Source organism: Chionomys nivalis, chromosome 16 (assembly GCF_950005125.1).
Source record: "Chionomys nivalis chromosome 16, mChiNiv1.1, whole genome shotgun sequence".
NCBI classification, from domain to species: Eukaryota; Metazoa; Chordata; class Mammalia; order Rodentia; family Cricetidae; genus Chionomys; species Chionomys nivalis.
The window spans coordinates 23741988-23813055 of record NC_080101.1 but is presented as its reverse complement, the minus strand read 5'-3'; the positions used below and the strand labels follow the sequence as shown (position 1 = coordinate 23813055).

Genomic DNA, 71068 nt, shown 5'->3' with positions numbered 1-71068 from the left:
AAACACTAGCAGTTTTGATCAGTGTGTACATCAGCTAGGCAGTTTACAATAAAGTGGGATAACCACATCTGTAGGCCTCAGAGGCTATACGATGGCATTCTTAGCTTTTGAGTTGGTGGAAACAAGGGGTCTAAATTTTTTTTTGAGATCTTAAGGTAATTTTTTAAATTTAATTTACATTTTTTTCATTTTACATTCCAACCCCAGATCGCCCTGCCTTCTCTTCTCCCCCTACCTCCCCTTCCTGTCCCACCCCTATCCCATCTACTCCTCAGATAGGATAAGGCCTCCCTTAGGGAGTCACCAAAGTCTGGGATACCAAGTTGAGGCAGGACCAAGCCCCTCCACCCTGAATCAGGCTGAACAAGGTATCCCACCAGAGGTAATGGGCTCCAAAAAGCCAGTTCATGAATGGAAATAAGTCCTGGTCCCCTCCAAACATATCAAACCACATAACCGTCACCCACATTCAGAGAGCCTAGTTCAGTCCCATGCAGGTTCCCCAGGTATCAGTCTGGAGTTCGTGAGCTCCCACTAGCTCCGGTCAGCTGTCTCTGTGGTTTTCCCCATCATGATCTGAACCCCCAACAAGGTGTCTTTTTATCCATTCCAAAAGAATTTACCTAACATTCACAAGGATTTTAGGTCACACACAGAAATGGACAATAAGTGGCTATTTAGAAGACTAAGATACCACGATAATCTGGCTTTGGACCTGCAGCATCCCAACTCTCCATAACCACTGAAATTCTTCAGTCAGCTGTGTAGAACATTCGATGGACGTGCAGCTTCTTCCCAAGGAACTTTGGGTCTTGTGAGAAAGCTTTGGGAGTGTGAGAGTTAGGCAGACTCCCTGGTAGGCAGACAGATGGGAAGAGGGGTCATGACTAGGTAGTAAAGGCAACTTTCCAAAATGGTCACCTTCTTTCTCACCCTCTTGATTGGACACAAAAGCCTGACAGCTTAACACAAAGGTCTTGCAGGCTTCCATCTCAGGCGCCCTGTTGTTGGCCTGGCGCAAGGCCTGCTCAGGACGCGTCACACAGCAGTCCTGAGCCAGTCAGCCACCCTAACCATCTTTTTTTTTTTTTTTTTTTTTTTTTTTATCAAGAGGAATGTTTATAGCTCCAACAGTCTACATTAAAACATCAGAAAGAACACAACTAACTTCATGATGCAACTCAGCAATTTGGAAAAATAAAACCAAACCCATATCCAGTAGTAGATGACAAGAAATAATAGAAAAATCATAGCAAGAATGATTCAACATATGTGACTCAATAAATGCAATAAGCCATATAAACTACCTTAAAGACAAATCATACGATCATCTAAAGAGGTATAGAAAAGGCCTTTGACAAAATCCAACATTCTATCATTGTAGAAGTCCTAGAAAGAGTAGGACTGGAAGGAACATACTATAACATAGTAAAAGCTGTATACAATAAATCTCTAGTCAACATCAACCTAAATAATGAAGACATCAAAGCAATTATATTAATGTCAGGAATGAGACAGAGTTTTTATTATATCAGCAAGAAAAAAAAAACAGGTCATTTCTAAAAGTTTTCTGGTGATTTCTTATGTGTAATATATCATATTCAAATAGGAATAATTTGACTCCTTCCAGTTTGTATTCTTTAATTTCCTTCTCTTGTCTCTAACTAGGCACTATACTGAAAAGGACTGGGTAATAATAAAAACTCTGTCACCCTAACCATCTTAAACTGACCAATACTAAAACTAAACTGCTCTAGAGAAGCAGCTGGAGTTTTTGGCGTTCTGAGTCCCCACTCTACTTCGCAGAGGGTCTTTTTCTCTGAGTGCCTGCTGCCTGTGTGTGTTTCCTCACCCCTGATAAACTCCTTTCTTCAATGCTGATTCTCTCTCTCTCTCTCTCTCTCTCTCTCTCTCTCTCTCTCTCTCTCTCTCTCTCTCTGTGTGTGTGTGTGTGTGTGTGTGTGTGTGTGTGTGAGATTTCTCCACTGCCATCTGCTGCGCCTGAGATTTTTCTCTGCCTTTTAATTCTTAAACTGACAGAGAATAGGAACCCTATCAAGACCTTCTAGGCTGTGTCAGCTTCTCCCCCTAACCTAGCTTTGCATAGGTGTTAATCCCAGTAATGGGAGGAGAAAGATCACTGACCCAGATCATCATGGCCAAATGAATTAAAGCAAGCAATTAATGAAAGGAAGCTCTTTTATTCGTATATACAAGCTGCCTTTACCTAAGGTGGGTTCGGGAGGTCAGCATTAGACATGGGGAAGATTAGGGCTTTTATAGTCCAGGAGTATGGGGTTTCCAATTGGGGGATTTGGTGGACAAAATAGGTGGGATTCCAGGAGCAGAACATAAGCCTAACAAGTTAGTCCCTCCTGAAATAAAGACATGATTGCAAAGTGGGCATAACACAGTAGTCAAAGGTGATCATACAACCTTTTGAAACAAAGGTGGGGTTGCAAGATGGTTATGAGCAGGTTTTTGAAACAAAGACACGATTGCCATTCCTGGAACAGGTGGTACAGAACCATTTTTGTTAAGGTGAAGGTGGGACGTAGCCTGGTCCTTGGGAAACAGAGGTTTAATCATAAACAGGAATTAGCTTAATTAGGTAGCTTTTCAGCCTAAGACAGAGGCGAGCTGGTTCCTTACAGGCTCTTCTGGGTGTTCTTTTATGATACTCCTCTCCAGGGTAAAGAGGGCAGGTAGGTGGACACATTGCCCAAGCTGGCCTCAAACTCATGTCCTTCTTCACTCAGCCTTCCAAATGCTGGGGGTTCAAGTATGTACAGTCACACCCCACAGTAAGAGCATCCTGCCTCCCAGGCAAGCATCCCTGTGTTCTGGGAACACTCTTTGCTTTGTCTCCCTGTCTCCTCCAAAGTTAAATGACTTACGCCAGCATTAGCAAGGTGTCCAATAGGTAATCGCTAGGCTAACCCGAGGAGCACACCGCCAAGTATCTGATGAGTGCTGATGGTCCCAAGTCCCCAGCAAGATTTTCTCAAGAGTATTTACTGCAACAGGGTTTGCAGGCCCCAGTCCTTCCTCAGTCCCTTTGAGATGTGCATTTACCCCCAGAACTTAGGAGAGCTTTTTCCACTGACTGAAAGCCGAGTGTTCAAAGCCTGATCATCAAAATGGGTGTGGTGGCTTATAACTACAATCCCAGCACTCAGGAAGCTGAGGCTGGAGGATTGTGAGTTCAAGGCACACCTTATGCTGCATAAACTCAAACACACACACATACATGGGTGGGGGTGAGGGACACTCAAGGTTAGAGATTATGTGCCTCTGTCTCTGACTCTAGGATGCTTTCACCATCAAGTCAGGGTCAGTCCTTTGAATGCGCTTCTACTGAGTCCCGCCCAGCCCTTCCCTCTCCTTCATCTTCCTTTAAACACATGGCCTCATCTGTACAAACCCCAGCCAGGTCCAGTTCACACCAGCCCCTCCTTCTGCTGCCATGGCACACTGTGGTGACACAGGTCCTTCCCACTACAGCGCCGCTCTGAGACTCTGACATTGCTTCTTAGCATGTGCTTAGATCCCAGCTTGGTGCCTGGAGCACAGCAGACAGTCAGAGAGATTTCCTGGCTGTGGAAATGACGCTTAAAGCCTTTGTTCCTATTAGGTACTGTATAACAAACCATTTCCAATCTTCACACTCACCATCTCCTCCGGCTTTTAGGTTCTGGGTCTGGGAAAGTGAAAAAGGCATCTTTCTCCTGTTTCTGTTTCTTCTCCCTGACTTCTCTCAGGTTCCTGGAGCAGTGATTCCTGCAGGCAACTGTCTCAGATGAGAAGCAAAACTGCCCCCCAAATGGAAATAATTATTAGGCACCAGCAAGATCCCACAGGACAGAACTTAGAACTTCATGGTCAACTGGACAGTGCCCCCCACATCCCTGGCTCTGACCTGCCAAGGCCTAGCAGCCTGGCCTACCTCCTCCTGCTGTCATGGTGTGGGCTATTCTCTCTGCCTCTGGGGCTGGGGAGATGGCTTGTTGTGGGGAAGGTGCCTGCATGAGCACAATTAGCTAGTTCAAGTCCCTCCCTTTGGCTGTCAGACTGTTGACACATGGACCAAGAAATTAGAATTTCCCCAGGACTCTCCTGCTGGGTGAGGAGAAGGCTGAAGGCCCGATGGTAGCCAGAAGACAAATTCGTCTTCCTCAGTGGATTTATTATATCAGGGACCTTTCAGGAGAGCATGACTTTGGGAACTGAGGACATGATGTCGTGTTTGCTATTCCACTGTCTTAGAATGACTTCACTGATAGAAGATTGAGATCAGTGGAAAATGCACAGCAGTGTGTTTTCCTGGCATGGGCCCTCCTGTGGCAGAACTCTGCTTAAGAGTTGGGGCAGAAAACTGCTGGGAGCCGCAAAGGGACTTCATATTTTAAATACAGCTGCCCCATGGGTGGCTCCTTTCTTTATCCAGATAGTGTAGATTTGGGAGTCGATTTTCTTACTGCAATTAAGAACTCTGTATTAGGGGTTGGAAAGATGGCTCGTCAGTTAAGAGTACTGACTGCTCTTTTAGAGGACCCAGGTTCAAGTCCCAGAACCCATATGGCAGCTCACAACTGTCTGTAACTCCAAGATCTGACATCCTCACACAGATATAGATACAAACAAAATGCCAATGCTATAAATTAAAAATAAATAAATTTTATATGTGTGTATGTATACATATACATATAAAAAAACCCTATGTGTTAGAAGATAGATTTGGGGTAGTCACCAGATCTCTCTGTCCCTCTTCGTAAATGTAGCCATCTTTAATAAATCTCCTTTTTCTGCTTTCCACCATGGTCTAAGTCTGGCTTGTTGAGGCAGCTGGAGTCTAGCCGCTGACTCTTAACTCCGGCAATATGAGTGCCTGAGTTCAGACCCTAGTACCCAAGTGAGAGCTAAGTGTGGGCTGGTCAGATGGCTAGTGGGTACAGGTGCTTGCAGTTAAACCGGATGTGTTAGTCAGTTTGTGCCCACTTGACATTTGGGAAGAGGGACTCTCAATTGAGAAAAATGCCTCCGTTAGAGTTTCTCATAGGTAAACAGATACTACATTTTCTTGATTGGAATTAATGAGGGGAGGTGCAGCTCACCGTGGGGGGTATCACCTCTGGGCAGGTAGTTTTGAGTACTGTAAGAAATCAGGCTGAGCAAGCCTTGAGGACCAAGCTGGTAAACATGGCTTGTGCATCAATTCCTGCACTGAGTTTCTGCCTTGCCTTGTCTTTATGATAGACTGTGATTGAGACGTGTAATATATAATAAAATAAATCCAGATAAATCCTTCACAGCAATAAAAACCTTAACTAAGACACCTGACAAACTGAGTTCCTTCTCTGGGACTCACAAAACAGAAGAAAATCAATAAAGTGTGACATGACACACAGTTTATTGTGACAGGACAAGACAAGTGTGACATGACACACAGTTCAGTGTGACAGGGACACACGGTTCAGTGGTTCCCTCATCTTGTTTGTTTTGGTTTTTGAGACAGGGTTTCTCTGTGTAGCCTTGGCTGTCCTGGAACTCACTCTGTAGATCAGGCTGGCCTTGAACTTGCAGAGACCTGCCTGACTCCCCCTCCAGAGTGCTGGGATTAAAGGCATGTGTCACCACCACTTGGCTCATCTTGTATTCTTGCTGAGGCAATTTCAGGTTTAACTAGAATTTTATTTCCTTGATCCTGTGGAAAATTACACAACTCTATTCTAGGAACCTGAGATCAAGATGCTGCAGCTAGTTTATCTTAGCTTCTGTTAAATTGCTTGCTTGCACAAAAGCTCCCCTTATAGCTGCCAGGAGAGGCACAAGGATGTGGCTTTGCCTTTAAAAATCCCCTACAGGGAGGACCTTGGACTTCCCACAGGGCAGGGAATCTGGACTGCTTTTCAGAGGGAGGGGAAATGGAGTGGGGGGAGGGGGAGAGGAGTGGGTAGAGGTGGGGAGAGGAGTGGGGGGAGGGGGAGAGGAGTGGGAGGAGGGGGAGGAAAATGGGAGGCGGGGAGGAGGCGGAAATTTTTTCATAAAAAAAAAAATCCCCTACAATTAGGTGGTGGCCTGTGCCTTTAATCGCAGCACTAGGGAGGCAGAAGCAGGTGGAGCTCTGAGATCAAGGCCAGCCTGGTCTACAGAGTGCGTTCCAGAACAACCCAGGCTACACAGAGAAACCCTGTCTTGAAAAAAGCCAAATAAATAAATAAATAAATATAATAAAAATATCTTAGCCTAAACACTTGGGTTCTAAATACCTGAGTGTAGTCCCAGCTGGCTGGGATAAAGACTCTCATTTGGCTACAAACTGTGTCTGAGTGCTCATCTTTGATGAATGCTTATCCCCATAACATTCTGGAGGTCCCCAGAGACAGGATCCTGACATTTAGGGGCCTTAGGACTGCCCAAGATAGGGCAAGAGTGTGCCAGCTGGAGTTGGCTTCTAGGAGGTGCACAACCTGAGATGCTCCAGAGGGGAAAAGCCTTTCTGATGGATTGCTGCCCAGCACTCTGGAGGTGCCCTGGCACTGCTACCCAAAAGAAAAAAAAAGGTAAATCAAAGGTCATCTGGTCTGAACCCCTCCAGAGGTAAGTTTGATCTGTTGGAGGCACCCTTTGGTTAGGACACAAGAGGGGAGGTCAGATAGATCTTGTGTCAGGGATCTGTGAGAGACATCACCGGACTCCCCTAGGCTGTTCAGGCGTATGATGTGTGGTGGCCACTGTGGTTGTCTTTACTGTGTGTCTCTCTACGTTTCTGTCAGATCTGCTGGTTACAGAAACAATCTAAGATGGAAGTGGGAATAGCCATTCTAAGACCACAGCTGCCTGCCCACACCCCCTGGCAAGCGACTGGCTAAGCCACTTGCCAGCTGCTGCTGTTGCAATGTTGATACTGGGGGCATTGTAGCCGCCAGTTTCCTTGTAACAATCAATGACTTTCTCTGGTATGAGATTCCCTTCTCGGCTTAAGACCTGTGGCCTCATTTTTTTTGTGGGGACTCAAATTCTTTTGACCTGGCCAGGCCACCCAAAGAAACTTGAAACCTCTGCCTGTTCTCCCGGCTCTGTGGCAGGGAGGAGGAAATAGTTAAGTGTGTGCACTCTGCTCCCTCCCTGACTATCCTGGGAGGGCCTGGGAAAGGGGGAAGTAGTTTTCCTCAGTGTCAGAGGGCTGGGTGGTGGTGAAAAGTCAACTCCTTCCTTCTTTGCTCATGGTTTATTAATTAGTTCACATGTAATTGGTACATTCCTTTTTTTTTTTTTTTTTTTTTTTTTTTTTTAGAGAAGCCACAGGCCCTTATCAACCTGTTGGAAATGGTTTTAAGGTAAAAGGGCACTGGGTGCTATTTCACCAAACACTGGTAAGATTAAAAGCAGGAGTCATCCAGTTGGGTCAGGGTACTCAAGGACTTGATGAATTTCCCACTGAGCTTCTGAACAGCTCTGTGAGACACACCAGGTACCCCCTCCAGACCCAGATGTTCCCCCTAAGCCAATGAGTCCCTAATACTGCCTTCGTCCTTCCTCACGTAGTCAGCCCCAGACATTAAGAGAAAGTTCCAAAAATTAGAGGGATCTGAAGGTTAGACTGGGTCTCCTTTTGGTAATTGTTCAGAAAGTTTGCAGCAGTCCAGAGTCAGCTGAAGACAGACAGGGAAGGGAACTCCCCCAGGCAGTAATTGCTGCCCTTGGGGAAATAGAGTAGAGAGGAAAATGGGGGAGAAAGACCGGGAGGAGGGATTCGAGACCCTGCAGCATCATTTAATGGGGCCCTGGGTGCAGACCTGGGAGTAGAAAAAATATTCACAAAGCACCCTAGTGCAGCATGTAAATGCCTCCTCAGAGCCTCGACCACTGAGGGGTAACGTGAACAGGCAACAGAAGGCCTGCAGGAGGCGCTCCAGCCCAGGGAACATAGTCCCATTCTCAAAGGCTCAGCTAAGTGTTCCTCAGGTCACAGGCCTAGGCTACAACTTAGAGGAAGGAAAGCAGACACGTTCTCATAACCATGTTTCGGCCATCCGACAAATCCCCATTCCTGCATCGAGAAAACAAGTGTGGGGATTCCTGGGTGTGGCTGTGTATTGTCAACTTCAGTTAATGGGATTCATCAAGACAGGCAAGGTCCAGCAGCAAGTTATGCAGCGTTTGGAAGGGACTCTCAGGCTGAGCAGAGGGCTTCCAAAGCCCCGAAAAAGGCCCTAGCATCTGCCTCAGTCCCAGCCTTTTCCATACATTATTAAGCCATTCCACTTGTACGTGGATGAATTCAGAGGCATTGCCTAGGTGGTGCTCATACAAACCCTGGGACCTGTGGCATAACTGTTCAAAAGACTTGAGCTGGTTGCTGCCCCATGGCTAGCATGTATAAGGGCCATAGCTGCCACCACGTTGCTGGCAAAAGAAGCTGACAAATTAACTTTAGGTCACAAACTCTTCCTGACAGCCCCACACTTTGTTGAGGTCCCCTTTAGGGGTCACCCAAAAAATGGATGTTTCATGCCCAGAGGATCCAATACACTATTTCTGGATCAACCCCACATTCAATTCCACAAGATGTCAGTCCTGGATCCTCCAGTCTCCTGCCAGATGACGACTCCATGAGTCCCCTGCATGACTGTCCTGAGGTGGCTGACATGATCCAGTCCATCAGGCCTGACCTGACCAACATCCTATTGGTGACACCAGGTAAGGAGTTGTTCACATCCATATCCCATCTTTTGGGGATGTGTGCATTGTTTTCTCTAGACTGCTTCCTGTTGTCTGGGGGGGCTGGCACCTTTGGCAGAACCTTGAAAAAAGTCAGGATGATGGTTAAGTCTTGGCTGGAGTAGTCTGTGAGTCTGTCCCATCTCAGAGAGCAGCCTTGAAGCTGTTCTGGAAGCAGAACTCTGAGGAAACTGCAACAGAGGCATTATGTGGGAACTCCTTCAGCCAATAACCTTTAAGATACCAGCCCACTTGGGCATGGTCTTTTATACTATAAATGCAGCTGTAAAGTGTGTGCTCACTCTCTTGCTTCTGGCTCTCTCTTCCGGCTGCTAGATTTGGTCCCTGTTCCTTGTTTACGTAGAAGACTGTGATCTAGGACTGTGATCTGTGAGTCTACCCCTAAATAAATAACCCTTTATTACACATAATTCTGAACTAGTGTGGGATTATTTTATAACTTCCATCATCATCTGGCGCTTGAACCTGGAGACCAGTCTACCTTTTTTGGGATCCGTTTGCCAGATGTGTGGTGCATTGGGCACTGACTCTCCCGCCTTTGGCTCTAGCCGACATTCAGACACAGCAGGCTGCTGCTCAGCACTCCCTGACTCACAACCCACATGCGGCAACTTGGCGCATTAGACACCGGCCCATACACTGCTGCCCCATGGTGCACACAGTCCACAACTCTCACTGATGGGAAACTTGGGTTTTCTCTTTATCCTGGGCCCCAACTCTTGGAGTCATTTGATTGCTTTAATAACTGCTCTTAATTTGTTAAACAAAGCATATTTTTCAGTATCTAAGTAAGCAACACATGTTGTTCACTGATGCCAGCATCTCTCGGCCATGTGGCTGCAACTGTGACACCTGCTGGCTGATAATAATTATTACACCTCCAATTCATTATGATAAGATCTGAAAAACTACAAAAATTGCTGATAACATAACTATTCAGAAGTTCAATATACTATGGATGGTATTCTGCAAGGCTTATGTGATTTTTTTTCTACACCCCTTTATTTGATTCTAGGAATTAGTTTTGTTTTTCATATTATCTCTTAAAAATGGTTTGATAGGGGCTGGAAAGGTGGCTCAGTAGTTAAGAGCACTGGCTACTCTTCCAGAGGTCCTGAGTTCAATTCCAAGCACCCACATGGTGGCTACAACCATCTATAATAAGATATGGTGCCCTCTCTGGCATGCTGAACACACATACATAAAAATTAAATAAATTTGCCGGGCGGTGGTGGCGCACGCCTTTAATCCCAGCACTTGGGAGGCAGAGGCAGGCGGATCTCTGTGAGTTCGAGACCAGCCTGGTCTACAAAGGGAGTTCCAGGACAGGCTCCAAAGCTACAGAGAAACCCTGTCTCGAAAAACCAAAAAAAAAAAAAAAAAAAACAAACAAAAAAAAAAAACAAAAAAAAAAATTAAATAAATTTAAAAAAATGGTTTGATAACAGGGCCAAGAATGAGGCACTTTTAGACATAATACAGTCTTTACAGACTAATAATGGACATCTAGTTGAGGAGATCAATACTATGGAGAGGGAGAGGGATAGCATCAATTTGACAGAATTATCCGAAAGAATCTGTGCTATTGACTTTAACAACTGGAATCTGTTGAAAAGTTATGATAGATTAACAGATAAGGTATCTCTCTAGGAAGGTAATATGAACACCATCAAAATTATGTCCAAGGATGAGATTTTATCTTTACTGGATAAGTTTCATACCTTGGAATCCTTAGTGAGGGCATTAGAACAGAACACTAGACAGGAGATTCAGACTTTACAAAAAGCAATAGTAAAAAGAATTGGAAAGAATGAGGAATTTATTGAAATTGGTGAGCAGGGACAAAAGGTACAAGGACAGGATTTAGCTTCATCAGTACGTGCCGGACCCTGGGATGACTTACACAGAATTTTAATGGCATAAAATTAATGGTAATTTCCTCGGAAAGACTATCTGGCACAAAGTACCCTAAGGTAGTCAAAGTATATACATGGGAACCAATACGTATGAGTGATCTAAAAGAAATTAAACAAGCAATAGTTTCTTATGGACTACTTTTACCTTTTTTTAAAAAATTTATTTATTAATTTATTAAAGATCTACTTTTACCTTTTGTCAGAGATGCAGATACTTTAGAATGTTTGAAGAAGAATAGAAAGTTTTGCCTAAATGGGGATTATAAATTGCTCCTGAAAAAATACAGGAGGAGATTCTGTCAATTACCTTGGTTACAAAATAGGTTTACAGAAAATTAGAACACAAAAGGCAAAAATTAGGAGAGACCAATTGCAGACTCTTAATGACTTTTAAAGACTGTTAGGAGACATTTTTAATCTACAACTGGTTGTTGTGATAACACCTGATCTAATAATTCATTTAAACAAAACCTTAGATGGTGACAAAGACTTGAATAATCCCAGGGAATTAACAGTTGAAGCAGAAAAAGAATTGACAGTTGTTGAAGAGAAATTACAGGAAGCACAAGTGGACTGGGTGAATCAAATCTTAATTGTATTCTAGTCATATTGCCTTCCAGAATTTTCTCTACAGAAATTTTAATGCAGAGGTAAGATATTATCTTAGAATCTTTCTATCACATAAACCAAATTAAAAATTAAAAATGTATGTGGAAAAAGTCTCTGAATTAATTATAAAAGGAAATTTGAGACTTTGTCAACTAACAGGTATAGACACATCAGAAATTATAGTGCCTTTTACTATTGATGAAATTTAAAAAGTATGGGAAGACAATGAACCATGGTAAAGAGCTTGTGCTAATTTTTGTGAGAAATTAATAATTATTTCAAAAGTGATAGAATTAATTTTATAAAGAGAACTACTTGGATTTTTCCCTGAATTGTACATGTTGCAACAATAACTGGAGCCTATACATTTTATACTGATGCAAATAAATCAGGAAGAATTAAGTAATGTGGAACAAAGCCCTTATAATTCTGTCCAAAAGGCAGAGTTATATGCTAGGAAGCCATGTTTGGCTCTGTTTTTTGTGTGTTTGGAACCTTTTCTTAATTTTTTTCAGGTTTTATGTGGAGATATGTTGCCCCAAAGTGGGCACTATTTGAAGGTGGAGTTTTTCATTGAGACTACCAGTAAGCTATATTTCACCAGTCAGCTTCCCCCCCACCCAAAAAAAAACACACACAGAGATTTAATATTAATTGTAAATGATAGGTTGGTAGCTTAGACTTGTTACTAATTAGCGCTTACAACTTTAATTAACCCATATTTCTATCTAAGTTCTACCATGTGGCTTGGTACCTTATCTCAGTATGGCATATTTATCTCCTGTTCTTCTACATCTCCTGGCAACCCCTTGATTCTGCCCTTCTAAGAATTCTCTCTGCCTTGAAAATCCTGCCTAGCTGTTTGCCAGTTTTTTTTAATTAATCATGAGAGCAACACATCTTCACAGTATACAGAAGGATTATTTCACAGCAGCCTTTAATCCCAGCACTCAGAAGACAGGCAGGCAGATCTCTGAGTTCAAGGTCAGCTGGATCAACAAAGTGAATTCCAGGGCAGCCAGAGCTACACAGTGAAACCCTGTCTTGAAAAACAAACAAAAATCAAAAATAAGGAAAAAAAAAAGAAGGAAGGAAGCTAGCAAATAAGCATTTAATAGGAGGCTTGGTTATGATCTCAAAGGGTGAGTCTACGACCATCACGGCAGGGAGCATGGCAGCAGGCAGCTAGGCATGGCACTGGAAGAGTAACTGAGAGCTTACATCTTACCTGCAAGTTGGAGGCAGAAACAAAGAAAGTCTAGAGTGGGCTTTTGAAACCTCAAAGCCTATATATACCCAGTGACATACCTCCTACAACAAATCACACCTCTTAATCCTTCCCAAAACAGTTCCACCAAATAGGGACCAATACCTCAAATCTGTAAGTCTGTGGGGCATTCTCATTCAGACCACCACACACCACTCCCTGTAGCCCATAGGTTTATAGCCACATCACAACGCAAACTTCAGTTAATACAACTTCAAAAGCCTCCATAGTCTTTTACAGACTCAAGACTGTTTAAAAGTCCAAAGTCTCTCTTGAGACTCAAGGCAATCTCTTCACTGTAACCTCTTGTAAAATCAAAAGCAAAAAGCAAACTACATACTTCCGAGATGTAAGGACACAAAACATACATTACCGTTCCAAAAAGGAGGACTGGGGCACAAGTGAGGATATACTGAACCAAAGTAAAACCAAGACCCAACAGTGCAACCCCCAGTCCCGTAATTCTATGCCTTATGTCAAAGAGTTTAGATGGCTCTTCGGATTGTCTATTCCTTCCAACTTTGTTGACTGTTACACACTTCTTTCTCTTGGGCTGGTTCCACTCCCTGTATTTACCTCTCCTGAGCAAACATCCCATGGCTCTGACATCTTCAACATCTTGGGTCTCAACACCATCCAGGCTTCATGAAATGGTCTCTCTGAGTCTCCATTGAGGGACTTCCCTGCCACACACCTCACAGAAGCAATTTTCTTAACAGAGAGAGAGATCCAATAACCCTTTTACTCCTGTATCCTTCTTGTCTCTTAAACCGGAACCACATACTTGCCAAGTTCTGCTAGCTTGGGCTGGAACTAGGACCCTTCTTTGAATCACATTTTCATAAGCTTTTGCTTGAAGCTTTCCTCTGTTGAGCAAACTTTCCTTTACTTTAGGGGAAAAGTCCTTAGACATTTCCTTATTACAAGTTGAAAGCTTAGCTGGGTGGGTGGGGTCTTTTCCTGACGGTACCACCCCCCCCCCTATTTCAATTCTCATTAGGCCTTTCTTTAAACATCTTATCTATGGTAATTTGAATGCAATTGGTCCCCAAAATCTCATAGGGAGTGGCACTATTAGGAGATCTGGCTTTGCTGAAGTTGGTATGGCCTTGTTGGAGGAAGTGTGGGCTCCGAGAGTTCCTATGCTCAGGATACCACCCAGTGTCTCAGTCAATTTCCTGTTGCCTGCAAGATGTAGGACTCTCAGCTCCTTCTCCAGCACCAAGTCTGCTTGGATGCCACCATGCTCCTTACCATGGTGTTAATGGACTGAAATTCTGAACTATAAGCTGACTCCACAATTAAATGATTTCATTTATAAGAGTTTCCATGGTCACGGTGTTTCTTCACAGCAATAGGGACCCTAACTAAGACCAAAGTTGGTACCAGGGACTGGGCTATTGCAGTGATAGGCCTGACCATGTTTTTATTTGGAATGATATGGACTTTGGGAGTTTGGGTTAAGAAAGCAGTGGGATGCTTTAAGCACTGTTTAATGGGTCACACTAGTAGGAGCATGGAGGAGAGTGGTGCTGAGTGTAATTTGATGAACTATGGGGATCAAGAGGTTTCAGAGGAGAAGAATGTCAGTATGTGGCCTAGAGACTGGTCTTGTGATATTTGGGTGAAGAATGTTGCTACCTTATGCCCTTGTCTGAAGAGTCTGCCTGTGGCTAAAGTGAAGAGCTTTAGATTAATTCCATTGGCAGAGGAAATCTCCAAACGGCCTAGGATAGACTCTGTTATACGGTTATTGGTGGTTAACTTCAATGATTTATAATGAAAAGGAGTAAGTTGAGCAGGATAAATTATAAAATGTAAATTTTGAGGAGAAAAACAGCACTAGGAAGTGGAACAGAGCTAAGTCCTGTGTTCAGTGAGATAAATTGATTAAGAAATGGAATAAAGAGTGTGGTGATCCCAGGCAAGATCCTACCCAGCTACATTTCCAACTTGTGCAAAGGAGCTAAAGAAAAGCTTAGCGCCCATTGTGGTGGCGCATGCCTTTAATCCTAGCACTTGGAAGACAGAGAGGGTGGTAGATCTCCAAGTTTGAGGCCAGTCTGGTCTACAGAGCAAGTTTCAGGACAGCCAACTTTAGGCAGTAAAATTAACAGTGAAAAACAGAAAGCTAGAGAAAATATAATTGAATGGGGTGGACCATGTTCCAGCAGAACTTGACCGCTTCAGCCAAATGGTTCTGGTTTTAGAGTTAAAGATGGAAGAATCAAGTTATAGAATTTTCCTCCTTTCTTAAAGAAAGTTGTTGAGGCCAGTCATGTGTCAGGAGTATCCCTGAATGGAGGCTTAGAGAGGTCATTGCATGAAGCTGTGAGCTTGAAGCTTGGATTACATTGGAGGACCCAAGGTGTTAGAGATGCCAGAGTCATGGGATACTTACTGAGGAAAGCTGCTAACAGGGAATGGAACCAGCGCAAGAGAGATGAGTGTGTTGCAGTCAACAAAGCTGAACGGAGTTGGAGATCTGTGTAGAGTGTTTGACATCAGACATAGAGATGCAGAGTTTGGAGTTTGCCCAGCTGGGTTTTGGTCTTACTTTTGTCCAGTATTTCCTAACTATGCTCCTTTTCCTACATTTTGGAATGGCAATGTATATCCTGAACCATTGTATGTTGGAAGTATGTGATCTGCTTTTTAATTTTGAATTTTACAGGTGATTACAGCTAAGAGATTGCATGAAACTCAGAAGAGACTTTGAACTTTGGGTGTTAAAACATTCTTGGGACTGTGTTAGACTATGGGGACTTTTAAAGTTGGACTAAATGAATTTTGCATTATGATATTGTCACAAGCTTATGGGGGCCAGGGAGTGCAATGTGGTAGTTTGAAATAATTGGTCCCCATAATCTCATAGAGAGTGACACTATCAAGAAGTGTGGCTTTGTTGGAGGAAGAGTGTCATCGTAGCAGGGTGCTTTAAGGTTTCCTTATGCTCAGGATACCATCCAGAATCTCAGCCAACTTCCTGTAGCCTGAAAGATGTAGGACTTTCACTTACTTTTCCAGCACCGTGTCTGCCTGCACATAGCCATGCTCTGTAGATGGAGACTGCGCTTTCATTTCCCTGATGCCCAGACTTGAATAATCACACAGAAACTATATTAATTACAACACTGTTTGGACATCCTAGCTAACTCTTACGTCTTTAGTTAACTCATTTCTACTAGTCTATGTATCACCACAGGCTGTGGTCTACTGGTAATATTTTGGCTTCTTTCTTCTTCAGCAGCTACATGGCATCTCTTTGACTCTGCCTACTCTCTATCTCTGTTCAGATTTCCCTCCTGGCTTTACTCTGCTAAGACACTGGCTGAAACAGCTTTATTTGTCAACCAATAAAAGCAACACATATACAGAAGGACATCCCACATCAGTGATCTTCGACATGATGATAATGAACTGAACCTCTGAACTGTAAGCTGACACTTCGATTAACTTTTTAAATAAGAGTTGCCATGGTCGTGATTCCTCTTTATAGCAATAGAAACCCAAAGTAAGACACTTTTTGAGCTCAAGACTTGACTCCAACATCACTTTCCTTGGGGTTACTTTTCTCCTCAAATTGCATTTTTTGTGTTTCATTTTCCCCTGCTTGTTCTTTATTATTGTAGACCTGTATAACAGTGATTACTAATGACCACAGTCAGTTAGTAATGATACAGTCAATACTAGGCTGCCTTGAAATCTCCTCTGCCAACGAGAGTCCTAAACTCTCCGACTTAGCCTTGGGCAGATTTTTAGAGCAAGAGTAGAATCAGAGACATAAATTTTTACAAGAATGGTCTCTAGCCTATCTGCTAATATTGTTTCCTCTGGAATCTGTTGAACTGGGCCTGCATCACCCACATTATTCCCAGCAGTACTGTCTGCCAAGCTTCTACCAGGATGGCTATTTAAACCTGCTTGCAATATTCAACCAATTTTCTGGTCCAAAGTCCCAATATATTTCATATTTATAAAACAGCATGGTCGGGCCTGCCACAGCAATGTTCCAGTCCCTGGTACCAACTACTGTTTTAATTACTGTTAAATTGCTATGCAGAGACACCACAACCAAGGCAACTTAGAAAGGAAAGCATTTAACTTGGGGCTTGCTTACAGTGTCAGAGAGAGAGTCCGTGACCATTATGGTGGGGAGCATGGCAGCTGGCAGGCAGCTATGACACTGGAACAGGAGCAGACAACTTACATCTCATCTGTAAAGCTGGAGGCAGAGAGAGTACATGTGTGAGGCTGGACCTGCATGAGCCTTTTGTTGGAGCCCATCGTTTTGAATCCTTTCCATCTTAACTAAAGGTCAGAGAGTTCAAACCTATTCTCGTGCCTCAAGTGCAAATAACAGCATGTTTGGCTAAAGGTGTGGCTACTGGATGTCTTGCTCCTCAAAGACTGACAACGGGATGTTTGATTTAGGATGTGGTTGCTAGGTATTTTGAGTTGTAAAGAGGTAATTATGCTTGTTTATTCCTTGTGTCATGGGAAGGAAGTCTTTTGCCACCTACTTTTGATTGGGGCATATAAAGACTATGAGTAATAAACTTGAGGCTGTTACAGTATTCACTGGAAGCCCTCCCAACTCCATCTTCTATCTCTTGTCTCTTTCTTTCTTAATCCTCACTCCCCTTTTCAGGCACATGCAAACAAGTCTCCTGGTCCCAGCAACTTTTGAAACCTCAAAGCCCACCCCCAGTGACACATTTCCTCCAACAAGGCCACACCTCCTAATCCTTCCCAAGCAGTTCCACCAACTGGGGACTAAGCATTTAAATATATGAGTCTGTGGGGGCCGTTCTCATCTGAACTAACACAGGGTTCCTTTTCCTTTTTCATAAAGTTTCCCTTTCTTCCTCTGATGCCTCTGTTCCTCTGAAAAAGGATTCAGGCAAAAGGGTTTCAATCAATGCTGGGGAGCCAGTTTTATCTTTATACAGTAACTGGCCATTTAGATTCCTGGTGGCTGGGTCCACATAAAGGAAGACAGTCTTAAAAGAGAGTTGTCAGATTAACCAGTGAAAACTTCAAGAGATTGACAGATGCCACTTTGGAGCTCCTGGCAGGTAGTGATGAGACTCATTGAAGACTCACTCATTAGGAAGGCTGAAAGATTCTCTGTGGGCAGCTTTTAATTCAAGTCAACTAATTAAGTCAACCTACTACAGAGTTCTGCATCTGGTTAAATGAAGGACAAGTGCTTGCAATACACACACACACACACACACACGTGCATACACACACATATATAGTAATCATGAAAATGGACTCAATTATAGTGTTCAAAACTTTTTAAAAAGAACATTGCTGTTCCACTATTATTAGCGGGATACATCCAGCTGTTTCCAGTAGATTCTGGAAACCTTGGATAGTAATTGCTTTAGTTACTGGTCTCATAGTTGTGAACCTTGGATAGTAATTGTTTTAGTTACTGGTCTCATAGTTGTGAAAAAGCAGCTTAATGGAGGAAGGGTTTATTCTGGATCACAGTTCAGAAGATCATCGTGCATCACGGTGGGGAGGGTGACAGTAGAATGTGAGTTGGGTGGGTCACATTGCACCCTCAGACTGCATCAGGGAGGTGATCACTGTGCTCACTCAGCTTCTCCCTCATACCTTTTTACTCAGTCTGGGGCCGCAGCTCACAGGTGCAGCTGCTCACTTCAGGGTGGGTCTTCCCTGCTCACTCAAAGCTCTCTGGAAACACTCTCCAGAAGTGTGTCTCCTAGGTGATTCTAAACCCCATCAAGTTGACCACGAAGCTTAACCACCACAGTAATGAACAGCGTATGCGTGCTATTTTTATGTCTACTATTTATGATAAAGTTTAACTTACACATTTAATTTATAAATATATTAAGACTAACAATACATAATACAAAGCAGACCAATTATATGAATGTATGTTAAATAAGCATGGTCTCTCTCTTTCAAAATATTTTATTCCATTGTGTATCATAGCGATCATATCTCTTTTTTTCTGGATTTAGTTGAGGACTGAGACATAAGATGCACTTCATGATTTCTCTTTGACCTATCTAAACTGCAGCATCAATACTCTGCACTTAGAGCTATCATGAAGTGCACCAGGGTGACCTAAACATTAGCATCAGTACTCAAAACCATAGCTATTGATCTAGTAAGTCAGACAGATACCAAGTAAGCTATGTGTGGGTAACAAACACAGTGTGGATTCTCTAGAAAAGATGATTCATGTTCCAGGCAGGACAGAGAAAGACAGTCAAGACTTCATCATTTTACTCAGAAGGGTCTGCAATTTGAGAACTATGAAATGTTTATTTCTGATTGGTAAATTGTGTTTAATATTTCCAAACTGTAGATGACTTCAAGTAACTGAAACCACAAAGGAAACAAAGCTGGAAGTTGTGGGTTGGGGCCTTTTGTATTCAAGAGTTGCATTGACACTCGCACTTGTTACCCATGGGTGGCATGTATGGTCACGTGGCCAGACCTAGCTGCAAGAGAAGCTGGAAAACCAACTTGCTAGTCTTTTCAGAGAAACAAATAATCAAACATTAGCAATTAAAGGACATGAGGTCACATACCAGTAATCATAACTCCGAAGACTGAGGCAGCAAGGTCTCAAGTCTGAGGCCAGCTTAGGTCAAAAGAGTAAATTATGTTTTTTAATTTTTAAAGCTTTTTTTTTTAAAGGCTCTATTGCTAGGAAGAAGAGAGAGGAGAATGACTCTAGCCACCTATCACACCTCGCTTTACCCTTCTTTCTTTTGTGCCAGGTGCCTTGTTGTATTACTAGTTCTCAAGGAAGGCACTGATATCTAACCAGGAAGTGCCAAGTAAAAATACCAATGTTCTGATTTCAGGAACTTTCCCAGACAGGTGACTTGCTTGTCCTCTTCCTGCTTGGTCTTCTTGATGTTTGTGTGTGTGTGTGTGTGTGTGTGTGTGTGTATGTGTACACATTTTCCCCCATGTAATAAGGGCTCGGTAGCTCATGCTGTCCTCTTGAATTTATTATACATTCAAGAACGACCTGATCATCTTGATTCAGCTTCCCAACTGCTGGGATTCTAGGCAGGCTTCACCACCCCTGACTGATTGTCATGGTCTGGAAGAAGAGTCTCCCTGTACTTGCCCAGGCTTTATCCTCTTCAGATCCCTCCCACTGAATTACAATCATTACCTAAACTGAGTATGCTCTTTGGAGGCAGTCAGTAGCTAAGCACTGGTTAGTTTCATCCCCATTTCTAGCTATTTTTTCACTGTTGTTTGCTTTGCTTGGCCATAGGGTCTCATCATGTACCTATGCTCCCAGGCTGGCCTGGAGCTTGTGGCACTCCTTCTTCAGCCTCCTGAGTGATGGATTCACAATCATGCATGTGAGTCAATCTGGAGCCCCGAAAACTGAGTGTTTCAGTTTTTTCTGTTGTAAGGGCATTTGTGAATAAGACATCGTACTGTATATCAGGTGCCAAATCAAGGTGATGGCGGTAAGTGGCAGCCTGTGCCTTCTGTATAGATATATTGAAGTCACCTGTGTAGCACGAATAACAAAAAACCAGAGATAGAAATTGGGGGTTAGCTTGAATTCAGAAAAGCAAACCAGCCAAGCCACTAGAGAAGTCTACCAAGGCTGTACAACTGCAAACTAAGCAGACTAAGCCTCTCTCCTCCTGTTTTATATTCCCTCTAGTGCTGGGATTAAAGGTGTGACTCCCTAGGACTGGGATGAAAGGTGTGAGCCACCACCACCTGGACTTGTTTCTGCAGTGATCTTGGGTAGCCCAGGGTGGCCTTGAACTCACAGAGATCTTCCTGCCTCTTCTGTCTGTCTCCCAAATCCTGGGATTAAAGGTGTGTGCTACTACTATCTGACCTCTAGTGGCTTAGCTTTGCCCTGGTCTTCAGGCAAGACTTATTTATTAAAATACAAATAACATCCCACAGTACACTGAGCATCAATATACTGGGTGAGCCTGAGCCAGTATGGGCTTGCCTTGGAGAAGAAGGAGATGTCTGGTGCCCAGCAGTCTGGTCCACACTTCCTGATGGCCCACCTCGTGGATTTCAGATTCACCAACCACATTCTGTCATTCCTTATAGCGAATGACTTAGTCTCTCTCTTCCTGGTTCCGTTTCTCCAGTAGAACCCTGGCACAAAGGGGTGAGGCTGTCATGAAAATACAACTGCCTGAAACTCAGCTCCTCAAAGTGTGGGACTGCACCCCATATGGAGTGGACGTAACTAAATGTGGGGACCAGAAAAAAAATAATAATGGCAAAAAGCTTTTGAATGGGCAAAGACCAAAAATCAATTCAAAGTCAAATGTAAGGAACCCCAGGTGTTTCTGGCTGCCCCTGTTCTAGCAAGTGACTGCCCTGTAGCCTCCTCTCCGCTCAGACATCATGTGTGCTTTGTACTGTGTGAGCCGTCATAACCTGCCAGGCCAGTGACTGCGGCCTGGACCACCTCGACTCAGGTTTGAGACTATTGCATGATGTGAACTGCAGCGTTGTGTTTTTGTTTCTTTTTTAACTGAACATCCGGTTTTCACCCTTATAGAAATAAGGGTTCGATTATGGAAAACCAAGTATTTTGCTGTCATTCCTCAGCATTGAAACGTTAAGTGGATTGCATTGTGTTAGGGCATTTGATTAAAAAAAAAAAAAAAAACCCAGCTGTTTGAGTTGTTGGTGCATAGAAAGAATCATTAAATAGAGTTTGGCTTGGGGGACTGGAGAGATGGCTCAGCAGTGTACAGCACTTGCTGCTCTTGTAGAGGACTAGAGCTGGATTCCCAACTCTTCATGGGGCAGTTCACAGCTACCTGCAACTCCAGCTCCCGGGGAGCCAATGCTCTTTCCTGGCGTCTGTTGACACTCACGCATACGTGGTATGCATTCATACACACACACTCAAAATAAATAAAATTGTAAAAAATCAGAGATTTTATTTTTCTGTTTTATGTATGAGTGTGTGTGTGTGTGTGTGTATGCATACAGTGCCTGAGGAAGCCAGAACATGGTTGCAGATTGTAGTAGGAGGTGCGGGCTCTTTGTTCCATCCCATTAGCTCTAGCTTCTTCTTCTTCTTCTTCTTCTTCTTCTGCGGGCTCTTTGTTCCATCCCATTAGCTCTAGCTTCTTCTTCTTCTTCTTCTTCTTCTTCTTCTTCTTCTTCTTCTTCTTCTTCTTCTTCTTCTTCTTCTTCTTCTTCTTCTTCTTCTTCTTCTTCTTCTTCTTCTTCTTCTTCTTCTTCTTCTTCTTCTTCTTCTTCTTCTTCTTCTTCTCTTTGTTCCATCCCATTAGCTCTATCTTCTTCTTCTTCTTCTTCTTCTTCTTCTTCTTCTTCTTCTTCTTCTTCTTCTTCTTCTTCTTCTTCTTCTTCTTCTTCTTCTTCTTCTTCTTCTTCTTCTTCTTCTTCTTCTTCTTCTTCTTTTTTGGTTTCTCGAGACAGGGTAGATTTGGTGCCTGTCCCGGAACTAGCTCTTGTAGACCAGGCTGGCCTCGAACTCACAGAGATCCGCCTGCCTCTGCCTCCCAAGTGCTGGGATTAAAGGCGTGCACCACCACCACCCGGCAGCTCTAGCTTCTTATTGGCTAACTCTCACATCTTGATTCAACCCATTTCTATTAATCTGTGTATCACCAAGAGGCTGTGGCTTACCAGGAAAGATTCAGCATGTCTGACCTGGCAGCTTCATGGTGGGCAGTTCTCCCTGCCTCCTTCCTCCCAGCATCCAGTTCTCTTTTTCCCACCTATCTAAGTTTTGCCCTATCAAAAGGCCAAGGCAGTTTTCTTTATTCAACCAATGAAAGAAACACATAGAAAGAAGACGCTCCTACACCAGCGGATCGCTAGGAACTGGAGTTACAGATGGCAGCCAGCTGCCACGTGGGTGTTGGGAATTGAACTCGGGTCCTCTGGGAGTTGAACCAGGGCTGAGCCATTTCTCCAGCCCCAACATAAATCTTGAAAAACAATTTCGGCTTGGGATTGGGACAGAATTTCAAAATGGCACAAAATAAGGTTCTGCTGCTTAGCACCATACATTTATGATGTAAAATGGCACACTCATCATTGGTGATTCTAAAATGAAAATACCAATCAACTCTAAGAAAATATGAAGATGCTCTGTGTTCTGTAGTATCAAATCCTCAGCCATAACTTAAGCCTTTATGTAAAAATAAGCAAGCCCACCCATCCAAGCGTGTAAACCACCTACTTCTTTAATAAATAATAAAGTTATAAGTATTCAGAAAGATTGTTTTAAAATGAGTTTCTTTATGACTCGCTATGAGTAAATGTTTGATTTGTGTGTTGACTTTATAGACCTATACACATGGGGTTACACAAAACCTTTTCCGAAGAAAAAGCGTTCATTAGTGGCAAAAAAAAAAAAAAAAAAAAAAAAAAAAAAACAAAACCGGGAAGAAGTTCTCCCGAAAATGTTGCAGGCGCTGAAGGCCTCAGAAAGTGGGCTGGCAGGTGGAGCAGGCCGTCTTGAGCACAGGGACAGCACTTGCAAAGGCAGCAGGCAGGGGCCAAGTCTGGACTCCCTCATCCCTTGCAGCGAAAGGCAAAAGTTGCAGTTTGTGTAAATTACGGAGGTCATTTTATCCCCAAAAGTTAGAAGCCAGCCTGAGCTACGAAGCCAGTTCAGTCAAGCAAGGCTACAGAGACCATATTTCAGAAAAATTCCGGGTAGGGGAAGTGGGGAGCGATTGTACTATTAACTAGGCCTGGTGCCACAGACCTGTACTCAGGAGTGGAAGCATGAGGAACAGGAGTTGGAGGCCAGCCTTGGTTGCTTGAGACTCTAACTCCAATACAGCAACAAAATATTTCTAATACCCTAGTGGTATCCTCTTTTCTTTTTTGGCTTCATTAAAATTTTTTTTACATTTATGTATGTATATATGGCGGGGCATGCATAAGTGCCATGTACCACCTTATAACGTGTGTGTTGTGGGGATGGAAGGAATTCCGTCTTTCAAGCTTGGAATCGGGGGCCCTGCGGTTCCTTCTTTATCTCCCAAAAGAAAGTCCTACCCAAGACGCAGGATATATCACAGGAAAGGACAGAATAGGGTTTGGGCTTACCAGTGTAGGTGTCCCTGAAGCGAAGACTAAAATAAAGTGTGACGAAACATGGGACTCAAATGAAAGTTTGCTGTTCAGTCTCCACTGGGTTCCAGCAGGGCAGCCGCAGCCTTTCTCCGCTTCTGCGAGCACATCCTGAACTCGGAGTGGCTAAGGTTAGAGACCCTCCACTGTGACCGTGCTAGGGTCACGTGAGTTCAAGGAACTGGCCGCGCAGCTCCCTGAGCGGTACGCTCAGGATACACTCACGTCGCGGGGTCGCCACGCGTAGTGTTCATCCACGTGGGTACCGGCAGGTGGGCGCCGGAGGCGACAGCCAGGAAGGGGGCGGAGCGCAGGTGGGGCGGGCCGGGGCGGGGCGAGTGCGGTTCCGGGATCCGGGTCCGGCCTCGGCCCGAGGCCGCCGGGCTCAGCGGGCGCAGCTAGAGGGTGCATGTTGGGGCGTGCGGTCTGGAGGCGCTGCCCGCGGGGGCTGCGGCGCAGCCGGGAGGCGCTGCTGGCTCTGCTGGCGCTGGCTGGGCTGGGCGCGGTGCTGCGGGCTCGAAGCGGGTCTGGGACGGTTGAGATCCGGACCGCGGTGGACCCGGTGCCCCCGCGCACTCCTCGCCCTGGGCGTCGCGAGCCGGTGCTACCCAGGCCGCCGCTGGACGCTAATGCCCTGGGCGCGCAGGGGGAGGCGGTGAGGTTGCAGCTGCAGGGCGAGGAGCTGCGTCTGCAGGAGGAGAGCGTGCGGCTGCACCAGATCAACATCTACCTGAGCGACCGCATCTCGCTGCACCGACGCCTGCCTGAGCGCTGGAACCCTCTGTGAGTGGTTGCGGAACACGGCCGCGTGGGATGCTGCATCCTCCTCGGGAGGAGGCGGTACCGGAGGGGCTATCCAGGGGGCGGGAAGGCGGGAAAGTTAAAAGAAAAATCAAAACGAACCTAAGAAAGACTCGAAAGACTCAGAAATTGAAGAGCTGGTAACTAGGAGGTGTCATGAATCCGGCGCCTCAAACTTGTCATTCTGTCCCGAGAGGGTGAGACTCGAGTTAAGTAGACTGGCGGAGTGTGGTGCAGTTAGACTGCGGGTGTGGCTGTGACTCCCGGGACCTGACGGCGACTAGCACAGGGCCGGCTCCATTCATTGGGGTGGGTGTGCCGCTGCCCAGGGATAGAGCAGAATCATTGCGATACCCAATGGCTGTGTCTGAGGCCCGGAGCCGCCTTCCTCTCTCTGGTTGTTTAATTCCTGGCTTTGGGTGGAGGGCGGTGGGAAGAGGGGGTTGGTGGGAAGGGCGCTTTTGGCTGCAGTCCAGCCCAGCTTGTAGGTGCTGCAGGGCCAATCATGTTTAGTCCGAGCCTTGTTCCTGTTGAAGCTGTTGGCTTTTCAGCAGGTGAGGTACAAGGAAACAAACAGCTGCAGGAGCTGCTGCCACCTTTGACCCTGGGTCTTCCAGCCTCCTCCGTCCTCTAGGGAATTTCTGGTCCCCACTTGAGCTCTGCATACCGACTCAGAAAGGGGCCACCTTTGACCCTGGGTCTTCCAGCCTCCTCCGTCCTCTAGGGAATTTCTGGTCCCCACTTGAGCTCTGCATACCGACTCAGAAAGGGGTCCTGGTTAGAGCCAGAGGGCCGGCCAGCTGTTACCATCAGGTGCCTGCCTCCTCCTGCTCCCCAGGTCATGCTGGCTTTTTGTTTGTTTGTTTGTTTGGAAATGGACTCAGAAAGCATAGGTAACACTACACTGCAAAATGTTGAAATTGGCCTTCAAAGATTATAACCTTCCTAGCAGCTCCTGTGACCCCTCCTCCCCATGTCAGGGAAAGTTTAACAGTAGACTTGACTTGACATCATACCTGGATTTCTTCATGCCTACTGCTGTGCTTCTGCCTGAGGCCTTCCCTTTTTCACAATTAATCTTTCCGAGTAAAGTTTTCTGAGATTGGCAGCAATTCTCTTCTCCTGAATGCCTCAAGGCATGTTTAGCCCCTTGAAACTGCCAGGTCTAGGGAGCGATTTCAGGCTAGACTCAGGATTCACCCCCAAGACCTGGGAGATACCACCCCAGGTCTTTTGCTCACTAGTTGTGTGATCTCAGACACTGAGTTCTGTCTTAGTTGATTTATCCTCCGTTTCCTCATTTGCAAACTTGGGAACTGACGACAGTCTGTACGCGCTACCTAAGTGGGTAGGAAGAGTGCACCCTCCGCCTTCATCATCAGCTCACATCTAGGAGCCTACTGCATGCTCCCAATTTCCCTGTCCTCTGCTGCCCTGTGTATGTATACCTAGGGGCTTCTCTTCTGGTCATCTGGGACTGGTCATGAAGTTTTTCCTCTCCAGATCCAATATCCTTTATTGTTAGGAGTTGTGAATATCTTTTTGAAACACATTAGATGACCTGTGGGGCTTATGGTTCCCTGTCTCCATGGTGACGCTGCTGCCTTGTGTCCTATCAGGATTTGAGAATAGAGCCTGCTGTGCCTTTGACCCTGGGAATTAATCCAGCCCAGCAGGATGGGCCTTGCCTCTGGCTCCTGTCACAGAGCCTGTGCCATTCTTTTCTGACTGTCCAGGAGAGAAAGGCTGAGCTGTGCTGTGTCTCTGCCAGGACAGGCATTGAGGCACGGGAGGCACAGCATCCATGTGGTCAGGCGTGTCAGGACCTTGCATGAAGTCTCACATGGATGGATTAATAGTCTGCCCTCCTTATTCTCAAGGAACAAATTGCAGATCCCAGGAGGCACCTGAATTCTCACATGGTCCCAAACCTTACATATACTGAGCACTGATACCATGGCCGTCTATTGGTAACAGTGTGACTACTGAGTGACTGGTGGGCTGGTAGTGTGTATATCATGGGTATGCTGGACAAAGGGATGGATGATTCATGTCGCAGAAAGGGCAAGCGTTTACTGTGCGATTTGAGAAGGTATACAGTCTTAATGATTTGTTTTTGGAATTTTCCATTGAAATATGATTGAGTAACCAAAGCCACAGAGAGCAAATGCACACATAAGAGGAGACACTGGAACGTCTGCATCAGTGATGAGCTAATCAGGGTCTTGATATTTGGGTTGAGAATTCAGATGGTTCTATCTGTTCATACTGCAGGGTCCTCGGGAGTCTGGTTAATAAGCAGAGGGGTTACTCAAGGTCCCTGCCTGTCAAGTAGGGAGAGCCTGTAAAGGGAGCTTTCATACTAATCAAAGGAAAAGCCCAGGTCACCCAGAAGGTCTGGGACTTACCTTTTGTGGTGGGGAAAGTTATTTACTTGTTTGTTTTTATTATAAAAACTCTTGCCTTGGAAATTCTGCCACAGGAAAAGCAAAACTGGGGGGAAAAAAGCCAACAATAGAACATTAAGCCAGGCATGGCGGTGCACGTCTGGTTCTAGCCCAGCCGGAGCTGCACAGCAAGACTTTCTCAAAAAGTAAACGAAAAAAATCAGCTTAGAAACCTGGGAAAACTGTTATTAACATTTTGCTGTGTATCTGTCTAGACTTTTTCCAAGTATAGAAGCAGACTTGGGAAAATATACACATAGATGTGCGAGCGAGAACATCGTGTGCACGTCAGCTTACCAGTTTTTGCTATCTTTGCATTGCCTTGCACATACATGCTACCAGAGACAACGCATGGGTCAGCCCAGGGACAGCTGCTTCGGCTCTTGCTGGCAAGGGCAAGATCTGGCACTAAGTCTCTGCCTTCGACAGGGCCAGATCAGTAAAGAGACCTAGGAGCTGGCTTTGCTTCCTTGAGATGTAGAAGAGCTGACAGTTGCGTGCCCAGCTTTGCTATGTTAGTTCAGTGCTGGCTTGGGGAGGAGGAGGAGGAAACAAGGTGCCCTTGGATAGATGCAGGTTCCTCGGTCCCTTCACTGTTGCCCCTCATTGGAACACCTTCCAATGAGGAGGAAGGATTTTTCATTCCTCAAAAGCAGGCTAACGTGGGGAGCCATATAGCTGGCCCCGCAGCCCTAGGGAACTTTTGGAAAGTGTCAGTGTCTTTCCCAGAACAATGAAATCAGATTTTCTGTGGCTAGGTCCCAGGCTGACTGATGTGTGACCTGGCTGAAAACTACTGACTTGTCACTGTGGATTGCTGGCTCAGGAGCCGTGGGGAGATGGAAGTCAGAGTGAGAAGAGGTTAATAACAAGTGTGCTGAATCTAGCAAGGATGTATGTCACAAGCCGAGAGCTGCTAACATGACCCTAAAAAGATAGTGTTCACGGGAACACAGAAATGAGATGTCTGCTGTAATGCCATGGTCACTCACATCCTAATGTCATGGTCACTCACCTTCTGACCTAGTTAGCAGGACAGAAGTGTGACGGTGTGGCGGTAGCCCCAGATCTGCCTATGGGGATGCTGCGTGTGCCAACACCTGCCGGCAGAAGAGTACAGTTTCTTGACCTTGTTTTCACTTCTTGACTGCTGTCGCTACATGTGTGTCTGAGTTCAGGGATAAGGCTTAGCATGCCACAGAATCTCGGACTAATTGCGTCATCTGCAGGCCCAGGAGTGTCCTACTGGAGTGAGCAGGAGGAAGCCGATGGAATTTCTCTTTTTTTTGCTGAGAGATGACCAACTTAGCTGTTCTAGTAAATTTACCTTTGTGAAACATCCCATATCAAGTGGGCATTGGAAGGGTTTCTTTTGCTTTCCAAAAATGATGGTAAAGCATAGGATATTATCTTAGTCTTTGTCAGAGTCGCCGGTCTCCTTTCTCTACTCAGCCTTTCAGATCCACAGAACCTCTTCAGTTTTGGGTCCATTTTCCTGCCATTTTCTTTCACTCATTCTGGATCTGTGTGTTTTAGGTATATCATTGAAAAGCATGTTGCCTATTTTATATGTCAGGATAAAAAAGAAGAAATGGGGCTGAGGTGATGGCTCGGTCAGTAAAGTGCTTGCCAACACGAGATGAGGATCTGAGTTTGAATCCCCATGTAAAAGCTGGGCGTTCCCGTGTGTCTTAGTTACTGTTCTGTTGCTGTGAAAGAGACACCATGGCCAAGGCAGCTTATTAAAAATAGCATTTAATCGGGGCCTTGCTTACAGTTTCAGAGGATGAGTCCATGATCATTTTGGAGAGGAGCATGGCAGTTGGCAAGCAGACATGACACCGGAGCAGTAGCTGAGAGCTTATCTAAAAGTTGGAGGCAGAGTGTGTGCGAGAGACTGGGCCCGGCATGGACTTTTGAAAGCTCAAAGCCCACCCTCGGTGACACACATCCTCCAACAAGGCCACACCTCCTAATCCTGCCCAAACAGTTCTACCAACTGGGGACTAAGCAGTCAAGTATACGAGACTATGTGGGCCATCCTCATTCAGACCACTGTATGGCGCATGCCTGTGGTGCAGAGAACTATGTCTGTTGAGTCTAACAGCCATCATCTGCTTCAGAACAATTATGTGTACTTTCAAGAGATCCCTCCAGTAAGGCCTGTTGACTGATGATGGTCCCTCAAAGGAGAAGGGTGGGGTAAAAAGATCATTGGACCCATATCTGAGATTCTAGCTGCTCTCTCCTGCACCTTCCTATAACACTAATATTAAAAACCCAGAGACAGATATTGGGGGTTCAACTCAAAGATCAAAAAAGCAAAGCAGCCAACTACTAGAGAGACCCTTTACCTCTACCAAATTTTCATACCAAAGGGGGCGAGATCCGATCTTCACGAATCATCAGACTCTATACTCCAGTGAGCTCCTGTCTCTTCCCCTTTATATTCCTCTCACTACCCAGACATCCTTTCTCCACCTCCCTAGTACTGGGACTAAAGGAGTGTGATCCCAAGTGTTGGGATCACCTTTGTGTGAGCTCTGTTTCTCTTTTAGACAGATTCAATCTTGTGTAGTCCAGGAGGCCTTGAACTAAGAGAGATCCAGCTGCTCCCAGAGCCCTGGGATTAAAGGTGTGTGCCACCATTCCTTGACCTGTGTGGCTGACTAGTATGGCTGCTTTACCCTCTGATCTTTAGGTAAGCTTTGTTTATTAAAACACAAATAATATACCACTACACCTTCCAGGCTAATAGCACGTGGCCTCATGGTCTCCAGAGGTGCTGGAGTCATGGTGTAGGGAAGGTCGCCTGAAGGGGAGACTTTATCTGTGCGGCTATGGGGAAGTCATCATCTGTGCAGGGGTGAGATGTTTTGGTGGTGTGACTCTATGGAGTCACCTATGCTCCTTATGTCATCCCTCCCCTATGTTCTGTAAGTAAACCCCTAAACCTTGTTCACTAAGTTCGACTTGGATGAAATCAAACGATGGTCTGTTGTTAGTGCCCAAGAAGGAAGGGGTGGGTGTTGGTTTGCATCTGCCTGGGGATCCTATAACAGCCTGTAATTCTTGCTGGGGCTGGGCAGGGCAGAGGCAAGTAGAAGCAGAGACCTTGCTAGCTGGCCAGTCTAGTTGATTCCACAAGCTGCAGGTTCATTGAGAGGCCATCTCAAAAAATAGGGTGGAAGACATTCAGCATCAGGATGTAGTTCCTGCCTGGCTCAGTGCTGGTGGAGTGTCCACGCTGTGAGCCAAGCTGATTTTTCCTGGAGTACCTACCTGAGCAGGTACTCTAGATGCAGTAGGGATGGGAATGTGGAGGTGGCTGAGAAGAGCAGCCCCTCCCCCAAACAGCCTCTCAGTAGGCCACCTGTGGCTCTGGAGAAGCCATCTCAGTGATAGTAGAGCCGGCCGTGGCCATGGCACCTCATCTCTCACTGCAGAAGCAGTCGTAGTGTTTATACAAGGGGCTTGGAATCTGCTAGAAGAACCTGGGAAGGAGAAGGGGAACTTGCTCAGAGTCTGGTAGGAAGGAGTGCCATATAGGGATAAGTTATCCAAGGATCCTCGTTTAGATTCTTCATTTAAGTGGTCTCCTAAGCTTCCTATTGGATGCAAGGAATGAGCCAGGGTCTCCCAAGAAGATAATCTGGGACACAAACATCATAGCCCAGTGTACTCAGAGCCCTTTGCTGAGAGCTGAGCTTGCCGTTCGATCTCTCTGAGCTTCATCTTTCAAACAAGAGCAGAGAAGCTGGCACGGGATACATGTTTTTATTTTTAGTTGTGTGTATGTGTACATATGTGTACACATATGTATACCAGAGGTATTAGATCCCCCTTGAGCTGGACTTATAGGGAGTTGTGAGCAATCCATTGTGATGTGGGGACTCGAACTTGAGTTCTCTGCAAGAGCAATAATCGCCTCTAACCACGGAACTCTCTCTTCAGCCTAGAAGTGGTTTCGAAAGTAATGATCAAATACTGCATTTTATCTACAAGTGGCCCAAGTCCTCCCACCCCTCCAGCCCCATATTGACATCTCTAAAATGAATATGTTCTGTAAAATTCAGTTGGCAGCATTTGCCTTTCTGGTTCATGACACTCTGTCTCCAGTGTGTTTATCTTTGATGAACTGCTACAGACTGGAGCTAGGATAGCCCCAAGGAGTCATTCCGTTTTTAAGGTTTGACCAAAACAAATATATGCTTGTTATATATTAAGAAATAAATCCTTATTTTTTAGAGATACATTTTAAAATAGTATGGCTACTGTGATAGGCAGGATTTTCTTTAAAACATTCTGAGATGGGGACATTGTGAGAGGGAGATAAACATGGATCGAGATTGGCTTTGTGTGGACAACTGTTGTTGCCGTGAAGTCACTGGAAGCTTATGAGTCTCTCTGCCAGTCACGGTTGAAAATTTTCAAAGTAAAATAACATGGAAACAATGCCAGAGATAAGTTAAGGGCCACGTGCAAAGTACCCCCACTTTGTTTCACAGGGTCTAGGTGTCTAGTTTTTGTTTTTTGTTGTTGTTTTTGTTTGTTTTGAGCTAGGGTCTCATGTAACCCAGGCGGTTGTTAAATTTACTATAAAGATGAAGATGACCTTGATCTTCTGATTCTCCTATCTTTACATCCCGAGATGATAGGCATGTATCATGTGGTATTCAGGTCAAACCAGGGATCTGTGCATGCTAGACACATACTCTGACCTACATCCCCAGCCTTGAGCGTCATCTTGAATGTCACCTCCGCAGAGGCCCTCTACCTCCCTAGTTCTGTGGTTACTTCCTTCCCACCCCTCTATAGTTGTTCTTTTGCTATCCTCCTTGACTTTATCTATAGCATGGGTCATTTTTGTGACTATTGATTTGCTTGCCTGATTACTGCCCCCTGAATGTAAGCTCCATGGATCGCACACAGCCCGAACCTATTTGGCACATGGCAGACAGTTAGGAAATGCTTGGTGACTGACTGAGGGGACCACAGGAGCAGGGCTAGACAGTCAGTAGGTATGCATTGTGCTACTCTTGATGTGAGGCTCTGTGTCTCTCCAGTCTGCCACTCACCTGTCTTTTGAGGCCTTCCTTGGCTGCCAGAAACCGATAGCCTGGCTGCCTTTCAATGCTTAGCTTCTCGCTGTGTAGCTAGTGGCCAGACCTCAGTGTCCAAACTGTGGTGCTTCTGGCCTCCTTCCATCTTGCCATCAGACACTTCCGGCTGATAATTTCCAGTCCCATGGCACTGAGACTGTTTTGTCCCTTGGAGGATAGAATGCTGTATTGACCAGGAAGCTGTCAGTGTAAGGTGACAGCAAACTCCCGAACAAACAGGGAGGTCATTGACTCCCATGAGCATTAATCACGACCCCACCCTGGGACTGGACAGCTTCCGTTCCGCCCCCAGAGGCTGCCACCTAACATTCTAGCCACACGTCTAGTTTGTGTGTTCAGCTTCCCACCCTTTGGAGGCGAAGTGATTTGTGGATGCTCGGGAAGGTGGGCACAGTCCTTGGGTGCCAGGATACTGTGAGTGGCACTTGCTGAAATTGAAGCGGTCGGGTGATAGAGGAGCACCGTGTGGCCACCCCGCTCTCCAGGACAGACATTTTCCTTCCTAGAGGAGATCCAGGGCCAGGCCAAGTAGAGAAGGGAGGAAGGAGGAGGAACAGTCAAGAGAAGGGAGCAGTCTGAGCAAATCCTGGACTAGAATGGGGACAGGACAATTAGTGAGGAAGAGGGCTGAGTGAGTAACAGTCTCCTGCCCTTGGATTCTGTCTACTTTGTGTGTTGCTCCAATCCGCACATTGCTTTACAGTTTAAAACCAATATCCCACAAGCGGACATTGTTAGGGTTATAACTTTTGTAAGTGTCTTCTGGGGCTCTTTGTGAGAGAGCCCCTAGTAGATTATTTCCCAGGAGAAGCCTAAAGACTGTGACCCGTGTCCCCATCCTCTCTCCAACCCCAGTACTAACGGCGTCTGGCTTGTTCAGCTTGTCAAAGTTACATTCTGTTTACAGATGCAAAGAGGAGAAATACGATTATGAGAACTTGCCCAAGACTTCTGTTATCATAGCCTTTTATAATGAAGCCTGGTCAACTCTCCTTCGGACGGTGTACAGTGTTCTTGAGACCTCCCCTGACATGCTGCTGGAGGAGGTCATTCTGGTAGATGACTACAGCGACAGAGGTAAGCCCTGTGGAGGGGCCAGGGTGATGGGGTGGGGAGTGAGGGGTCAGACTGTGCCCAGCAATAATTTGGGATCTACTTTAGGGTCAGCTATTGGCCAGTTGGGAGAGGAGACTGTATGGGAGCTTGGCTGAGTCAAGAGGGCCTTGGAGATCCCCATAAGGTGTTAGGATTTCAAGAGCCTGGTAGGAGCTACCCAGAGAGTTTGAGAGGGACAAGTAGGTCTAGTCAGTCTAAGGGTTCAGTGTATTATGTGAGGGATGGCCAAGGGCAGGACTAGAGCAGGATGGAAGTGAGGAAGGGAAGGAGCGTCTCCTGCCCAAACGCAGGACAGTGTTGCCTTAGCTGGGGCTAGTATATCCATGGAGTGTTTTTAGCCAGTGGATCTGGGGTGTCTGGTTAAAGTAAGGACTGCCAGAAGTTTGGTGTGATAGGTCAAGATGATGTCTGGACTTATCTCCTTCTTACAGGGATTCTGTAGCTCCAGTCTGCCTGGAGCAGGCTGACTCCTCCCCTCTTGCTCATTTTAGTCTGCCAGAAAAGTTAAAAGGGGGCAAGGAATACACCCTTTACCTGGAAGTTCCCTAACTCGCTTCATCAGGCAGAACATGGTGGCAAAACCACGACCCAGGCGCTGGGGAATTAGGAATTCCATACAGTCTTTATCCTGGTGACGGTGAGCTCAGCTACAGTCTCCAGGCAGGGAGGAGACTAGGGAGCAAGCAACAACATCCTTGCTAGTTAGGCTGGAGTTTGATGCCCGGTGGAGGCCAGGCCCAGTGTCCAAGATCAAGGTCCCAGAGTCTGAGGCAAGCTCCACCATGATCTGGTCACACTTAGGCAAGTCACTCATGTTCTCTGAGCCTCAGTTTCTTACCTGTGAATGGGTATATCCACACCTCTGTCCTATGAATGGGATTACCCACACCTCTGTCCTGTGGATGGGATTGTCCACACCTCTGTCCCGTGGATGAGATTACCCACACCTCTGTCCCTTCAATGGGATTACCCACACCTCTGTCCCGTGAATGGGATTACCCACACCTCTGTCCTGTGGATGGGATTGTCCACACCTCTGTCCTGTGAATGGGATTACCCACACCTCTGTCCTGTGAATGGGATTACCCACACCTCTGTCCTGTGAATGGGATTACCCACACCTCTGTCCTGTGAATGGGATTACCCACACCTCTGTCCTGTGAATGGGATTGCCCACACCTCTGTCCCGTGGATGGGATTGTCCACACCTCTGTCCCGTGGATGAGTTACCCACACCTCTGTCCTGTGGATGGGATTGTCCACACCTCTGTCCTGTGAATGGGATTACCCACACCTCTGTCCTGTGAATGGGATTGCCCACACCTCTGTCCTGTGAATGGGACTGTCCACACCTCTGTCCCGTGGATGAGATTACCCACACCTCTGTCCTGTGAATGGGATCACCCACACCTCTGTCCTGTGAATGGGATCACCCACACCTCTGTCCCGTGGATGGGATTGCCCACACCTCTGTCTGGGAGTTACAGTGAAAACGAAATGCGCTCATGTACACCCTGCTCCCATGCCACACTGAGTACATTTGGACTCCACCCCTACCCCCAGGGATTCTACAGCTTTGATTTCTGGCCCCAACCAGTTCAGCCTCTACAAATGGAGTAGTCATAATTCTTCCATTGTCGGATCACTGTGAGGATCAAATGAGATGAGGCCAGGGTGTGTTGTGTTCGTGTCTGGCCAGGTCTTAAGCCTTGTTAAATGCTAACTTCTGTTTGTATGAAATCTTGCCAGAATTGTAAACTCGGGAGGCAGAGGCAGGCGAATCTCTGTGAGTTCAAGTCCAGCCTGGTCTACAAGAGCTAGTTCCAGGACAGGCTCCATAAACCACAGAGAAACCCTGTCTCGAAAAACCAAAAAAAAAAAAAAAAGAATTGTAAACTTAGCTCTTGTCTGCCACACCAATGCCAGTTAACCAGCATATGGACCAAAAAGCAAATATCAGATTGCTTTCATTATCTGTGTGGGATTAGCTAGCCCCTGAGCAGGCAGATGTACTGGACAGTGTGCCCTCCTTCACAGTCGGGAGGGTGGGCCGAGCCTCCCTCCTCATCCCATTGTAGCTACTTAGAGAGCAGGGGAGGAGCCATGGGACCTGGGATGCCTTTGGCAGCTCTGCTTGCTTCCTCTTTGCTTTTCTGAATGATTGGTGGGGAGGTGAGGGTGCTGTCTCCTTAGCCCAGGAAGACAGCGCTGGCAGACCCCAAGCCAGCTCTGGCAGACCCACCTGAGCGTAGGCAGGCCACACCTGTGTCGCTACATGCACACACCACACTGTGGTTACCTGGCGTGGCTTGCAAAGTCACTTTCCTCATCTCTGCCACCAACTCACAGGCAGTCATTTAGAGCTTAAAAAGAAAATCGACCAAGAAATGTTTCTAAGTGGCAAGGCTGTTTAGAGAAATGTTTGCGTTAATGGTGAAACTACCTAGAACCTTTTCTGAGAGGTGAGACCCTTGGGCCCAAACCTTCACTGCGGTGAGGAAAGTGCTCTTTCTTCCCTTTCTTTGGCCCAGGTGTGTCCCCACCTCCCTCCATCTGACCTTCTGGGGGTGTGACTCCTTGTCCTGGAATTAGGAGACCCGGAGGCTAGTTTGTTGGCTTGTCATCTCCATAGGTAACCTCTTCTGCAGTCCGGGATGTGCCCTGGCAAGCTGTTGCTACTGCTACCCTGTGGAGGGCCGCTTCTATATAAAGGAAATGTCTACTAGACAGAATTACTGTCTTAATAAAAATCGTGTGTTAGCTTTCTGTCTCTGTAACAAAACACCAGATGCAGGGCACTTAGGAGGAAGAAAAGGTTCCTTTGGCTAATAACTTTTGGAGTCCGAGGGCTTGGTGCATATCAGCTCAGGTCTCAGCTTCGCCGTGTCACTGCGGATGGCAGTGGTGGGAAGTTGTGTGAGAGTTGGTGATTGCACCTGGAGCCAGGAGCAGAGGGAGAGACAGGAGCCCTGTGCCCCCAGCAGTGCACTGTTACAGCGACCCCAGGACCTCCCATAGGCCCCTCCTCCAGAAGCTCCCACTACCTCCCAATAGCGCCATCCCGGCGATGAAGCCTTGATCGCAGTGTGCCCACAGAGGCAAGGAATCGTATTTAATGGGTAGATTGAATATATCCAATATTCAGTTCGCTCTTAAAAGTGCAAGAGTCAGCTTATGAAGGACTTTAAATAAAGGGTTACTTAGGGCTCAGTGGTTATGAGCAATCACTTGCTCTTTTATCAGAGGACCTGGGTTTGTTCCCAGCACCTACATAATGGCTCACAATAGTCTACAACTACAGTTCCAGGGGATCTGATGTCCTCTTCTGGCCTCTTCAGGTATCAGACATGATGGTGCATGAACATACGTGTAGGCAAAATTCCCATGCATATAACATTAAAATTCAGTCAATAAATATGTGTGTGCCAGGCGGTGGTGGCGCACGCGTTTAATCCCAGCACTTGGGAGGCAGAGGCAAGTGGATCTCTGTGAGTTCGAGACCAGCCTGGTCTACAAGAGCTAGTTCCAGGACAGGCTCTAAAACCACAGAGAAACCCTGTCTCGAAAAACCCAAATAAATAAATAAATAAATAAATAAATAAATAAATAAATAAATAAATATTTGTGTGTGTGCTCATCTGTTTCTGTGCCTGAGTGTATGTGTGTGCATCAAGTGTGTGCAGTGCCCTTGGAAGCCAGAAGAGGGTTTTGGATCCTTTAGAATTGGAGTTCCAGGCAGTTATGGATAGCCTGATGTGGGCACTGGGAACCCAACTTGGGTCCTCTGGGCAGCAAGTATTTTTAATCACTGGACCCTCTCTCCAGTTCCCTATAAAATACTCTTTGTTTGTTTTAAAGGCTGGGTTTCTCTTTGCTTTGGAACCTGTCCTGGAACACTTGCTCTGCAGACCAAGCTGGCCTCAAACTCACAGAGATCCACCTGTCTCTGCCTCCCAAGTGCTGTGGTTAAAGGTATGTGCCACCACTGCCTGGCTCTATGAAACACTCTTAGCATCAGTTTTACCGAGTCATATTCAGGTACTGTAACCCTCTGTCATACGAAGCATGTTACTTCAGACAGCTCTCTTCCAGCCTGCTCTTGATTCTGCACCTCCTGGCTGACAAAGGAAAGGAGACTCTGTATGTGTCCTTTAAAGGAATCAGGGAAATGAAATGCTAGATGGTGGGGGCTGGGATGAGTGCCCTGCCAAGGATGTAGACCATTGACTGCTGTCCTGTTTCTGTCCATAGAGCACCTGAAGGAGCGCTTGGCCAATGAGCTGTCACAGCTGCCCAAGGTGCGCCTGATCCGTGCCGGCAAGAGAGAGGGCCTAGTGCGAGCCCGGCTGCTGGGAGCCTCTGTGGCCAAGGGGGAGGTGCTGACCTTCCTAGACTGTCACTGTGAATGCCACGAGGGGTGGCTGGAGCCTTTGCTGCAGAGGTGCGTGGGCCACCCATGGGGGATTGGGGTGCTTGGGTGGGAGCAGGGACGGAATCATCTTGGCTGGAGGGATGTCAGGCCTGTGTCAGATACCCTTCAGCAGGACCTTTGTGGTGGCACAGTGGTAAATGGCATGTGGATACGCCTGGATACGGCAGCTTGTGGGGAGCTCCAGTCACAGCCAGCTTCTTCTAGGGCGTATCATCAACCCGGGCTTACACAGTTGTTGTGGACTAGAACCTCACGGGGATATGCATTTGGATGTATTTATTTCAGGCATGGCTCACCTAGCCATGGGTATTGGAGAAACTCAGTATCCATTAAGTATAAGGTTTGGGGTCCTTGAAACTCAGAGACCCTAAAAGAGGGTGTGTGCATGTGTGTGTGTGTGCATGTGTGTGTGTGTGTGTGCTTGCGTGTATATAGTGATGGACATTGAACCAAGAGCCTTAGGTATAAAAGGCATATGCCTAGAACTCACAATTTTTAAAAAATGTTAATCTCTTTAAAAATCAGAACTAAAAATGCAGGTATGCATGAGTATAATGAACCCAGCCTGTATTATTTTCATCTTTATGTTAGTTTAGTTGTAAAGTATACTTTTTAGTAATACGCGCATGTGTGTGTGTACATGCACGCGCGCGCGCACACACACACACACACACACACGTCTTTGAGGCCATTCCCCTGTCACCCCAAGCCTCTTACCTCACTGTCTACACTGTGGGTCTGATTGTGGTTCTCTGTAGCTCCCTCTCCCAGTCTCTGGTCTCTCCATGTCTTCCCAACTGTCTACTATAGAAGGCAGGAGCTGGTTAGCAAGCCAGGAGTGTGCCCAGAGCGGGAGCTCTCTCTGGGTTCCCCTCTGCAGGCAGACAGAAGGTCAAAGGCCAGACAACCCTGCTACTGGGAAACTGGCTACGTGGCCTCTGACTATTGGTTGCCAGTGTCTGTCTGGCAGACCTGGGGATCCCTCCCCCTGTTCCTGGGTGAGACCAAGAGCCCTGACTCTGCTGCTTCCTCTTGTCTGTCTCCTCATCTCCTGCGGGTGTGACAGTAACTCCTTCTTTCCCTTGCCTCTGAGGAGTGTCACCAGTGACAGGCTTGGGGTTTCCCTAGACCTGGGATATAGTGCCATCTAGAATCTGGCCAGTACCCCCGCCCCCCCATTCCCTTTCCTGCTGTGCGCATAGATGGCCACCCTTGAGTCAGTGTGAAATCTGAGGATGCCACCCTCCCTCCTGAGCTGATAGATCCTAGACTATCGGGGCAGCCCCTCCCTGGAGCAAGGCCACCATCCCTAAGGAGTAGTCCACCCTGCAGGACCGCTGGGAATCCCTGGGGGACATCTGCACCTGACCCTTAGGGTTTTTCCGGGCTTCTGGATGTTCTCAGAGTTCCCCAGGACTTTGGCATACACTGGAGTGAGACCCATAGGCCTGTAGACTGTGCCTAGGCAGTCTCAACTCTATCATGGGCCCTCCCTCCGGGGACCTCTGGAAATAGAGCTGTCTGGGCTTTCACGGTAGCTATTACTCTTGGCACTCTGCAGGCTAAGGATGTTGAGTAATCCGTGTTGTGCAAACTGAGGGTTCGGCTGTTAATTCTGGAAACTTCTCCATTAGTACATCCTCTACTACCAAGACAGAGTCCTGCGCCCAAGTATCAGTGTGATACTCCCCAGGTTCCCCTTTGTGTGGTTCCTGCCAGCTGGATGGCAAGTCATGGGTTCCTGTGGGACTTGGGCCTTGCCAGTGGCCAGCAGCCAAGCAGGTCTGTGCTGCACCCCAGAACAATCCCTCAGTTTGTTTGAAGAGGTGGTGTGAGCAGATCCCGCGCCTGCAGGCTCGCCACTCCTGGGTTTGATTCTATGTCTGACCTGGTCTTGCTAGTCTCCCCTCAGTGTGGCACCTGAGGACTCTCTGACTTTCTTCTGTTAGTCTAGGACACGGATGACTCCGTGCTGCTCCTCTGTTTCTTTGTTCTTCATGGCGTGATTCTTAGATTGGAAGGACATGGCCCCTCTATGTTTCCCTGGCTGTTCTGGAGTTCACTATGTGGACCAGGCTAGCCTCGAACTTTCAGAGATCCACCTCTGTCCCCAGAGTGCCGGGATTAAAGGCATGCACTACCATGCTTGGTGCGTCTTCTGTTCTTAAAACAATTGCTTTATTGAAAAATCAATTACATTGGAGAGAGAGAGAATGAGAGAGAGAGAGAGTGAGAGCCTTCCACCATGTGGATTCCAGGGATTGATCTCGGGTCATCAGGCTTGGCAGCAGGCTCCTTTATCAACACTGGGGAGCCATCTTGCTTGCCAGAGATAAATATTTCTTGATGTTAAGGTGTTTCATTTGTAATGGAACCTCTTGCACGCCCAAGAAGTTGAACACATGCTTTATTTTAAAAGTCACACCTTGACCCTCTGAAAGGGATTTGAGTTTAGCCAAGAATGTCCATGGACAGGATGAGAGAAGATGGAAACTTGGGGCTTGTTCCTATTCCAGTTCCTCTCTGCCTTCTCAGCATACCCTGTGGTGGCCCCCAGCATGGCCCAGACCCCTGAGTAAGGGAGGCTAGTCTTCTCGCCATGGACTGGGTCTTTTCTGCTGGAAGAGTCCGACGGTTCGTTCTTGGAGCTGAGACAGATGGCGGGTGTGTTGGGTATTTGCAGGATCCACGAGAAGGAGTCGGCAGTGGTGTGCCCCGTGATTGACGTGATTGACTGGAACACCTTTGAGTACTTGGGCAACTCAGGGGAGCCCCAGATTGGAGGCTTTGACTGGCGACTGGTGTTCACGTGGCACGTGGTTCCCCAGCGAGAGCGGGAGTTGATGCGGTCTCCAATCGACGTCATCAGGTCTGCCTTTCCGGCCACTCACCTCAGAGCGCATCCTAAGGAGGGATGGCTGGCTGTCGACTTCGGGTCCCTACCTATGGTTTCTCCAGAGTGTTTTTCTTACTAAGTATCTTTGCTATATCAATATGTTTCAGCTGATTGATTGAAAATTTTAATTGAGGACATATGCATAAGCTGTAATTTTCATTTTCTCCCTCTGTCTTCTCATATTTTAAAAGCACAGGGTCCCCGTCCTCCTCCCCCCTCCCCGCCATTATTGTTCGTGTCAAAGGGTAGGGTCACATTCCCTTCCTGTTCTACCCTCCCTGCCCTTGCCCCTGCCTTGCAGAGCTCTGGGTGACCTTCACTGAAGTGTATCACACGCAGGGGACTTGAACTATCTGTGAACTTCAAGGCAGGGACCACGGGGTGTGCCTGTGCCTCCAGGCTCAGCCTGGCACGGGGCACAAAGCGTGAGTTCAGGTGGATGAATGCATGAGAGGGCCCAGCTTCCCGGGGCATAGGCCTCGGCTGGGGAGGTAGTATAGCCATTCATGAGGGCTTCGTGCCTCTTCCACTGAAATATGGGTACCACTTCTTTTCTAGGTCTCCAACAATGGCTGGGGGGCTGTTTGCTGTGAGTAAGAGATATTTTGAGTATCTGGGGTCTTATGATACAGGCATGGAAGTCTGGGGAGGAGAAAACCTCGAATTCTCCTTCAGGGTAAGTAGTCCTGTTTTTTGTTTAGCCTCATCCCGTGTTCCATATTCTCCCACCTCTCTCTCTCTCTCTCTCTCTCTCTCTCTCTCTCTCTCTCTCTCTCTCTCTCTCTCTCTCTGGAGGCAGGGGCTGATGCAGGGACCGTGGAGAGGTGCGGCTTGCTCCTCCTGATTTCCTCAATGGGTTTTTCTATGCACCATCTCTTTAAGAGCTGAGCCCTCCCACATCTTCCATAAAGACTTGCCTACAGGGCACTCTATGGAGGGATTTTCTCACTAAGATTCTCTCTCTCTCTCTCTCTCTCTCTCTCTCTCTCTCTCTCTCTCTCTCTCTCTCTCTTTCTCTCTCTCTCCTTGGCCTCCCTCCGCAGTGCTGGTGTGCCCCATTATTCTGTAAGCATGTCTCATTGACATGCTTGGCTTTTGTTTAACTACTTTGGAAGTGTACTTTTACCTTTCCGTAAGACGAATCGGAAAGGACATCACAAGTCTCTTAGTTTCTCACTCTGCAGAGGGGGAGACCGATACTGGGAGTGGGGCTGTGACTTGTATGTGGTCACCCGGAGTCGGTGGCAGAGCTTGAACTGAGATACCCAGTGCCAGAGTCCTGCGCCCACCTGGAGCTGCTGTCTGGCCAGCTATGTAGGAGGCAGCCTCCGTGTGTGGCACACATGATAACTGCAGAGAACCGTCTAAGAACGGCAGGGTCACAGGTTCCTGTAGAAAGTCAGATGTGATCGATTTAGGTCCAGGCACGGCTGTCTGCGGCAGGCCTTGCTGTCGCCCTGGAGTCTTCCACAGAACCCTAGTACCTCAGCGATTCCCTCAGCAACAGCATCTTACACATCTAAGAATCAAAGCTCCGATTTTTAGGAGCTTTGTTTTGTTTTGTGTTGTTCTGCCCCCTTGAAAATGGCTGAGAAGAATTTGGCCTCCTCCCTCCCCTAACACACACACCCTATATTATAAACACCAGATGTTGGTTCAAATTGTCTCTGGGAAAACGAGGCCCCAAATGACCCTCTGCTGAGTTTTGGGTGTAATTCTAACAGATTTTCTGCCTCTTCCCTAGGTGTCAGGATACCCTGCCTCTTCTAGAAGCTTCCTCTCTACCTTTCCAACCTCTCTTCTTCCTTGCTGCTTTCTTCTCTCCTGTGACGCCAGGTAATGAAGACATGTTTGACCCACCGAGGAAGTGTGTCGCCGGCGAGGTCTCTCAGCCCTTCCCGGTCAAGTGCATGAACTTTATTGCCTGGGCTTTGGGGTTCTTAGCTCCTGTGGCTTGTCTGTCCCGGGCATGCTTTCTTGCTCTTTCCCTTGTCGTCAAGTGCAGGCTGGCAAGCCGCCTCTGTCCCTGTGAAGGCTGAGCACCTTGGTAGCTGCCGCCTCCTGGCTGCCCTCCCTGTGGACCCGCAGCCGTTCCTCGCTCACCGTGTGGCCTTCCCTCTCCACCTCTGTTGCAGATCTGGCAGTGTGGTGGCACTCTGGAAACACACCCCTGCTCACATGTGGGCCACGTGTTCCCCAAGCAAGCTCCCTATTCGCGCAGCAAGGCCCTGGCCAACAGTGTCCGAGCTGCGGAAGTGTGGATGGATGAGTTTAAAGAACTCTACTATCACCGCAATCCCCGGGCCCGCCTGGTGAGTCTCTCCCCACGTGGGCACCATTAGCCTCCTGGGAACCAAGGCCCGTAGTTGGGCTTCTCCAGCAAAGTTGATCTGGTTCTAAGAACAGGGGCAGCTGGGCTGTTCTGATGCAGCGTGGGAAAACCTAGTCTTCATTCATGCTAATACCCAGTTGATTCTCACTGTCTACAGAGCCATGCAAATCCTGAATCAGTGATTCCATGCCATTGCTTCTAGCACAGTTAGGTTCCCGTGAGACTCAGACACAACAGCTTTGCCAGCCGGTTGGGACTGTTGTTATGTGTATTTCTGTTTCAGGGCGCTTAATTTATTATATATCATTGGTTCATCAGCACTGACCTCATGGCCAAGGGCACTGTAACTGGTGTCTGAACAGCTCTTACCTAACAAGCATTTTCCCTGTGAGACACATCACAGCCTTCTTTTACCTTTATTTATTGATATGTGCATGCGTGTATGCACATGTGTCCCCATGTGCATTGTGTTCATGTGTGTGTGTGTGTTTATGCTTAGGTGCATGCATGCATGCCACGGGACATGTGTTGCGATCAGAGGACAGCTCTGGGGAGTTGCTTCTCTCCTGCTACCATGTGGGTTCCAGGAATTGAACTCATGGTGTCAGGCTTGGTGGCAAGTGCCCTTAATAGCTGAACCATATTGTTGGCCCCACATCACTTCTTTAGATCTAGGAATGCAAGACACACTGATTGTGGGGTCAGTGTTGATGACTGGTAAAGTCAGCAACACATGGTGAAAAACAAGGCCCCAATAGATTGTGGAAAAGGCACACATGTACAGTGTGAGTGCAGAACAGGAAGGTGGAGCATGGCCTTGTTATACCTTTCTGGAAGCATATGTGTTGGATGATTTGAAGTATTGTTTATGAATGTCTCTGACTGAAAGCACAGGGTTGCAAACCAACCTTGGCCTGCAGGTGAATTTTCAAGTACAGAACCAGAGAATAGCCAGGCTTGACTGTGCTGGCATGGCCAGTCTGGGCTGTGCCGTGTCATCTGTTGGCCGTGGTGCAGGTGTCTTGGCTTCCCTCTTTGTAACCGGTGTGGTTGGGTCCACATGCTTATTCTTCCATAGCTACATTGCTGCCCCCACGGACTCTAGCCACACTGAGCTGAGCCCACATACTGATGGGAGGCTCCGTGAGAGTGAGCCAGCATCTCCCTCTTAGACACACAGCTCGGGGATATGCTTCCTTAGGGACCTGTGGATCTACCCTTTGCTCCCCACAAGGCTTTGGGCCCCTGCCTCTATGCCAGCAAACTCTAAGTCTGATGCCAGCTTTGCACTCCAGAGGGCCACCTAGTGACACAAAGAAGTCTTCTCCAAGACATCTGTCCTGGCCCTTGATGGAAATTTCTCCTGAGGCCTTCCAGCAGCCCTGCAGGGTAGCTACCAAGTCCTCATTTGATAGATGAAGAATCTGAATCCCAGGGGGTGGGAGAGGTGGAGGAAGAAGGGAGGGGGAGACTGAGAAACCTGGGGCCTGCATGCTTCAGGGTGCCTCTCTCTCAGCTCTACTGAACTCAGGAGCCTACAGTCCAATCTCCTGCATGGTCCTGTGCCTCAGGGACTCCACGGTCATTTGCCTCAGCTTCCTCTGTCTTGTCTAGTGCAACAGACTAAAACACCAGCTCCTCACTGCCAACCATCCTGCAACTCGAGGTCACTGTTCTCAAAGTGCACTCTGCTCCACACAAGATGTGAGAGGAATGTTGAATGCACCATGGGGCTCAGTGCCTGGTGGGCTGTGTTTGAAGATGGGCTTTGGTCAAAGCTAGGGCACAGTGTCTCATTAAAGAAAGGACTTCTGGGACCAGTGAGATGGCTCAGTGGATAAAATGGGGCTTGCCACCAAGTCAGAAGACCTGAGTTCAATCCCCGGGATCCACATGGTGGAAGGAAAGAACTGGCTGTCACACACTGTCCTCTGGTCTTCGTATGCACACCATGGCATTTGTACACACGCTCACACAGAATAAATCCAACATTGCTTTAAAAAGAACGGGGGAGTGGAAATTGGAAGTTGACACCCAGACACTTGCTGCCCTTCCTTGGTGTCACTTGACCCTCATCAAAAGACACATTAGAGCAAGGACATTCATATCTCAGTCCTCACCGTTGTTCCTGGGTGAGCAGTTGCTGTGCCTCATGATGGCAGGCTTTATTTACAGAGGGGTTGCCTGTGAAGTCTTCCAGAAGCTTGCTTGCCCCAGCATTGATCTCCCACTACTAAGTGTTCAGCACATATGTGTACTTCACTGTAGTGGGTGTGCAGATCTCTTGTGATAATACCTAGGACCCATGTCTGTGTCTGAGAGTGAATACTCAGATATCAATGATAAGAAGGGCACAGCCTAAGTCATGACATTCTTCTGGTTGGGCATGAGGATGGACCGTGGTCACAGAGTCCACAATGGCGCATGGTCTGGGATGCAGACTCTGCATTTGGCTTGCAAGCTCTGACAGTGTGACAGTCTCTTCTGCTTGTTGCCTGTGATGTGTCTGAACCTGCTCTAATGTGCTCTCTAAGGCTGACACGTGATCCTCCCCAAAAGGACAATAAGTATCTGGGTTCCTTCATATTTGTGTCCCCTGGGTCTTTCTATTCAAAGCAAACTCCATGTAATTTGTTTCTCTGCAAGCGTGTGTGAACATGCCGTGGTACGCATATGGAGTTCAGAGGACAATGTGTGTGTTCAGTTTTCTCCTCACAAGCCAAGCACTATGCCTGCTTGAACATTCTGTGCCCAGCACTCAGCTTAGTGACATCAGGCAGGACGGCTGCGGGGCCTGTAGGAAATCAACCATTCTGTTTTCTCAGGAACCCTTTGGGGACGTGACGGAGAGGAAGAAGCTTCGGGCCAAGCTCCAGTGTAAAGACTTCCGGTGGTTCCTGGAGACGGTGTACCCAGAACTTCATGTGCCAGAGGACAGGCCTGGCTTCTTCGGGATGGTAAGCGATGGGCCGTGGCGAGTTGGCTGTTGCCGCATCTTGGGACTGAAGAATGATCCTGGGGGAGAAAATCCCCATATGTGGGGACCACAGACCTCCCCGATCCCAGCCCTCTGGTGTGATGGTGCACTGTCTTTTCCTTTCCCCTTGAGCATCGAATGCCAGGACTGGGAACTGGCAAGGATGGGCTCCCCTTTGTTGTTTAATAAGTGGGGTGTCGTGGTGCATGTGGAGATCAAGGAAGAGCTCTCAGGAGTGGTTTGTCTTCTGTCATTTTGTGGGGTCCGGGGACCAAATTCAGGTCATTAGACCTGTGCGGAAGTGCTGGTGCCCACTGAGCATCTCTCCAGTTAATAATTACTATTCAGGGGTGGGGGTGGGGAAGGTTTTAGTTTTTGTTAGTATTTTCAGATTACTTTTAGTCTTAATGGCCCTGACTCGGTAGTCATTCCCAACCCTTAGGAACCACAGAAGCAATCGTGGAGGCACAAGTCTCCCTTTCAGTACTTCTGAAAACCTCCAAGAAACGTTTATGGAACAAGACCAGCTAAGACAAGAGTCTTGCTTTTGCTGGGAGGTAGACTATCTCATGTGGGCTTCTTGGCTGTTGCTGGTCTGAAGAGCTGCGGTTTCATTTTGGATAACTGCAAAACCAGGCTTTAGTGTTCTGTTTTGGATATGAAAATGTTCAAATGTACTAAAACCCAGAAATGATGAGTCTTGTCCCTGCGATTCTTGAATATCCAAGACTCTGTTCCTCCTGCTTCCCCACCACCACCACCCTGCCTTGTCCCGCCCTTGGTGTTTCCGTCTACTGGGCCAGACCCCAGGTGTCTTGTCTTTCACGCCTGTGCACTTGGGTGTGCATCTTTGTAAATGTGGCCCTGTCTTAGGAATTAGACCGTTACCGTGGCCCGCCATCAAGCCACTAAGCCTCGCTGCTGTTCACGCTGCCATCGTAATGCCCACTCCTCCAGTTTCTGAGGATGCTCTTGGGGTGGCTGCAGGTTCTAGTGGGACTCTCCACACTGGGTCGAACTATCACGTCTTGCTTCAGAAATCTCCGTTAGCCCAAGTCACACCTCCACATTTTCTCATCAATGACTGCTTTTACAATGCTGAGAAAACAAAACAAGCAAAACAGAAAACCAGGCTCGGTTGTCTGTGGAGTGTGTCCACTCGTGGTGCTGTCTGTGAGCTGTCTGCGGAGTGTTTCTGTTGTTGTAAGCTGCAGCTCTCTCCTCCACCTCTCTTTACCAGGGAAGTGAGGTCATGACCCAGAGACATTCGGGCCAGGGCAGCGATAAGGCTATGGCCAAGAAATAGAGATGTGGGCTTTCAGGCCAGGGGTTTGTCATCTTAAACTGGGGCCAAGTTCCCAGCTGTTGTCTACACAAGAGCGCATAATGACCAGAAAGAGCTGGACAATGGGGAAGGGCCCATTTCCCTGGGGTGGTTGCTGGGGTCTCTCCACTAAAGTCACTTGGTGTGTAGAAATCCAGACCAGGTGTCACCTTTGTGTCTTGTTTAGCTCCAGAACAAGGGACTCAAAGGGTACTGCCTTGACTATAACCCTCCCAATGAAAACCAAGTCGATGGCCACCAGGTCCTTCTGTACCTCTGCCATGGGATGGGGCAGAACCAGGTAGGTGTGGGCCTCAATGGGCAAGGGGCAAGCTTTGCCACTCTTCTTTATAAAAAAAAAAAAAACTTTTTAATTATATTTATTTACTTATTTACTTGTGTATGTGTGTGTGTCCTCCACGTGCCTACAGTGTGTGTGTGTATGTGTGTGTGTGTGTCAGAAGGAAATGCTGGCTGGATTCTGCTCTCTGCTTCTACCATGTGGGTCCCAGGGAGAGAGCTCAGGCCTTCAGATCCTTTTCCAGCCGACCCATCTCACCAGCCCTCTGTGTGTTCTTTAGGAAATTAAATATTTGGGTTTGGTTTGTTTGTCTTTCCTCAGAAGCAGAGCACTAGTCCAGCGTGTGGGACTCGCTGGTGTCTGTCACTGCGGAGTCAGCATTACAGAAAGAACCCAAGGGTGTGAGGTCTTATTCAGGCTCAGGGTTTCAGAGGGTTCAGCTCATGGTGGCTTGGCCCTGGTGTCTGGTCAGAACGTTGTGGTAACAGGAAAGTGAGGTAGGGGGAGCAGTTCACGTCATGGGGTCGGGAGAAAGAAAGGGAGGATAGTGAAGGGCAAGATGTGGTCCCAAGGACATCCCCCAAGCCTTGCTTCCTCTAGTGAAGTCCCCTCTTCCTCTGCACCACCTGCCAGCGGTGCATCACTTTAGGAATCCATCAAAGGGTTATAATACAGAAAGTAGAGAGGGGTAGGGGACAAGCCTCAGAAGGACAGCTGAGATGAACGTAGGTTTTCTTCCCTCCTGTGTTGGCGTGAAAGCTTTGGATTGTGTGCTATCGGTAGTCACAGCGCTGCTTTCATGTTGCTTCAGCTTAGTTATGTATATCTTGTCAGATGTCTTTGGAAGGTGTCCCTCCATGCGGCCTCTCGGTCTTTGATTGGATGCTTTTATTATTGTCTAGTTAACTGGTTGTCTGCCTCTCTGTTTCCGTCATTGGAAGTAACTCTGTCACCAACTTGGATCAGAAAGGAGAAAATCAGATCCTTTCATTTTTTTAAAAGATCACGTGTGTGCGTGTGCGTGTGCATGTATGTACGTGAGCATGCATAAGCCATGAAACAAGTGTGAAGGTCGGAGGACAGCTTGTGAGAGTTGGTTCTCTCCTTTTACTTTGTGGGTTCTGGGGTTTGAACTCGGGTCATCAGACTTGGTGGCAAGCCAGCTCCAGAGTTAATTCTTAAATAAAATACGTTTTGATGCATGGTGTATCAAAGCAGTGTTGGGAAGACTGCCTCAGGTGGGGCCCGGGTAGATCCTTCTGGTTGAAGTGCTGTGGGTCAGGCTGGGCAGAGAGGCTCAGTTTTAGGGTTTCTGAGGCCTAGAGCGGGAGAAGCCTAGGAAAGGAGGTTCATGTGCCAGGTGGCTCACCAGCAGGATGCAGAGGATGGGTTGGTTTGGGACCCGAGAGCTTCCCTGCTCTGGGGAGCTCCAGACACCTGGAGATGGAGAGACGGAGACACAGCATTTTTCTCTCACTCCTACTGACCATTTGACCGTAAGCCTCCTCCTAGCCTGAACTTCCAAACTTCCATCACTCCAGCCCCACACCCAGCCTTAGATTATTTGGGCTCTTCAATACTTCTTAGTATCCTGCTCCTCCAAGCTAATGGAGCATCTAGGACCCTTGGAGTTCAGGTCCATCTCACTCCCAATCCCGGCCTCCTGTTTGAGGAGCTCTTAATCAATGGATGGAGAAGCATTGTACCATGTGCCTTGGAACCACCTGTCTTAGAGGCAGGGGAAGGTGCCTTGTCAAAAGTATTAAGAAGTATAGCTTCTTGGGCCCTTGTGAGAGAGAAAGAACCCTTATTCCCACTATGCAGTGGGACCAGGGACCGGGATATTTCCCAGGTAGAGAGTTGCCAGGCACACCAGAGTACATGAGAGACATCTTTTATGGGGTGGTGTGGGATGTTAAGCCAAGAATCTGGCCCACACTAATCAAATGTTCTACCACTGAGCTGTACCCCATCCCCCAAATCTTCCAGGCCTTTTTAACAGCCATTTAAATGGAAGAGAAAGAGAGTGAGTCCAAGGAGAACTGGCTGCTCGAGGTTGCAGACAGCCCGTAAGACAGGTCCATTTTCTTTCCCACTAACAGCCTACCTTCACTGTCTAGTAAATGGGCTGTGCAAGAGAGGAATGCTCTACTTCACGGACCAAGCACTGTGTTAGAGGCCAGCTCAGCACCCCAAGACACCTGGAGCCCTAACACGGCCTTGGCGGTGGTGGGGTGGGGTGGTGGTGGTCCAATCCACCCTACTTATTCCCCCTAAGTCAGTGGTTCTCAACCTTCCTAGTGTTGTGATCCTTCAGTACAGTTCCTCGTGTTGGAACTCCAACCGTACAATTATTTCGTTGCTACTTCATAACCGTAATTGTGCTCACTTTGTGAATTGTGATGTGACTATCTGATATGCAGGTTGAGAAGTGCTGCCCTAGATGGTCTTGCTCAGGGCGTCTTCTTCCACATCGCAAGGTAAACTGACACATGTTGTCACCCTGTTGTTAGTTTTTCGAGTACACATCCCAGAAAGAAATACGCTACAACACCCGCCAGCCCGAGGCCTGCATGGCTGTGGAGGAAGGGAAGGATACCCTTGTCATGCATCTCTGCAAGGACACTGTCCCGGAGAATCAGGAGTTCATCCTACACGAGGTCAGTGAGTGTGCAACCCTCTGCCATCCCCCCAGGTCTGTAAGACAGCGTGGAAGCCAGGCGTCCTCTCTAGCCTGGTCCCAGTGGGTCTCAGACACTGGAAGCCTCACTCTGGTGACAGTGGGGCTTTCTTCTCTTTCAATCACATGAGCTACAGTGGGTTGTAATAGAAAGCAGAGCAGTCACAGATGTATGGGAGTGAGGTGGCGTTGTTAATACAAGTGCCATAATGGTGTAAGTGCCGGGACATAAGCTTAGACTCAAGCATGAATCACCCTGCTTCTCTGAGCCTCTTCGCCCTCGCTCTGAAATGGGCTTGTTAATAGCAGCCCTGTCCTTCTCTAGAAGGACTCGGTGGCTTCCCAGGGCTTCCTGTGGAAGCTGAGGCTCTACAGAGACTTGTGGAGGTAACCAAGCAGACACTCTGGGAAGGAGCTGGCTTTCCAGATACTGTTGACTGAGAGTTTGATGTCATTGCACACCTAGAAGGCACAGGCCCTTAGCCCATTTGCAGCAGGCTTGTGATAAGACAAAGTACTGGAGGAAATAAGTCCGAACAAAAATGAGTTCTCTTTCAGTATCTATTCCTGACTGGCTGCAGGGATAGACAGAGATTGCTCTGCATTGCTCAAAATGGGTTGTTTTGAAATCTCACTCAAAGTCGAAATAGTAAACAGTGGAGTTTGCAGGCTCCCCGGGAGAGCTGAGGCCTGCAGTGTTGCCTGTTTGACAGAAGAAAATAAGAGCTGTGTGTGGTAGCGACTCCTCTAATCCCAGCACTCAGGAATCTGAGGCAGGAGGATTTTGAGTTCCAGACCAGCAGAACCCTGTTTTAAATGAAAATAAAATAAATTAGAAAGACCGATCCTCACACCCCAGTCTGTTATCCTCGTCTCTTTTCATTTGTCATCCATAGTAAGCATTAGGAATTTCACTATAGGGCTGGAGAGATGGCTCAGTAGATAAAACACTTGTCATATGACTGAGAGGACAGGAGTTCAGAACTCCAGTACCTGCATAAAGGACAAAGGGGTGTGACAGCTACGTGGAAGGCGGCACTTGGGATTCAGAGATAGGGGATCCCCAGAACAAGCTGACCAAGTAAATTGGTGAAGTTGAGATTCAGGAGGGACCCTGTCTCAAGCAAAGAAGATGGGGTGACACCATGTCTTCCTCTGGTCTCTGCATGCACATATGCCTATGAGTACACACACACACCTACATGCACACACATACACGCGTGTGCACACACACACACACACACACACACAAATAATTTTACCTTAAAGTTCTGTGATCACTTAAGAAATAAATTTCTGTAGAAGGCTGGCCAGAGAGATGCTTTAGGGAGTTGCTTACTTTTAGCTTCCTCGGGAAGTTGGGTGGGATCCTGGAAGGGTTGGGGTTAGCAGCATCTTAGCTGTTGACTGGTCCTGTCCCCCAGAACTGGGAGGTTATGTGTTCTGTTAGGGCCTTTGTTAAATTCCTTACAGGGGTACAGCTTATACAATGAGAGGGAGGGACAAGATATACAGCAAAGAGAGACTCCCCATGCCCTAGGCAAGGGTGTGGAGAGAGAAACAGGACCATTAAAGATGGCTACACCTTGTGAAGCTGGGAGCAGTAGAGAACCCACTGCCTCTCACGCAGGCTAGGAACAGGCGACCAGGTCACCCATCTGGCTGCAGCCAAGTGAGGAATATGGATGGGACTCCTGACTCTGTTAAAATGCTCAGGAGAAGGAAGCCGTCAGGGACCGAGTTAGGTAATGAAGAGGCACAGGGGAGGTAAATAAAGGATTTTGGTTGTGATTTCACTAAGCAAGCCAGAAGCGCTGACCCATCCTCTTGAGTAGCCAGCAGGTGGCGCTGTTTTGCGTGGCTGACACATTTCTGAAAGGCTCAAAATCGCTCCCTGGGATCTTCAAAACCTGCCTTGCAGGAGCCGAAGCTTTTCTGAGGAGTCACTAAGTCATCTTGAACATGCCCCGTCTGTTGTCATTTGTAGGACGGCACTTTAGTTCACAAGCAGACCGGGAAATGCGTCAAAGCCGCACAGAAGGAGCTTGGCCAAGGCTTTGCCCCACTCTTGCGGGACTGTACCAACTCAGACAAACAGAAATGGTTCTTCAAGGAACACGTGTGATCGTGCGCGTTGCCTTGTCAAGGAAGGAGCCCATCCTGGCCGCGGACTGCACCCAATGAGGTGGAGGAAGTACATGGTTGCCATTTGTGAATATGTTGGTTTTCATGAGAATGTGAATAAGCTTTGTACAGGCTTTGAAAACTTGGAAAATGTCTCCCAGTACCGTGTTTTCTAAGGGCAATCCTAAGAGGTTACCTTTGGTATTTGGAAAGGTTAATTATGATATTTTTTTCTATCAAGATGTGCCTTTCACAATGGTGCCTTTTATTCTCACTAACCAAAAGGTAAATACTTTATGTTGGTACTTATGAAGATTCCCAGGTCGCACAAACGGATAATACCTCAAACGTCGAGTTAGCGTTTTCTCAGTGGGCTGAGATGGACACTAGAAACCTTGCGTTGATTTCTTCCGGTGTGAGCTAGATGAGACGGTCTACATTTATATTATAATAAAGAATGCTGTTTGCTTATGTGTTGCTGTCCAGTCAAAACGATCGTCATGTTCGTATTGACCCAAACAGACTAGCCAAGTCTGAAACTTCAGAGAAACAATATGGCGTACCAGGATCATCCAAACTTGAGAGTATATTTCCAACAGATGCCTGGTGGGAGGGTGGCCGGTGACTTTCAGTAGTGCTTAGCCACTGTGACTTTAAGACATGTTTGTTTCGCTTGTCATTTTTATCACGCGGTAGTGCCAGGGAGATATGCAACATTCTACATGAAACTCAGTTTTCAAGTTGCTTCTTAAATAGTATTTGATTATTTAACCCAGTGCGAGAGCTTGTGATGAGGCAGCTGCCGTGGCTATTGCCCCAAAGTCCCGATGTCTGGGTGATCCTAGATCAGCTCCCGGAGCTCGTCAACTTGTTATAGCCAATAGGAACGATTAAAAATACCATCAATGAGCTCGGGGTGTAGGTCAGTTGTAGGGTGCCTGCCTAAGCATGCACAAGGCCCTGTGTTCAATCCCTGACACCCCATGCTTTTTAAAATAAGCTTGGTGGCACACCCCTAATCCCAGCACTTAGGAAGTGGAGGTAGGAGGATCAGAAGTTCAGGGTTATCACCGGCTACACAGAGTTTGAGGTCAGCCTCGGCTACAGGAGACCCTGCCTCAAGAAAGCCTCAGTGAGAAGGCAAACTGAGGATCTTATTTTTGTCCCCGACACACACGCGATTCATTAAAAAAAAATGTCACCTCATGTCTCTAGCTCTTCTCTCAAGCATTCTGCCCTGAGGAGCTCCTTCTAGAGTGATGCTAACAGCTCCTCAGTAACAGATCTACTTTGCCTGAATCCACCTCTGCACCTTAACTGCTCCGTACTTCCGGTTCGTGTGAATGAGATGAAGATCATGAACTGAGTTTGAGGCAGGGGATTAGCCGTTTCGGGCATGTGGGAGGGGCTCTGAGATGTTAACTTTGATGCCCTCTCTGCCTTTTTTTTTTGGCATGTGTGTATAGTATGTGTATATGCATGTTCACATATCTGGGGCATGTGTGTAGAGGTCAGTTTGACTTCAGGTGTCTTCCTTGAGCATTCTCTGCAGCCCTCCATGCTGGCCAGGCTTTTCTGGGAAACCATCCTTGAATGCTCACTCGTTCATGTCAAACACCCTGTCCATTGGGCCATCCCACCCCTTTAAAGTCTCAGAACCATCTTATATATGTGTGAAGCACCATGCGTGCAAGCAGGTATTTGTTCAGAAAGCACACACAAAGTAGTATACTTGTTTTCTCTTTAAGGATTAGGCAGCTCTTGAGCAGGCAGGAGTGTGGGGTGGGGCAGCTCCTCCGCTCAGCTCTTAGGCCAAGGGCAGGGTGGGCCTGACCTTCCACTGGTCCTGCTGTGGAGACTTGGCAGGTCAGGGGAGGGACCACTGTTTGCTTCCTTCTGGCTTCTATAGTGTGGAGGGTCAGGTGGCTGGTGTAGGGGGAAGCCCCTTTCCAAGCACAGAGAAACAGCTTGGGTGGGCCAGACATGGAGCTGGCATCCCCAAATGCACCCAGAGTGTGGGAGGCTACACCTGCGTCTGTGCACATCACAGGCGTGGCAGCCAACTGGCCTGGCTTGAGGAGTCAGCTCACTGACGCCTTCCACCAGGAGCAGCAAGCTTAGTGCTTGTGAAGATCTGGAAAATAATCTGATTTTTGGACACATTACAGTACTTGAGGAGGCTTTCCTTGCCGTGATGGGTGAAGGGTCTAAAAAAGGCCACACGGATGTGAGGCGGTTCCCCCAACAGTCTGGGCTTGGATTCCTGTCTCTCTGACAATGGGCAGGTGTGGATACCATGCTGGTCTGCAGAGTTGCTGAGACAGATTGCCTTGGGTCCTAGGATTCCATTTTTTCTTCCCCATTGGAGCTCTCAGGACAGTGTCACCCCTCGCCTGGCCTTGCAGGCACTCTGGGTGTTTGATGGTGGATGGTTGGTTACCATATGTTTTGCATGGCTGACATCTGTATCCCGGAGGACAGCCTGATTCTCAAGTAAGCAAGTGCCCCTTTCACAGAATTTGTTTCTATTGGCAGATGGCTGTGGCCCTTCTCTCCCTCGGGTCTAATATAATCTATCAAGATATCAAGATTGCTGTTCTCTGGGAGAACCCTAACCCAGGCAGAAACAAGTTAGCATTAGGGATGCCAGCTAGGATGTTGTCCGTAGGGAGGAAAGCAAAATCACCTGAAAAGCAAGCAGCAGTGTATCACAGATCTGGAGCTGTGAGACGGGCCTTGTATTAGTCGGGGTTCTCTGGAGACACAGAACTGATGGAATGAATCTATAGATAGAGAGAAAAGGGGATTTGTTAGAGTGGCTTACAGGCTGTGGTCCTGCTTGTCCAACAGTGGCTGTCTACAAATTAAAGGTCCAAGAATCCAGTAGCTGTTCAGTCCATGAGACTGGATGTCTCTGTTAGTCTTCAGTATACACCAGGATCCCAAAGAAGTGGAATTTAATACCAGTGAAGAAATGAGCTTGCCAGCGCGAGAGAGAACCAGCAGGCAGAGAGAGCGAGCTTCCTTCTTCCATGTCCTTTATACAGGCTGTCACCAGAAGGTGTGGCGTAGATTAAGAGTGAATCTTCATGCTTTAAAATATCAGGATCAAAGGTGGGTCTTACCACTTTAAATGATTAAAACAAAAACAAAACAAAACTCTCAGGTGTGCCCAATTACTAGTTTTAGTTAATTTTAGATGTAGTTAAGTTGACAGTTAAGAATAGCCATGACAGGCCTCATGGGGCCAGCAAGAAGAGGGACATACAGTCAAGCAGGGAGTGGAAGGGAAGTGTGGTGTGGGGTCACTGGTGACCAAAGCCTTCACTGGGGTTCAGGGTGTTTCCTTAGCACTTTGCCCCACAGGGTTCGCACAGGTGTACTCCGAGTTGAGGCACCATGTAAAATCACCCAGACAGGTGGTCTTCATAGTAGATCTACACTGGGACCAGTCAGGTGAGCCTCAGAGGAGAATGGTTTCCGGAAGGTGGGTGTATAATTCAGACTGAGGAGCTGGGGCGTGGGAAAGAACTGGAAGAGATGCCCAGGGTGACCACACCTATCTCTGGGATGAGCAAGTTAACCCTATACTCACTGGAGGCTGAGACAATGTACATAAATTATCATCTAACTTAGATTCATTGCCCATCTGCATGATTGGTGGTATAAGTGTGTCTTCTGGTGATCTCTCTCTCTCTCTCTCTCTCTCTCTCTCTCTCTCTCTGTCTCTCTCTCTCTCTCTCTCACACACACACACACACACACACACACACACATGCACATCCAGTGTTGATAAAGCCCACTGCCTTGTGCACACTAGGCAAGTGTCCTACCACCCAGCCCCAGCCCTCTTAGCTATATTCTTTAGTTCCTTGTTGAACATGCGTCTCAGAAATCACAATATGCTTTTTAAAATTTTCATGGTCTTCAGCTTATTGTTGAATTAATTTTTTTTAAAGATTTATTTATTAATTATGTATACAGTAATCTCAATATTCTGTCTGCATGTATGCCTGCAAGCCAGAAGAGGGCACCAGATCTCATTACAGATGGTTGTGAGCCACCATGTGGTTGCTGGGAATTGAACTCAGGACCTTTGGAAGAGCAGGCAATGCTCTTAACCACTGAGCCATCTCTCCAGCCCCTTGTTGAATTAATTTTAGTAGAACTTAGCTGGATCAATCTGTTTCTCCCCTCTTTTCTGTTATGGCCATGGTATGTCTTATAAACCCAGCAGTGGAATGGCACACTTACTGTTTTAACAGTAAAGAAAGAGCATATGCACACACTCGCTCACACAGTCCTTTAGTTTCCTGGCCTTGTATACCAGTTCTCATTTGTTCTTTGTTTTCTGAGACTCTATGTCTTCTTGGTTTGCATTGTAAGGGTGTTGGTGTTTCCCCGAGGGGTAGGTAGATCCATTTGTAGCAGGCCTTTTTACTTGTTTGGGAATGTTTTTTATTCTGCCTTCTGTGGCTGTGAGGTAGGTAGTTTAGCTGGTTATAAGACCATTCTTGGAAAGTTCTTGTTTGTTCCTGGACTGAGGACCGTGTAACTACACAAGTCAGTTTCATGGAGCTTTCTGTTGTGACAAGGATGCCCTTCCTCCAGTTCCCACTCACGGCCCTCACTTCCTTCTGTACTTAAACTGCCAGCAACTCCAATAGCTATGTCTCTACCAAAGGTCTATTTAAGGAACCACAAGTTTTCTCTGTCAGGCTTTTAAACCACCCCCCCCATTGGAGGAAACTGTTTATTGGTTCCCTGCCACTCAGCCCCGAAATAAACACACAGAAACTATATTATTCAAATCATTGCTTGGCCCATTAGCTCTAGCTTCTTATTGTTTAACTCTTATATCTTAATTTAACCCATCTCTATTAATCTGTGTATTGCCACGTGGCTGTGGCTTACTGGCTAAAGTTCCACTGTCTGTCTCCGGCGGGGCTCCATGGCTTCTCCCTGACTACTCCTTTCTCCCAGCATTCAGTTTAGTTTTCCCCTCCTAGCTCTGTTCTACCCTATCAGGCCAAGCCAGTTTCTTTATTCATTAATGGTAATTCACAGAATACAGAGGGTAACCCCCCATCACCCACCTGCCCTGCTGTAAGTCTGTGTAGGTCTGTGTTACAGCAGTGTTTCCCAGATGTCACTTGGTATTTCCTGTTGTAACCGAGAAGTTAGCAGGTGAAATTGGCACTCACCTATTTTCTCACAGCCCCTTGTAGGTCATAGGGCAGGCTGTGTTCAACTTGACTCTTTTCTCAGCTCTGGGTTCTGAGTGAAATCCAGATGTGACCTCCTGCTGTCTCCTCTGGAACTTTGGTTCTGCTTCCCAGCTCACTGATGGCAGAAATCAGTCTTGTGGCTATGGGATGGAAGCTCTCGGAGGTCACTGCTGAGAGCACACTGCTGGCTTTGGAGACGTAAGCTGCCGTGGTGTGGTGTGGTGTGGCTAGGATTCAGGATCCGTGGTTTTCTTCCACTGGTAGGAACATACACATTGTATGCACAGAGGGATTGGGGTGCCAGGGATGACTGCCTCTGTTGTGCCTACTGACCATTCTAGAAGATTCCGTTTTGTACACCGATTAAAAATATCTAAGGAGTAATATTTTCTTACATGACAAATATATTGTTGCTCAAGGAGGGACTTGTTTTAAAGGTTAATTATTGTGTTTATATTTTTATATCTAATCATATATAGTATTCACATATAATATAAAAATATAAGTTACATTTATCGGTAATTGTACTGTTTCCTTATGGGTTGAGAGTCTGCTCAGCCGAAGTGCCCTGTCCTAGCAGCTCCCCTTTACCTTCCTGCTAGAACAGCTCCTCACTTGTTCCCATGTGTGGCGGGAATCACCTGTCACTTAAAGAACAGGCACTGTGGGCTCAGCAGTTCTAGGGTGGGGCCAGAGGGCTGTCAGCCCTTACTAAGCCATTGCTTCTGTCGGTTTCCTCCACCTCCTGTTTCTTCTTCCTTCTGCTCCTCTTCTTCATCCCTCTCCCTCTTCCCCCATATCTTTCCTTTCTTTTTGCATTGCTAGCAGCCCCCTCTATTTCTGTCTGTCTCTCCCTTTCTCCTTCTTTCCTGGATCTCTTGATGTACCCCAGACTGGCCCTGAATCCTCCACGTAGCCCGGGTTGCCTCAGTCTCTTAAGTGCTGAGTGGACAGGTACATGCCACGGTCTGTTCTGTGGGCTGCGTTGTCAGCAGCAGAGACCTTAAGAGGTGAGACCGAGAAGGGGGCAGGGCTGTGCTAAGATTCTACATGAAAAGAAAAAAGGCAAAAGGAGGCTAGGGCCAGTCCCCACGGACATGCCTTCCTTGTGTGACACACTAGGTGGTGGTGTCAGCTTGGAAATGGGACAGTGCATTTGTAGCAGACAGTTGGTTTTTGTTTTGTTTTGTTTTGTTTTAAATTCTTCAAATCTGAGATCCATGAGATGGATGGATAACTGGGAGACACCCAGAGGCCACCCAGGACCAAATATAGTTGACATCAGATGGAGGCTGTTGAGGGAAGGAAGGGTGCGGTTTGCAGACACAGCAAACGAGAACTGAATTTTCCTCATCAGTATTTCACATTTTGCTTGCTAACTGCTGTCTGAATTCGGCTCTGCAGAAGTTCTGGAAGTATCAACAGGGCCTCTTTTTAAATGGCACCGTCACAACTGGTTTGCTGTATTAGATCGTGTTAAGTTCCAATCCTGAGAGAAGGTTTTGAGGGCTTTGCCCTCTAGCCCTGGTGCATCACAGCCGCAACACGTAACTGCTGAGTATGACTGGAAACACTGGCCTGTCCCCTAGTGGGCTGGAGAGCTGATGGCTCAGTGCTTGAGAGCACTGGCTGCTCTTCCAGAGGACCCGAACTCAACTCCCAGAGTTCACATGGCAGCTCACAACCATCTGTCTCTCCAGCTCCTGGAGATCCATCTCTCTTTTCTGGATCCCTTCAAAGCCAGGCATGAAGGTGGCACACAGATCTGCAGGCAGGCGGAACATACATGCATACACACAGCCCCAATGCCTTTCTTTATAGATAGCTTCAGGGACTTGCTTTCTCCTGGGATTCTATCGTCTGATCTTGTCAGGTTGATTGGGGAAGAGCTGTGGCCTCCCATGTGTAGTTTTTACTCATGATGGCGATGATGATAATTATCACAGTCAAGGCACCTTTCTAAGATTGTCCTACCATGAGCTCACTGGAGCATCTTAAAATACCTGCCAAGATGCCAGCGTCCATACAAACCCTGAAACTGTTTTAGATAAAAATGCTGTGAAGGGCAGGGAACTGATCTGCGGTCACATAGCACCCAGGACGTACTCCAGAGCTCAGTGGCTGCTTCTCAGAGGAGAGGAGAGGTGACTCAGATCCCTGAGGGTCCCACGGCTCCCACACCCTGCTGTAGGTCCATCCCCTCACCCTTAACCCACTTACACAACACTGTTAGCTCCAGCCTGAATGAATGAGTCTGCCCCACTTGGAGAGCACAGGAGATTTTGTGACCGACTTCTATCTGTGCGAGCACATTTCTGAAAAGTGCCAAGTTTAGGGAGGCACACCCAGACCGGGAGCCGTGTAGGGGCCAGACTGCCCCTCTGGGTGAGGGCACCTATCAGATAGAATTCCATCTGTGACCTTGCCCACCCTCCACCCTCTCTCTCTTTAATATGGCAGAGACTGGGGGACGTATTTCTTCAGTCTTGCCTTGTTAGATCCCTGCTGCCAGAGAGGCCACAGTCAGAGCCCAGATCAGCTGTGATTGCTCCATCCACCCCTCAGCCATCTTCAAGTACGCGGTCCCTATGGAATGGAGGCTTCTGCCCCAGCTGCTGAGTCATGAAGTTTCTGTGACTCATCCTGAACTTCTCACAAGGCAGGGGTCAGTGAGAGAGAGTGCATGAGAACCTCTGGAGAGATTTCAACACCCCACGAAGGAATGACCGGATGTGTGTGCCCATCGGCACAGCTCTGGTGCGACATCAAGGTTTGCAGAGCACCTCTCGGTTCTCACAGGCAGCTGTGAGCAGAGAAAGCAAGCAACTGCAGGAGATGCCGCAGGGACTTGCAGAAGTTGATGCTCACCTCCGCATCGCTGCAAGAGTCCCCATCTGTGTCTCCAGCACGTGGTCAGCCAGTCTTAGCCTGTCCCCTGCCCGTGAGCAGCAGTCCTCGCGGGACACCCATTTCCTGGTAATGTTGAGATGGGTGTCCCTGGTGCTTCTTTCTTTCTCTAGATCTCCGCAGAGGCCACCCAGTGTGTTTGCTCTTAGCCTCTGGCTAATCGTCCGGAGTGGAGATGATCCAGAGTCTGCCGTGCTCCAGGACAGCCAGCCTCGCTTCCTCCACCATCCTGGTAGGGTTTCCAAGAGGGAGAAGCAAATCTACATGTAACTGGAGGTCTGGACTTGGTATTGCTGCACTGCTGACCAGTCCAGGCTGAACCCGGATACCTCAGGGGCAATGAAAGTGGCGTTGCTAGCCTGTGGGGTGTGTGTGGTGGCAGAATGTGCGTGTGTGTGACCCAAGAGAGACCTGCTGGGCATGGTGGTACCTACCTAGAATCCCAACACCTCGGAGGCAGAGGCAGGAGGATGTAGAGTTCAAGATCATCCTTGCTCACGTAGCCACATAGAGGCTAGCCTCTTAGTTCTACATAAGAACTAGCCAAGCCTCAAATTTCCTCCACGAGGAGGCCAAGGCAGGAGGATTGCCATAAGTTTGAGGTAAGCTTTGTGTACAGAGTAAGTTCAAGGCCAACCTAGGATACACAGCAAGGTCTTTTCTCAAAAGGAATAACAAATGAAACAAAAATTATCTTTAAGGATACCTCTAAGTGGAGTGTGATTCTAAACCCTTCTTTCCACTGGCAGTCAAGGGGGGACTTTGCTCAGCAGGAGAGATGGCGTCGAGTTACAGTAGGTGAGACTGGTGCCAGCTTTAATTTGGCTGCTTGAACTCTGGGCAAGTCACCTCAGTGCTGTGCCACCCACCCCCAAGTACAAGAATAGGGTCAGGGCTGGGAGAGGGCAATGAGCATTATATGAGTTAGTGTGGAAACAGCACCCCCCATCCCATGTCTATTTGGTGGTGCTCAGGGAGCACTCACTGAGGGAGGGATGCAAAGGCTTCATAGACAGACTCCAGGGTCTTAGATGGAGAGAGAGCAAGCTGGGGCCAGGTTGGTGTCAGGAGCAGCAAGGAGAATACATTGTTGAAACAAGGAGCACAGGCTTTCCCTCCCTCCACAGGGCCGTTCATGTTCAACACCTCTCCACCATAGTTGCTATATCTCTCCGGGGAAAATAAGAATATGCAAGCCGTAGGAAGTCTTGGGGGGTCATTTCTGCCCAGACTCTTCACTGTGGAGTTGAGGCAAAGGGAACCGGGAGCTGCCGGCTCATGCTTTCTGCCTGAAGACACGTGACCCCTCTGAGATCCTCCCGTCTAGAATTCGGAGGAGCTGGGAGCTCGTTCCAGCGTGGAGTTTGTTTCATAGCTTTTGGACTCAGAAACTGAAGGGAAATAAAAGCGGCCTTTTCTGGGTCAGGTTCTGGATGATTCTGGGAACTTGTCCATAGAACCAAGTGATTTATGGGGACCCAGCTGTGAGGAACTGCACACAACAGGGCTCAGAGAAGATACACTCCAGATGTGGCCTCATTAGAGGCAGGACCAGAACAATAGGGCTCAAAGGCATCCATCCTCCGTCTATTGGGCCATGAAGACAGGGTGGCCAAGGGGCTGTGGTGTCAGCTGCTGTCTCCAAGCTGGGAAGTCACTGAGAATGCTCTATCCATCTCCACAACTACAGATGGAGAAGCAGAGGCCCAGAGAGGGAAGGCACCAACCCAGTATCACACAGCACCAGGGTCTGTCCCAGATCAAGGCTGTCTTTGATTACAAGTGGAACAGGCTTGACTCTGCCATCTCCTGGTGTTTTGATTCCTTCCTGTTGCTGTGTTAAAAGCACTGGTACAAACAACCTAAGGGAAAGGGGGTCTATTTGAGCTCACAGTCCAAAGCACAGTAATGGGAAGTCAAGGCTGAGGAACCGGAAGTAGCATGCATGACCAAGAAGCAGAGAGGGGTGAGTGCATATGAGTCCTCAACTGGCTCCCTCCATTTTATACCGTCCATAGTGCCCTGCCCAGAGAGTGTCCCACCCATGCCCTCTAGAGCCTTACCTCCCAGGCGAGTCTGAACATTACCCATTGCAGATGGTAAGGCTGGTCCTGCTGTAGAGCCTAGCTGCTGTTTACTGGAGCTGAATGAAACCAAGCCCTCTCCACCATGCCACTTGAGCTCCTAGGCTCTCAGTGACACCGTCCTTGGGCCTTGAACCCTGGAACTGTCCTCATGGGTTCTTATTCAGGGTGTATAGTCTCTCTTCCAAGGATAAGGGGAGCAGGTCTGATATGGGGTTCAGGTCACATGCTTGCTGCACTGTCTCTGGCTTGGGAGCTTGCGGGATGGGGTCTCAAGTCAGGCTGGCTTCCTGATGTGTGAGCATCTATTTTCACCAGATCATTACAAAATATAAGTCAATTCTAACAGTACATAGTTAGGTTGCATAATCTTTGAATCTAGTTAACTGTAGTGTGTGATGTTTTTATTTCCAAGTTTTTAATAATAAAAATAATAAAAGTAAAAATGTAAGCTTACTGCTGAAGATTTGGAAACTATAAAAACATTAAGAAACCATTTGAGTTTTCAGTGTCCAGAGACAGCAGCACTGAAGTGTTTTCCACCAGTCTTTTTAGTTTCTGTTGCATTGCTGAAGGAGCCACCGAGCTAAAGCCATCCCGTGTGTGTGTGTGTGTGTGTGTGTGTGTGTGTGTGTGTGTGTGTGAAGATGTCTTAACTAAAAAAGTACCCTTTTCATAGGCTCGTCTCCTCATGCTCCTCCATGGTTTCCTTCTTATCCCCAGGAAGTGTCTTTCTACTTTATGCCATTTTCATAGATGACAGGTAGATAGATAGATAGATAGATAGATAGATAGATAGATAGATAGATGATAGACAGATAATGTACATAATCTAGATTCTACATATGAGAGAAACATTAAGATAGATAAATAGATGATAGATAGATAGACAGACAGACAGACAGACAGATAGACAGATCATGTACATAATCTAGATTCTACATATGAGAGAAACATTAAGATAAATAAATGATAGATAACTAGACAGACAGACAGATAGACAGATCATGTACATAATCTTGATTCTACATATGAGAGAAACATTAAGATAGATAAATAGATGATAGATAGATAGATAGACAGATAGACAGATAATGTACATAATCTAGATTCTACATATGAGAGAAACATAAAGATAGATAAATAGATGATAGATAGAAAGATAGACAGATCATGTACATAATCTTGATTCTACATATGAGAGAAACATTAAGATAGATAAATAGATGATAGATAGACAGACAGATAGACAGACAGATAGACAGATCATGTACATAATCTAGATTCTACATATGAGAAACGTTTCTGTCTGAGTCTGGTTTATTTCGTCTGATGTGGTGCTCTCTAGTTTATTTATTTTTCTGCAAATGAAATGTTATTTTTCTTTAGAGCTGAGGGAAATGCCACCCTGCCTGTGTGCCACAATTCCTTAGCCATGTAACTATTGGTGGCAATCTAGACTGGTTTCCCATTTTGACTACAGCGAATGGTGCTACAGAAGACATGGCTGTTCAGTATCTCCGTGGTGTGAGACTTGGAGACACTCAGGCACACCTGCTGAAGTGCAGGGTAGCTGGATCAGAGTGGACCCTACCAGTCTTTTTTCTTTACCACAGTCCCTTTATTTGGCTGCTCAGCTGGATGAGCCCAGTACTTGAGAGGCAGAGGCAGGCAGATCTCTGTGAAATCAAGGTCAGCCTGGTCTACATAGTGAGTTCTGGGACAGCCAGAGCTATGTAGAGAGACCCTGTCTCAAAAACCAAACCAAAAAAACAACCCCATGCTCCCAAAGCCCTCATGTGCAGTCAACACTGTTCCTTGGGGATGTAGTATTAGGGTAGTGCACACAGGTTAGGTGCACAGGTCATCCCACACCTCCAGACTGCCCACTCCTGGGAGAAATGCCTCTGCTCTGCCTTAATCTTATGGGTCTACTCTTTTTCTATTCTCTATCTCCCTCTCTCCCCTTTCCATCCTTTTTATTTTTTTTTAAAGACAGGGTCTCTTATAACCCTGACTGGCCACAAATTCCTCTGATTCTCCTGTCTCTGCCTTCTGAGTGCTGAGGTCACCACACTTGACTCTCAACTTTACTGTAAATGCCAAAGTTTCTAACAACTAGAATAATGAACACTAGTGTATATCCTGTTTATAAGACATCACGCTGACTGATTTTCACGCATGATTTTGTTGAATTTTCATGACAACCTCGCAAAGCAAGTGTTTTACACTATAGATGTATGCTTTCATCAGTGTGCGTGTGTGTGTGTGTGTGTGTGTGTGTGTAGGCCAGAGGACAGCTTGGAGGAGTCACTTCCACCCATGTGGATCTTGGGGATGGAACCCATGTCATCAGACTTGGCAGCTTGTTCTCACAGAACTGTCTTGCCTTGTGGTGGTTTTCTAGCGGTAAATTTTAGGTGGAGGCGGGGGAGAAACTGAGTCTCAGAGAGACTGGGTCCCATCTAAGCTGGCGGGAACTGAGTTTGGTGGGATTATAGCCTCCTCTAATCTCACCACTCTGTCTCTGAATGTAACCCGAGGACACAGTCTGGTCAGGCCTGGCTCTTAAATGCTGTGGTTTGTGAAGCAAGCCTTTGCACCTGTGCCTGATTCCCCTGTCTCGTTCATTCAGGCTCCGGACACCTTCTTTCCCGTAGGAAGAACCTCTTGGAGGCAACTCAGCTCAGCCAGAATTCCTGGAAACAATCGTTTGCAATCCTCCTAGTACAGTGTGCCTATTCCTGCAGCACCTAATGCCCGCTGCTAGGATAGTGTGAAGTGGGTCACACTGTTTGGTGCCTCGGACTTCCCTCCTCACCAAGCACCGTAGACCCAACTAAAGAGGGGCATTCCACCATGGGATGTGTCTGACCTGGCTTCTAGAAGCCTCTTTTCTCCCTCGCTCTGGTGAGAATCAAGAGATGCCTTCATGACTCTGAGCCCCTCAGCCCCACGCCTGGCCCTGCTCTTGCTAGCGGTCTATAGTTGGTAAGGAGACCACGCCCATGTCCACTGCCCTCAGAATCATGACACAGCATGGCTTTGCCTCTTCAGCTGCCCATTCCTCAGCCACATGGCTCAGATGGGGACTTTCCCTTCTGTGGGGTGGAGTTGCAGAAGCACGCTTTAAAATACGGGTTGGATTTTCATTTTTGGTTGTTTGCTAAATTTGGTCATAATCGTGTCTTCTGGTTCTAAAATGAGTAAAAGGAAGCAGCTGTCCTCTGGGAAGGCCCTAGAGGGAGCAGCCGAGGGGAGTGCACTATGGGCCACTCTACTTCCTTCCTGAGAGTCTGAGGCCAACTCTGGGAGTGAACGGGCCTGACAGAACCCAGGAGAGGTCCAGGCTCCTACAGTCTCCTAAGCCAAGAACTCACCAAGGCTCTTGACACTCGAAGTGTTCCAGAGCCATGGGTTCTACCAGGGAACACAAGTGCCAACACTGACCCCATTCTGTGGAGCCCCACCAATTATAATTCCAGATGGACACAGCATGGTCAAGAGAGGTGACTGGAGGAAGCTGTGGTCTGGCTTCTGCCAGAGCAGGGGTGGTGTTGAGCTACCAGGAAAGACCAGTGAATAGGCCTTCATGTTCAGGGAAGGGCTTAGTGTGCAGTGAGCTTCTAAATCATGGGGATGGCACTTAGGAGGGGGCCGTGCCTGCGTCAGGACCATGCCTTGGCAGCCAGATGAGCTGAAAGTCCATGTAGGGATTGGGAGAAGTGGGCTTGCGTGGGAAGCACGGCCGCAGCTGTCCATGAAGCCAGCTATTTCTGGGTTGCATCACCTTTCCTTGAGTGTGTGTGTCCCCCACTCATCCCTCAGTGAGCTGCACAAAGCCAGGATTTAATCGCACTATGTGGTTTGGCTTCTGTCCCCAACCCTGAGCTGAGCCTTCCTGCCAAGGTCATAGGCCTTTCATTTGCTCAAGTCCTTGAAGACTTCTTCCTCATGCTCCCCCACCCCCTTGCTGTTTGTCCCTGTCTGTCCCTTGTCTCTGCTTAAGTTCTTTCTCCTCATGGCTGTCACATGGATTCTCCCCTGCCAAAGGCTCCCTCCCTGTCATTTCTGTGACCATCTTTCCTTCATTCTTGAGCCACCCTTCTCTGGATCCCATTGGTTCCTCTCGTGGCCTTCATGTTCTAGCTGGGTAATCCTCACCAAAAGTGTGGCGTGAGATGTGCGGTCACTGGGTTATCCAGTGAGAAATGTATTCCACTGCAAGTACCATAAACCCAAGAGGCAGGGAACAAGTCTCACGGGAGGCTTTCTTCTCCTTCTGTAAGAGGAAGTCACTCAAGTTCATGCCTACCACAAACAGGTTAGGTCCCCAAGTACTTAAGTCGAGAGATTCTGGTATAACTGTATCCAGGATGTAAACACAAGGCCTTGGTCTCTTTCGCTGTCTATCTACCCACTTCCATCCTTAGGGAGAGGAGGCGCTTGCAGATGTGTTTGGGTCACAAGTCACATGAACAGGCTCAGACCTAGGTCCTGGGACTCCTTAGCTGCAAAGCAGGCTGGGAAGTTTAGCTTTCCCGGCTGGCACTTTGTCATCAAGGTGTGGGAAGGAAGGAAGGAAGGAAGGAAGGAAGGAAGGAAGGAAGGAAGGAAGGAAGGAAGGAAGGAACCAGTCAGGTGAGGGTGGCATAGTTTGGCAGCATTTTGTCTAGTAGCCGTGGCCAAGGAGCAAGTCAAAGCCATCCATCCCCAGGTTCCAAGCAGAGGAAGCAACTCGTGTTGGGCTCAGAAACCTGCAAAATCCGGAGTGTGGAGATTTGTGGGCTCAGGGCCATGGGCACTCTGGGAAAGTCCAGGGTGGGGCTGAGGAATGGAAGGCTGGCTGGACAGGGACTGACTTTGCTTGACAAGCCCTGCCAGAGGTCTTCTTCCTGCTGAGAAGGGCTCAGTAAAGTAGGACCAACAGCTTTGCAAACAAACACCTCCTGCCTCCATGCTCCCTGCTGTCCTCAAGTCTCCTGCCTCCCTCCTAAGTGAGTCGCCTCCTGGCTTCACTTAATTTCCACAGGAAACTGGCAAGAGCAACATCCGTCTGAATTCCCCCCAAATTCTCTCCAGATTTCCAGGGTCAGAGAGGGAGGGTCTCAGCGAGGTCAGAGGTGATGATCTCGGGATTGGTGGGCTTGTGCCGAATGAGCCCTAGGTGACAGCAGCATCCCAATGCCAGCTCGTGGCAGGATACAGATGCTCAGAAGGACTTCCCTGGAGGGAGATCAGCTGCCTGTGGGGGAGGGAGCTAGCTAAGCCTCATTCCCACGGACTCCTGCCCAACACACAGGGCTGCTGAGGTTCCCTTCTTGGGGGAGGGTGTGGCCAGCAAGGGTTGAAGTATCCTAGCAGCTGCTCCTGCCAGGGAGGCTGCTTTCCCCACATGGTCTAGAGACAGTGGTCCCAGTCTAGCGTCATTATTTTGTTTGCCACTAAACAACCATGCCATTTGTTTAGCCATCACTTTCTTTTCTGTGACTCTCAGGGAACACCATGGGGCTGATACAGGGAGCAGGTTTCTGTGTCAGAGACCTAGGGGAAGTTCTTCCTCTCTCTGAGTCTTCATTTGCTGAAATCAGGGCTCTGAGGGGATGCAGGGGCTATCAGTGAACACTGGAATCCCATAGGCAAGTCCTCCCTGGGCTCATTGGTGGCTGCATGGCCTTTGACAAATCCTTAGCCTTGACCTCATGTGAGGATGAGGAACCAGAGGTGATGGAGGTAGCAGGGACAATTGTCCCCAACATGAGTGCCGAGGAAAACGATCTAATTTCCTTCCCCGTGACAAAACAGTGTTAAAAGATATTCTTTTAAGAACTAAGTCAACACAAAGAAGCCACCCTCTGTGACAGAACTGTGTGCAGCCCCTAGCTGAGTCCATGGAATGCCGCAGAATGCCCCTAAAGCATGCCTGCTGTGACACTTTAGCTTGTCTTCTGCAAGGTGGCATCCTGCCAGCCCCCCTTCATGTGCCATCCCCACGCTCTCTCTGGTCCCCTCAAGATCCTAAGCTTCTACCCCAGAGGTGAGGGGCAGCTCTCTGGCTCTGGAGGACTCCCACTCTCTAAGGTCCTTTGCTGGATCTTTCTGCTCTACTACCCAAGCAACCCTAAGTGTCCCTGCCCTGCTGCTCTCTGAGCGGACCCCTTGGTCCCCATCTCACCTCTCCCTGCTCCTGGCTCCTTGAGTTTGTAACTGAATCTCATACTCCCTCATTTGACTGACATCCGACTTTGGCAATGCGCTATAAATGTGAGGAGGGCAGAGGCCTTGGCCGTGTTCCAGTTTTCAAGTACCAACTTTGAGAATTTGCCGGTTCTCAACAAATAATTGCTGAATGTTTAAATGGGTGCCTCCCTGGGAGATTCTAGAATTTGGTGGCAGAAGGCTCACAGCAGGACTCACCACAAGGCTTGTGTGGTGCACAGAGACTCCAGTCACGTTTGTGGGTTCAGGTTCACTCAGACATTCAACGCGTTTTCCCTGGGTCCCTTCCTGGACCTCCAGGGCGGAGATGGTGCCCTCCAAAGAGCATGATCACAAGGAGGAACTGTTTGAGAAGCCAAGGAAGAGAAGGACTGAGGTGTGTGTTGGACTCAGTCTTGGGCAGTTTCAAAAGCCGGGAGATAGAGAAGAGACCATACCTGAGGGGAGTGAATGGGAGTGCGGGAGGTAGTGCCTCTGAGGCTAGTGGAGTTTCCAAAGTCGTCTGTCTGAGGGGAGAGATGACATGAGCTGTTTCTGTCCAAGCAGGGTCACAACAACCTTAATTTAAAATGTTACTGAATAATAAAAACCAATTCATCTATAAGACGGTTAGTTCTTTGTCTTATTGTTCACTGGAAATAGAGTGTTAGGGCTGGAGGGACTCTGAAGGCCAAGAATTGTCACATACTTCTCTCTTTCTCTGTGTGAGGGGCCTGAGGCCTCAGAAGGGAGGGACTTACCCAAGGCCTCCCAGCGGACTGAGCAGTTGTGCTGGATCTCAGGCTCCTGTTTGTCTGGCCCAGGGCTCTTTCCATATTCCACATTTTTCTTTCCTTTCTCCTTCCTGAAGACTCTTTACTGGCTGCAGGAAATGGAAAGCATCTTATTTTACTTATTTTTAGTTTATTCAAAATGAATAAAATGGGCAAAGAGTTTTTTCTTTCTTATATATCAGAACCAAAGTATGTCTTATGCAACGGCAAAATGAATGAGAAATGGCTGCGCAGGGAAACAAAGAAGCTTTTGAATAGTTAAAGCTCTGGGGTAAAACCCAGATTGGCCCAGATGACAGGGCTCCGCTCTCCTTGCGAAACTGACAGAGGAGGCTGGTGTGTGTGCGTGCATGTGTGAGTGTGAGTGTGTGTGTGTGTATGTGATCCTGTGTGGTGTGTGAGTGTGTGAACACACGTGTAGAACAGACTCCATCCATGAGGGATTCCCAGCGGACCAGGGTAAAGACTCTGTGTGTGTGTGTGTGTGTGTGTGTGTGTGTGTGTGTGTGTATGTGTGTGATCTTGTGTGGTGTGTGAGTGTGTGAACACACGTGTGTAGAACAGACTCCATCCATGAGGGATTCCCAGCGCACCAGGGTAAAGACTCTGTGTGTGTGTGTGTGTGACCCTGTGTGGTGTGTGAGTGTGTGAACATACATGTGTAGAACAGACTTCATCCATGAGGGATTCCCAGTGCACCAGGGTAAAGACTCTGTGTGTGTGTGTGACCCTGTGTGGTGTGTGAGTGTGTGAACACACATGTGTAGAACAGACTCCATCCATGAGGGATTCCCAGCAGACCAGGGTAAAGACTCTGTGTTTGTGTGTGTGTGTGTGTGATCTTGTGTGGTGTGTGAGTGTGTGAACACACGTGTGTAGAACAGACTCCATCCATGAGGGATTCCCAGCGCACCAGGGTAAAGCCCCTAAATTGAGCCTCCTCGGTACAGACAGTGATTGTTATTTATACTGTCATGGTGAAACCCATGAAGAATTTACTGTCTTGACTGTTCCTTTGTGTGTGCATGTTCATATGTACCGGTGCCGTGCGAGAGTGTACACACGTGTGGAGGCCAGAGACAACATCAGGTGTCGTTCTTTAGGAGTTACCTGCAGTCTTTTTTGACAGTCTCTCATTGGCCTGGAACCCACTAGCAGGCCAGCGTGCGCAGGGATCCGCTCCTCTCTGCCTCCCCAGTCCTGGGGTATAAGGACATGCCTATGTAGGGTTTTCTTGTTCTTTCTTTCTATGTTTTCTTCCGTGGGTTCTGGGGATGATCCTTGGTCCTTACACCTGCAGAGAAGCACTCCACTGGCTGAGCGATCTCTCCAGTCCCTTCTCGACCTCCTCTGAAGAGCAGCTCAGCAGCGCTCGGCGTGCCTATGTTGTACAAACATCACTGACTTTCATCTCCGGGACTCTTGATCTTGCAAAGTCGAAGTTCTGGATGCACCAAACCACAGCTCCCCACCCCCTCCTCGCCACGCTCCGCTCCGAGGTCACTGCTCTGCTTTCTGTCTCATGGGTCTGGCAGGGAGGGGAAGCATTCAGCATTCATTCTTCGGTGACAGGCTTGCTGCTTTTCTAGCCTGCTTGGAGCAAACTCCCTGGGCTCTGACCCCATCGGGGAGAGCTCAGCTGAAAG

The 71068-nt window shown here is 47.6% G+C and overlaps 1 protein-coding gene across 2 annotated transcripts; it reads left to right on the top strand.

Moving 5' to 3' along the window:
- The first annotated feature begins 24060 nt into the window (after positions 1-24060).
- Positions 24061-52640, top strand: Galnt12 (polypeptide N-acetylgalactosaminyltransferase 12). Of its 2 annotated transcripts, XM_057790653.1 has the most exons (10): positions 24061-24441; positions 32937-33106; positions 37397-37586; positions 40261-40446; positions 41032-41149; positions 42609-42785; positions 45631-45762; positions 47294-47407; positions 49921-50067; positions 52075-52640. In XM_057790653.1, the coding sequence occupies exons 1-10, from the start codon at positions 24068-24070 to the stop codon at positions 52210-52212; spliced, it is 1746 nt and encodes a 581-aa protein (XP_057646636.1). In that variant the 5' UTR covers positions 24061-24067; the 3' UTR covers positions 52213-52640. The 2 variants fall into 2 exon arrangements, with proteins under 2 accessions (XP_057646636.1, XP_057646637.1); XM_057790654.1 differs by lacking the exon at positions 47294-47407.
- Positions 52641-71068: the final 18428 nt, after the last annotated feature.

Excerpts from the sequence above, each read along its gene's own strand:
- Galnt12 (XM_057790653.1), top strand. The coding sequence starts at position 24,068 with ATGTTGGGGCGTGCGGTCTGGAGGCGCTGCCCGCGGGGGCTGCGGCGC. Across the intron at positions 37,587-40,260 it reads CTGGAGCCTTTGCTGCAGAG|GATCCACGAGAAGGAGTCGG; the intron begins GTGCGTGGGCCA and ends GGGTATTTGCAG. Across the intron at positions 45,763-47,293 it reads GGCCTGGCTTCTTCGGGATG|CTCCAGAACAAGGGACTCAA; the intron begins GTAAGCGATGGG and ends TGTCTTGTTTAG.